The 69,871-nt window shown below is 52.0% G+C and overlaps 2 protein-coding genes and 2 long non-coding RNA genes across 4 annotated transcripts; 2 read left to right on the forward strand and 2 right to left on the reverse strand.

Moving 5' to 3' along the window:
• Positions 1 to 10,552: 10,552 nt before the first annotated feature.
• Positions 10,553 to 16,844, forward strand: TRNP1 (TMF1 regulated nuclear protein 1). Its single transcript, XM_027059962.2, has 2 exons — positions 10,553 to 11,529; positions 16,057 to 16,844. The coding sequence occupies exon 1, from the start codon at positions 10,683 to 10,685 to the stop codon at positions 11,361 to 11,363; it is 681 nt and encodes a 226-aa protein (XP_026915763.1). The 5' UTR covers positions 10,553 to 10,682; the 3' UTR covers positions 11,364 to 11,529; positions 16,057 to 16,844.
• Positions 16,845 to 19,987: 3,143 nt separating this feature from the next.
• TENT5B (terminal nucleotidyltransferase 5B) lies at positions 19,988 to 27,065 on the reverse strand. The gene is made up of 2 exons (XM_027059960.2): positions 26,611 to 27,065; positions 19,988 to 21,918 (listed from the first exon to the last, which is right to left on the reverse strand). The coding sequence occupies exons 1-2, from the start codon at positions 26,872 to 26,874 to the stop codon at positions 20,899 to 20,901; spliced, it is 1,284 nt and encodes a 427-aa protein (XP_026915761.1). The 5' UTR covers positions 26,875 to 27,065; the 3' UTR covers positions 19,988 to 20,898.
• Positions 27,066 to 27,260: 195 nt separating this feature from the next.
• On the forward strand, positions 27,261 to 40,479 carry LOC106977550 (uncharacterized). The gene is made up of 3 exons (XR_008293327.1): positions 27,261 to 27,546; positions 38,983 to 39,090; positions 40,399 to 40,479. It is a non-coding gene; the product is annotated as an uncharacterized LOC106977550 (long non-coding RNA).
• Positions 40,480 to 47,819: 7,340 nt separating this feature from the next.
• LOC113599464 (uncharacterized) lies at positions 47,820 to 55,154 on the reverse strand. The gene is made up of 3 exons (XR_008293329.1): positions 53,423 to 55,154; positions 51,201 to 51,252; positions 47,820 to 51,086 (listed from the first exon to the last, which is right to left on the reverse strand). It is a non-coding gene; the product is annotated as an uncharacterized LOC113599464 (long non-coding RNA).
• Between the last annotated feature and the right edge of the window lie 14,717 nt (positions 55,155 to 69,871).

Below are 69,871 nucleotides of genomic sequence, written 5' to 3' on the forward strand. Positions count from 1 at the left end.
TATAGGCGTGCCTCACATGTGATCAGGGTGAGCATTGCTTATGGAACTCTTGTCTGTGTACTGAGTCCTATTGTAAAATGTCTTATTATGGGTTGAAGTAAAACATTTTGACTAGGCCTTGGGGTTCAACAGTTTCCTTTAGAGCAAACACCAGCTACAAGGCTCTTTTATTCTTGTGGGATTGTCATTTCTGGCCTTATTTCCCTTACTGTGTAGTCGGCTCATCAAAAGATAGTCATCTTGGCAAAGGATAATTTTTTAAATTTATCCTTTGTTTTTTAAAGTACTTTACATGGAGAAGTATTTTCTCTGCTCCCCTCTCTGCCGTTTTGTTACAAATGGAACTTTCTGGGGCTCCTGGGTGGCTCAGTTAGTTGATCATCCAACTTTGGCTCAGGTCATGATCTCACAGTTCATGAATTTGAGCCCCACGCGGGGCTCTCTGCTGTCAGCAGGGAACCTGCTTCAGATCCTCTGTCCCCCTCTCTCTCTGCACCTCCCCTGGTTATGCTCTTTCTCTCAAAAATAAATAAAATAAAATAAAAAAAGAAATGGAACTTTCTTCCTGTGGTTCTATCCCTTTTCATCCTACCACCACCGCTCATTATATTCCAGCTTCACTTGCCTCCTCTGTGTTCCCCAAATGTGCCGAACGCTCTTCTGCAAAGAATCTTACACTTCCTGCTCCTTCCACCCTGGATTGTTTCTCCCTGGCACTTCTCAGCCTGGCTCCTTTGCATCCTTCAGGCCTTCTTCATCAGTTAGGATTTGTTCAGTTATAGGTGACAGAAAACCCAACTCAAAACAGCTTAAGAAGAAAAATGATAACTGGCTTAACTGAAAAGGTCCAAGAGGAGTACCACCTTCAGGTACGGCTGGAATCAGGCGCTCATGTGATTTCTCTACTCATGGGGTCTCTCTGTTTCTGGGCTCTCCTGCCAGACACCAGGCAGGCACTTCCTTTCTGGTAGCAAGACGACTACCTGCAGCTCCACACTCACAATCTACTTGCTCCACAATTCCTGGGCCAAGAAACTGTCTCTTCCCCAGGAGTTCTAGCGAGCACCCTAGGATTGAGTTTCATTGGCCAGGCCAGGATCCCAAGTCCATTCTGGAGATGGGCTGGGTGTCAGTCCCACAGAACACATGCACTGAGCTTCTCAGAAAAGTGGTGCCCCCCTCAAACATAAAAGTAGGGTCAGTGTATGACGAGAAGGCAAATCCCACAGCTTCCCGCTCCATCATCCTTGACTTCTTGTTCTAACATATGTCCTTTTGGTTACTCCCTGTCACATCACCCCATTTACTTCCTTCAGAGCATGCAGGCAACCCGATCTGAAATGCTATTTGTGTTGTTTCCTTGTGGCCTTCATCTTCCCCCCTTCCCCCCGGATTGAGAGTGCTCAGAGAGCAGGGACCTTGCCCCCGCTGATCACTGTTACATCTTCAGCACCTAGAGCACAGAGTAAGTGCTTGACAAAGCCTTCAGGCAGGAATGACCTTGCTGGAAAGCCATCCCCTCCTGCTTTCCCAAGCATCTCCCGTGTGGGGTTCATGCCAGGCCAGCCAGATTCCCTTCTCCACTAGATCAATCTCATCCCAATGTGGGCTCGAACTCACAAACTCACGAACTGGGAGATTATGACCTGAGCTGAAGTCAGATGCTCAATCCACTGAGCCACCCAGGTGCCCCTCTCTGTTTCTTTTAAAACAAAACGTCACAGAAGAGTGGTCTAGAGTTGCTGTGGGTGCTTCCTCACTCTCAATTTACTCAGCCACTCTCTTGTTTTCCCTTCTTATCACCAACCCTTCCTGCTCAGGCTCCTTTGCTGGTTCCTCGCCATCACCATGACTTCTAAATATGGTGCTTCAGGACTTGGCTTCTCTTCTCTATCAGTGCTTTCTCCCAAGGCCATTCATCCTGCCCTGTGGCTTTAAGTGTCATCTGTATGTTGATGAAATCTCCAGCCCTGACTCTCCAGTGCTGACTTCCAGATACATCTATATACCCGCCTCCTTGTCATGGATATCCAATTTGGGTGTTATGAAATAATAGATTTAAAAAGTATATATATAGAACTCTGCCCTCAGCTCCTGGCACAGGACTCCTAAAACCCTTGTAATCTCCCAAGTGATAAAAGCATAAGGAGCATGCTGTCGCTTTACTGTTCAGTCTTTGACCCCAGTTCCTGACACAGAGCTCCTAGATCCCTTGGAGTTTCCTGGGTCATAGCAGTATCTTTTGCTATAATGAGGTGACTCTTGGTGGGTTCCTGAATAGCTTCAGAATGGGGGCTGGTCACCAGAAAGACCAAGCCATGTTGAGAAGCTTGGAACTTTCAGCCCCATCCTTTGGGAAGGGGGAGAGAAGCTAGAGATTGAGTTAATAATTGATCATGCTTACGTGGTGAAGCTTCCATTAAAATTCCCAAAGTATGGGCCTTGGAGAGCTCTCGGGGTGGTCGACACATCTATGTGCTTGGAGGGTGGTGCACCCCAGTTCCGTGGAGACAGAAGCTCCTGTGTTCGGGGTCCCTCCGGACCTCGCTCTCGTTTGTATCTTTTGTCACATCTTTTATTATACAGTAAGCCGGCTGGTAAAGATAAATGTTGCCCTCTGTTCTGTGAGCTATTCTAGAAAATGACTGAATCCAAGGAGGGGCTCATGGGAACCTCTGATTTGCCAAGTCGGACAGAAGTTGTGGGTGACCCGAGGACCTCCTGCTTGCAATTGGGGTCTGAAGTGGAGAGCAGTCTTGTGGGAATGAGCCTTGTCCGCGCAGTCTGCACGAACTCCAGCTGGTGTCGGAATTGAATGGAGTCGCGGGACACCCGGCCATGGCCTTGGAGAATCGGTCGGTGCGGGGAAGAAAACCACGCATTTACATCTGGTGACCAGAAGTGTCAGAAGTGAAGTATTGTGTGAGTACAGTATTGAGGGTAGAGAGGAAAAACAGAAAATAGTTTCCAAAGTGTGTCCAAACCGAAAGTTCACCCGTCCCTTATGTATGTAGATCTTTACTAGAAAAATAGTTTTTCCTCTCTGGGTTTTTTTTTGTTTTTTTGTTTTGTTTTGTTTTTTGAGTATTGCCTTTCCACGTTAGACTGGTGCTTAATGAACATGATTTTACAAGTTACACGTCCATTTTCCAGTGCGCAGGAACTCAAACCATGTCCTCTGAGTGCTTTGTTTTATTTATTTATGTATTTATGTATTTATTTATTTATTTGAGAGGGGGAGGCGGGGAAAGGAGGAAGCAGGGGAGGGGCACAGAGAGAGGGAGACACAGAATCTGAAGCAGGCTCCAGGTCCCAAGCTGTCAGCACCGAGCCTGACACGGGGCTCGAACCCACATACTGTGAGATCGTGACCTGAGCTGAAGTGGGCCGCTTAACCGACTGAGCCACCCAGGCGCCCCTCTGGATGCTATGTTAATGCCCCTTATTTCACATAATCTCTTTGCCTTTGAAACTGAGTATATACCCCTTGTAAAATATATTTCTTAACTGGACTAAAAAATGAGAAGATATCGTGGGCTATTGCCATAGACCCCTTTTGTTCTTATTTTTGTAACGAAGCAATTAACATTCAGGGGGAAAAAAACCCAAACACCTCTGGACTTTGATTTCTCCGTGAAACCTGTCCCTCCCTTGGTCTTTTCCATCTCAGTCAAGGGCACCACAATCTGTTCCTCGGCTCCATCTGCAAACCCAGAGGGCATTCTCCCCCAACCCCGCCCACGGATCCACCCACAAGTCCGCTCAGTTCACCTCCAAATAAAGCTGCAATCCACCCCCTTCCAACCTCTTGCCATTACTCCTGGCCTAGCCACATCCTCTCAGCTGGATTACCGCAGTAATCTCCTAACTGGTCTCCCTCATTCTCTTGCTCCCATGCAGTTCACTCTCAACAGGGCAGACAGCACAATCTTTTAAAAACAAATCAGATCATGTTGATCCGCACTTAAGCCTTTCAAAAGCTCCCCATGCACTTAGAGTAAAATCCTAATCCTCACCCTGACCTCCAAGCCCAGAGCCTTCTCCTCTGACCTCAGCTCTCCCCATTCTCCTATTGGCTTACCAGGCACAGAACACACGGATGTTTCTGTCTCAGGACCTTTGCACATACTATTTTTTCTTCTGGGAAATCTCTCCCTAATTTCACATGACTGACTCCTGCTCATCTCTCAAGTCTTAGTTTATTTTTATTTGTCTTTTTTAATGTTTATTTATTTTTGAGAGAAAGAGACAGACTGTGAGCAGGAGAGGGGCAGAGAGAGAGAGGGAGACACAGAATCGGAAGCAGGCTCCAGGCTCTGAGCTGTCAGCACAGAGCCTGACGCAAGGCTCGAACTCCTGGACCGCGGAATCACGACCTGAGCTGAAGTTGTACACTTAACCTACTGAGCTACCCAGGCGCCCCTCAAGTCTCGGTTTAAATGTACCGCCTAGGGGGGCCTGGGTGGCTGAGTTGGTTAGGTGTCGACTCTTGACCTTGGCTCAGGTCATGATCTCATGGTTTAGTTTGTGGTATTGAGCCCCATATCATGCTCCGTCCTGTCAGCACCAGGCCTGTTTGGGATTCTCTCTCTCCCTCTTGCTCTCTGCCCCTCCTCCACTTGTTATCCACCCCCTCAAATAAATAAATAAACATCAAAAAAACATTAAATGTCACTTCCTAAGGAGAAGCTCCCCACCCCCAACTCTTCTTTCTATTATGTCTCTGGTTTATTCCTTGTTCATGATTTCTAGGGAAGCACTAAAGATAGCATTGTGGTTGAAAATAGATTCTGCAGGCAGACTGCCTGGGTTGAATACCAGCTTGGCCACTCCTTGGCCATGCGACCTTGGTCACATTTACTTAACCATTCTGTTCTTCAGTTTCTTTATCTGTAAAATGGGGTGTACTAATAATAACCTGATAAGATCAGTACCTGGCACAGAATAACCACCAAGTAAATATTAGCAGGTATGTTCTTCATGGCACATTTCTTGGGGTTAATTATTTGGATTTCTGAAATATAAGCTTTGAGGGAACAGGATTGTGCTTCTTCTATTTACTGCTGTGCACTTTGCACGGTGGCTGATATTTAGCAAGTGCTTAGTTACGTTGTTGAATGAATGCATGAAAACAGATTCAATCTCACCCCTTTTGGAGCTTACGATCTATTTTTTTAAGTTTATTTATTTTTAGAGAGAGAGCAAGTGAAGGAGGGGCAGAGGGAGAGGGAGAGAGAGAATCCCAAGCAGGCTCTGCACTCTGAGGGTTGAGCCCGACACAGGGCTCGAACTCATGACTGTGAGATCATGACCTGAGCCAAAATCAAGAGTCAGACACTCAGCTGACTGAACCACCCAGGTGCCCCTTGGAGCTAACAATCTAGAGATCATGGAGTCTTACCTTGTTCACCTTAGGCTTTGACACATGGCCACTTTAGAGATGTGGAAACTGAGACCCACAAAGGTGGAGGGATTTGAGCAAAACTTCGAGGAGGGGTGGGTATTGCTCTTCCCAACATCCCAGAGAGACGTAACATTTCTACTCGTCAGAAACACGATGAAGCACCAAACACATGTGGAACCTGCTGCATCCACTGTGGACAGGAGTCATAGCCTTTTGTTCTAGGAATATAATACCAGGGCAAAATTTTCATCACAGGAGAAATGAAACACAAAGAAAACCTGTGAGTTCTCCAGATGGAGCGACAGGGGCGGGGGAGGGGGGTTGTAGTGCTGTTGACTGAAATGGCACCAACACCGGAGTTGTGTCTTCCTGAGAAAGACGTCCAGTCCCCTGTCCAAATAATTGCCACCCTCCAAACATGTTGTCCATTCTGCATCTAGGAATCCAGAGACCTCCTTTTATAATTGTGGGAACAGAGGCTTAGAAAGACGAGGCTTGGGGTGCCTGGGAGTCTCAGTTGGATAAGCATCTGACTTCGGCTCAGGTCATGATCTCATGGTTCATGGTTTTTTGTTTTGTTTTGTTTTTTTAAACGTTTATTCATTTTTGAGAGGGAGAGATAGAGCACAAGCAGCAGGGGGGGGGGGGACAGAGAGAGAGGGAGACACAGAATCCAAAGCAGGCTCCAGGTTCTGAGCTGTCAGCACAGAGCCTGACACAGGGCTCGGACCCACAAACCATGAGATCATGACCTGAGCCGAAATCAGACACTTAACTGACTGAGCCACCCAGGCACCCTCATGGGTTCGTGGGTTTGAGCCCCACATGGGGATCTGCGCTCTCAGCACAGAGCCTGCTTCGGATCTTCTGTCTCCTTCTCTCTCTGCCCCTCCCTTGCTCTCTCTCTCTCTCTCTCTCTCTCTCTCAGAAACAAACATTAAAAAAAAATAAAATCTTTAAAAAGAAAGAAAGAAAGAGGAGACTTGCTCAAGGCCACATAATGACTTAAACCCAAGTCGTGTTGCTTCTAGTGTAAGATCCCTTTAAGCTTTAATTCATATGAAAGCTCTTAACCTGAGAATGGAGAGAAAGGGGAGGTGAGGAGGAGGGAGGAGAGGGAGGAGGAGGCGTCAGCTTATGAGCTCCCTGGCAGGCAGGGGCACTGACAGGTGTGGAGCCATCAGAAACCTTGCAGGGAGGGCAGGGGAGTCTGCTGAGGGAAGAGGAGAAGGAGGCCGGGGCCTAGCTAGGTTATTTTCAGAGCTGCTATCTTTGTCTGCATCTGCTAAATTATTAAACTGATATCACATCCTGGAGGGTGTCAGGCCAGGTTGCCAGGAAGAGACTGAAAAAGAGGGGTCGGATCTCTTGGTGAGGCCTCGAATCTTCTAGGCTGGATGGAAGCAGACTCCTCAGGCCTTGACCTCCTGCCCCATCCCACTCTCAGCTGGTGGAGGGGGATCGTGAGTTGGGCCACAGCCTCTGTCAGGCCCTGTCTCTCTCCACTGGCTTCTGTGTCAGAGGAGCATGCATATAATGGACAGAACTCTGGAGCCAGGCCCCCCTGGGCTGCCTCGTCTCTTTCAGGTCTCTGACTCAGACCCCAGACAGATTTGACCAGCTTTTGAGACCCTGGACACGCCTGCACCTATGTCCTTGTCAGTGCCATGGGTATTGGCAATTCCATTCCTTAGAGCCTGAAGTTCACGGGGAAAGAGTCCCTTTCTCAGGGTTGCACAGCTAGGGGTGAGCTGAGCTTCAGTGCAGACTGAAGTCTCTCTAATTCCGGATGACTTTCCCCTCCTTAGTCTTTTAAAATATTTTAATATGTTCTTTATTTCTCATCTCTTCTACAAAAGGGATGTCTCACTTCTGTAAAGATCAGAAAAAACCCGACACTCTTTATAGTTTAAAAATGTATTCCCTAATTCCAAATGTGTTTGCCAGGCTGGCCGTGTCCGTGGAGGTCGTTGCTGTGGCCCCTGTCCACTCCCAGGAGCCGGGCAGGGGTGAGGGCGGGGCAGGCCAATTAAGGAAGCCGGGAAGGAAGCGGGCAGATAGACGCCAAATGCCTCTCACCTCTGGCCCTGTGCACGCCGTGTTCTCATCCTGAATCTTCTTCCCTTCTTGTCCCCCCACCACCTGTGCATCACTCCATTTGAATCAGCCTTCAGGTCTCAGTTTAAATATCGTCTCCCACGGGCAACTCTCCTGAACCTTTCCCCATGCAGCTGGGCTCAGTGTCTGTTCTATGCCCCCATAGCCTCAGTGTTCCCTCCATCCCAGTACATATCTCATTGAAATGCCATCACCTGGCTCTGTCTCTGCCGCCCCCCCCCCCCGCCACCGCCCAAAACTGTGTATTTCCTGAGGGCAGAGCCCCATATGGTCATTGCTTCCAGCAGCCAGACCAACAGAGGAGCTATTGATCAAATTTGTTGAATGGGTGAAAGAAGAAAGAAGGAAGGAAGGAAGGAAGGAAGGAAGGAAGGAAGGAAGGAAGGAAAGAGAGAGAAAGAAAGAAAGAAAGAAAGAGGGGGCTTCTACATTCTCAACAAGCTCTACCCTTGCATTATGTTTCAATTCAAATAAACATTTATTGACTGTGTTATGAGGTCAGACACTCAACTTGAGATGGTTCTCATGGTAAGCAAAACCGACCTAGGGAGAGAGACGATTAAATAACTAAGCAAGATGGGGCGCCTGGGTGGCGCAGTCGGTTAAGCGTCTGACTTCAGCCAGGTCACGATCTCGCGGTCCGTGAGTTCGAGCCCCGCGTTGGGCTCTGGGCTGATGGCTCGGAGCCTGGAGCCTGTTTCCGATTCTGTGTCTCCCTCTCTCTCTGCCCCTCCCCTGTTCGTGCTCTGTCTCTCTCTGTCCCAAAAATAAAAAAAATAAAAAAAATAAACGTTGAAAAAAAATAACTAAGCAAGAAACAAATATGTATCTATCTATAACTTGTGGGAAGTGCCATAGAGAATAGGAACAGGGGACATATCAGAATAACAGGGAGATGAAGGATGACTTTGGGGTGGGTCAGATCCATGTTTGAATCCTCTCAGTCACTTATCTGTGTGGCCTTGGGCAAGCCTCTTCACTTCTCTGGGCTTTGGTTTCTTATCAGGAAGAAAAGGCTGATGATACCTGTCTCCTGAGGCTGCTGGGAGGATATAAACATTCATCCTTTCAGTTAATATGCGTTCAGTATCTCCTATTCTGAGAAACGACTTGCCCAAATGGACAATGTGTCAGACTCAGGTCTGGCTGGGTCTCTGGATCTGGCGGGGAGTGGGGGTGGGGCGCAAGTCCTGATCTTGTTCCCCTTGATTTGTTCCCCAGAAGTTGAGAGCGGAGATTTGCCTGATGTAGGCAACATACCTGTCAATCTCCCCACAGTCATGGGGGTGGGGGACTTCTGCACGGAGAAAGACACAAGGTTTGATGACACAAAGGGGACCACTCAATGAAAGGACACATTTAGCAGGGCATTCCTCCTTGCTGGGGGCAATCTGGAAACTCCTGAGCCTCCATCATCTCCATGGAGCCCTTCTGACTCCCTGAGTCCCCCCATCCCCCCTCACTGATCCTCCCTTCTTCTGTGAGCCTCTTCCTCTTCCAACACCAGGGCATCCACTAGCCCTCTCCCCTCCCTCCTCTCACTGAGCCCATCATGTTCCCTGCACCGTTCTTCTTGCCCTCACTGGGCCCCTCCCTCCTCCTCCACTGAGCCTGGTCACCGAGCATCCCCCCCCTCAATCCTGCCAAGTCCTCCTCCCTTCCTCTTCCTCATGAGTCTGGTGTGCCCTCAGGGACCACTCTCCTCTCTCTGAGCCCCTTCTGAGCTGCCCCTCAGGAGCAGAGCTTTCTCACCCTCGAGTCCCCATCACTCAGTTTAAGGCACCTGAAAACACTTAGAGAACATGGCGGGTCAGGGCATCCATCGTCCTCCTCCACGTGAAGCCCTCCTCCTCAACATCAAGTGAGTGCAGCTCCCCCATCAGCCTCCTGTTCAGCTGGGGCAGTAGTCACACTGGCTACACCTTTTTGGCAAGTCCTCCCGAGACTGAGGTTTGCTGGGGTTCTTCTTAATCAGTCTCAGAACTGGTTTTTGGCCCCCCAGCCCTTGCTCCCACCCACCACAGAGATCTCCCATCGCTTATGGCACCTTCAAGTGGGTGGAAACTGAGGCATGGTCTAGGTGTCTGGGCAAGTGTTTGGAGGCAGTAGGGCAGGGGCACTTCTAGTTCAGGGAAAATGGGCAGGGCTCAGTCCTATCATATTGCCAGGCTGACTGAAGTCCCATTTAAGGAGGGTCCATCAATGCCAGGAGACCCAGGTATCTGAGCTCCCAGATGGCACGAATGGTCAAGTTGGTCCCCTTCAGCGGTCCAGATTCAGCGACTGACCTGCAGTGTGACCTTGAGCAAGGCACTGCTGCACCTTCTGGGTCTATTTCCCCCTCTGTCTCTAGATGTGGGGATACTTACTACTGGAAGGAGCAAACAGGAGCAAGGACACAGAAAGAATTTTAAACACCGTGGGGTCAGGGCTCCTTTGAGAAAGCCACGCCAGGCTCAGGGGCTGCACTGTGGTTTGTTTCGCAAGCGAAGGGCTTCCTTGGTGGGGGGACAGCCCGGCCAGATCTCTACCAGGACGCCAGTCACCCCTCTGCATTAACCTCTCTACCGACCCAGGGAGTTGGAGAAGGGGTCCTGGTGAGACTTGTGGCCCAGACCAGGCAGAACCAGTTCGGTGAAGGGGCGCACGGCCAACAGTTACTGGAAGGAGCACTGAGCAAGGAGCCACGTCTCCTGAGTTCTAGTCCAGACTCCCACTGGCACACACAGTGTGGCCTCAGGCATCCCTCCCCACCATCACGCGCCGGGGACTGGAGTCCATGATTTCTAAGCACCAACTATCAGAGTTTATGACTCAGGGACCAGACCAGAGAAGATGAGGTCCTCTTTACACCCCAAATTTGGGGGGAAGTGGATGGGCACCGGACGCCCCAGCAGGGCAGAGCCGGACGAGGGCCAGGGCCCCGAGGGGTTTGGGCAAAGTCCCGAGCCGGCGGGGCCGGGGAGGCGGGTTCAGGCATGCCAGTCTCTGATTGGCTGTGCTGTCCATCGCTCCGCCCCGTGTGCTATAAGATGCACCGGCGCCTGGCGTGGGAGCTGCCGCCGCATCTCTCTCGCGTGCGCGGCGTCCGTCTTCCCCCTCGCGGGGGCAGCTGGCCAGACCAGCGGATCGACGGCCGCAGACCGCCGGGGGGCGGGGGATGCCGGGCTGCCGCATCAGCGCCTGCGGCCCGGGGGCCCAGGAAGGGACGGCGGAACCGGGGTCCCCGCCGCCGCCGCCCCGGGAGCCCCTGTCGTCCCCTCAGCCCCCGCCCCCAACTCCGACCTTGACTCCGACCCCGGCTCAGGTCTCTTCACCGCCCGAAGCGGCCCGGGCGTGGGCGGGCTCGGCGGAGGGGCAGGAGCTACAGCGCTGGCGCCAGGGCGCTAACGTGGGTGCGGGGGGCACCGGGCCGGCAGGGGGCGCGGCGGCGGCGGCGGGAGCGGGGGGCCGCGCGCTGGAGCTGGCCGAAGCGCGGCGGCGACTGCTGGAGGTGGAGGGCCGCCGGCGCCTGGTGTCGGAGCTGGAGAGCCGTGTGCTGCAGCTGCACCGCGTCTTCCTGGCGGCCGAGCTGCGCCTAGCGCACCGCGCCGAGAGCCTGGGCCGCCTGGGCGGCGGCGTGGCGCAGGCCGAGCTCTACCTGGCGGCGCACGGGTCGCGCCTCAAGAAGGGCCCGCGCCGCGGCCGCCGCGGCCGCCCGCCCGCGCTGCTGGCTTCGGCGCTGGGCCTGGGTGGCTGCGTGCCCTGGGGCGCCGGGCGCCTGCGGCGGGGCCACGGCCCCGATCCCGACTCGCCCTTCCGCCGAAGTCCGCCCCGCGGCCCCGCCTCCCCCCAGCGCTGACCTCAGCGCGGGGACCCCTGGCCACCCCCGACAGGCCATCGCCGAGGTGTCGACCGACGGATCGGGACGTCGGCTGGATGGACGGCGTCACCGACACGGATGGACAGACTGACGGACCCCAGGAAGAGACAGTCGGGGGGCCAGGGGCCCAGTAAAGGAGGCTGAGGTGCGGTCTTAGCGGCTGGCGCATCTGAGGGGGCGGGGCGGGGTGGTGCAGGGCCCCGATTTCCCTTCCGTGGGGCTTCTGGACCTCCGCTGGGTCCCTAATAAAGCTGTCCATTTTGTTACTGCCTCTCCCAGACCTCCTGGGTTCTGGGGAGTAAGGTGGTAGCACCAAGTCCCCATTATAGAGTTGGAAAAATTGAAGATGCTCAGATTCCAGGAGGGGTTTGCCGGCAAACTTTCACCACTGGGAGCCTGCTGCGCTGACGCAGGCCATCCACCCCTCCCTCCCTACACCCGCGTTGCCTTTCCTGGGTCCTTTGTGGCTGTAAGAAGAGTCTTGCCCTTGAGACTGCTGATTTCTGGCGCCGCCCAGCTCTAGACCTTCGGGGAGGACAGAATAATGAGGTCCCAGGATGCGGTGGGGGCTGGGCCAGCAATGTACCACTAAGTTCTCTCCTAAGCCCGTTTCCCATTTGGGGGGACAGAATCCCAGAGAAATTGAGGATTTGTTCCCATCACACTTAGGCCCTTCCACTTCTAGGAGACAGATCTTTTCTCATGCTCTCAAGCAATTTTGCCAAGTCAAGTACATCTTGCCTTCGATAACCTGGGTGGGGTATTTGGTAACTGCTTAAGGCCTTACCTGCTCTCCTAAGGTTCCTCCACCGTCCCCCACCCCCACCCCGTCTCTAAGATGGTTCTGCCAGTCATGGAGCCAGGTGACATCCTTTAACGGGCCCCAAGGGGGTAGGCATGTCATCTACTTCTAGAAGGGGGGGCCTTAAAGGGCCAGACCTGAAATGAGATTGGCTACTATTCTTCCTGTCCACATGCCTATCAGCACCCCGCTCCCCCCTGGCCCCCCCTCCGCTGTGAATGGCCTGGCTGCCGTTTTGCTGCTTGGACTGATTGGACTGTAGCCTCCCTTGTTGGTCTGTGAAGTGGTTATCTTCACCTCTGAGAAGGGCTGTAGTGAGGTTAACACAGGGCAGAGGTCATTCTTCCCCCATCAGTCAGAGGAAGGTTTTATCCTTTTAAATCACACCTAGAAACAAGCACTGCTTTTGCTGGTGGATCTAGGAGCTAATTTAAAGCCCTCATTTTACAGCAAGGTCACGTCCCAGCACTGGGCAGAACTAGGTCCCAAGCCTGTGTGTCCTTTCCATAGTGTCTCCTCCCTGCCCGGGGGCAGGGTCTAGAGAGCTGGTGTCCAGCCTATCTACTATGTGACCTGGAACAACTCTGCCTCCTCTTTGGACTGGTTTGCTTAGTCCCTCTCTGAACATAGCTGTCCTTTCTCATGTCAGGGCTTGGGAATAGGGAAGAAAGGGTAGGATGAGAATGTCAGAGTCACTGGAGTCTGGCTTAATCCTAGAGTTTTGAGGGTCAGGTAAACTGCTCTCTGAAAGGCAGAGCCCCAGGGGCCCTCACCTGACTCTCAGCCCTTCCTCTCCCTCTTCTCAGGTACTATACGTTGGGGCTGGTTTCTCACAGCCAGGCTTTTCCCAAACCCATTCTTGGCTAGGGGAGGGAAGTCCAGGAGGAGGTCTCAGGGAGTCTGAGTGAGCTTGGGGACCAGGAGAGCAGTGAGGGGCCCTGGTGTCCTCTGGCTTTCCCGGAGAGAGGGAGAACCTTCTGAAGTTATTCAGTTCATTCAGGGTCTAGAGGCCCAGAGAAAACAAGGACTTCCTGGAGGTGACACAGGAGCTCAGGCTGCAGCACTGGGCTACAGCCAGGACTGTTTGTTTTCTGGATTGCACAGGAAAGGGGCACTTGGTCCAGAGAAGCTTTTAGCTAATTGTGTAAAGTGCTCTGTGCCATCACAGCGTTGCCTTCTCTGGGATTTATTGGTAATCAGCTTTGTCCTGATTTGGAGGCGGTGGGGGGGTGAGGCATTAGAGATGGTTCTTGCTGGAGAAAGTGATGTGTGTGTGTGGGAGATAGAGATTGGTCCTAGTGTCACTGGCAGCTCTGGTCCCCTCCCCCCTCCCAGATGTCCCACTGCTCACCAAAGGCCTTCGTCCTGGGCACACAGTACTCAGTGACTTGAACCCCAGCTCTTGGTTCAGGACTCCACCCAGGGTTCCTCAGCCAACTAATAAAAATCACTTTCCCACCCCTGTCTGGCCCACCCAACCCCCTCTAGGAGCCTCCATTTTCTCCTCAGTCAACAAACATTAATATCTACTCTGTCCAGGAGCTCAAGAAGGAGCAGTGAATCAGAGGGTCTCTGCTTTTAAGGGCTTGTGTTTCCTAGCCCTCGTCTAGGCAGCCTTCCCTGGCAGTCACCATCCCAGGGAACCCTCTTGGGCTGGGTAATTTGTGTTGTTGGAGGGCTCTATTTATACCTTCACAAATAACTATAGCTCCTGGTCGGATGACTGACCCCGCTCTGCCCCAACTTTTTGAACACTTTTGTTGATGGCTCCAGCCCTGAGGATCTTGAGAGACTCGTGCATTGAGAACATCGATGGCTAGCCGTGAATCTGGGATCTCAGCAAAGGGAAACGAGAACAGGAATCTTTCTTTGGGCCAGTGTTTGGGCTGGGAGATGAGTTCAAGGTTCTAATTCAGAATTTGCCTTTTCCCTGGATAAGCCCCCTTCCCTCTCTAGGGATCCCTAGCCAAGTGAGGGCGTTTCTGGGAGGCGCCACCAGAGGGCAGTGTGGGGCTGCTTCCCGGGGCGTGGGGGCGTGGCCTGAAGCAGGCTCTATTCCCCACGGTCGCCGCCCCCGACTAGCCCCTTTTCGGCCTTGCAGGGTGCAAGGGGGCCTTCTTTGGCCTTGAGTTTTAAGGGTCTGGCAGACCGAGCGGGTCGTGGCGGTCATTTAGAGAAGGGGCGTACGGTTGGGCCTCTGGTTGGGCCCAGCCCCGGACCTCAGGGGAAGGTTCGTCAAGAGAGACTGTCCTGGAAAAAGAGGTTGCCCGTGTTGGTGGCCACCGTCTGAGTGCAAGGCTGGAGTCATTTCGCTCCTCACAGATTTGGTACACCCTGGGGCCGTCTGGGGACCAGGGTGGCTTCCTAGAGATTCGGCATAAACAACAGGTCACAGCCGAGGTGCCTCCAAGCCTGTAGTTCCCCTCACCTGCCAGGTCCCCAGAGAAAATTCAGCTGCCCAGTCTTCTCAGAGATAAAAGAGAGGCTCCCTGCTTTACAGCCTGGGGGAGGAGGCATTTGGGAAAGCTGGGAGATCCCCAGACTATTTCTTCCCCCATTAGTACCTGACGAACCCTGGCCAGGAGTGTTAGGGGAAGAGAATCCTTGGTTCCTGAATATTTTAACCACCTCCTCCGTGCTAGGCACTTTACCTTCTATCCATTTCAGTCCTCCCAACCACTCCGCAAAGGGGAGTAGCTGGGAAAAGCACAACCATTTCCGTGGTTGAGGAAACTGAGGACGAGGTAGGGCAGATGACTTACCCAAGGACTAGAACCTGCAAATGAGGGGTCCTTTAAACACTAGGCTACCCGGCTTTTCATTTACCAGGCTAATGAGGGCTCCATTTGACGGTGGGGGATCTGGGCTCTTACCCTTTAAGTCCGGGTACATTGCCCTCTGGTCCTTGGATCTGGGAGGGGTGTGATGAGATGCTGGAAATGTGGCAGAAGGTGCACCCCCCCTCCCCAATCATCTCCACCAAGTTCTGGGGCACACCCCTAGAAGCTGGCTCCCCACCCTGGTTGTCTGGGCTCCGGGGGTGAGTCAGGCTGAGTCAGCATACCTGGCTTCAGGCAAGGGCAGGCCAGCGATGCTCAGGGCCTGGGCTTGCCTTGGAGGGCTACCTCCTCTCCCTGCACACCTGGGATGTTTGGTGCCAAGGAGAGCAAAGGGCCTGGGATGGCAGAGGAGGAGGACAACAGTCTCCATGGTGGGGCAGAAAGTGCCCCAAGCTTGGAACAAGACAGATGTGGGATTCAGTGCTTGCCTGTAACTTTTCCGCCGGAAGACCTTGGGCAAATGACTCCCCTTCTCCGAGCTGGTTTCTTGTGCGCGTCTGTGTTACTGGGGAGCTGGGGAGGAGATAACTCCAGACTATTAAATGAGAGGTCACACTAAGCACAAAGTGGAGATTTGTAAATGTTTGAGTGGGCCAATCTACCTAGCCCAGGAGAGGCTGCTAGGACAGAGCCCCCAGGCAGTGTGGGCCTTTGCTTCTCCAGAGCATCCAGAGCATCGCCATATCAGGAATCCCTGGAACGATCCCCCTTCTCCCCCCACTGTTGGTCCTAGGGAACTCCATAAGGGGAGAGGTGGAGGCAGGGAAGGCTTTTCTTCCCAGGAACATTCCATTCCAGCTGCTCAGACCAGTGGGGATCCCAGCCAAGGACAAAGGCCCAAGGGAACCTCTCCTTACCCCAGGAGCCCCCATCTCTTCCTGGGCAGGAGCCAGTGGAGCCCTGTCCCGGAATAAAGTCCTGTACCTTCTCTCCACAATGGCCCCTCTCGAGGCAAATGTTGAAGGGTTTGGGTGGGGCTGGGTGGCTTTGGGAAGGAGGTAATTAAAGCTCTTGACATTATTCTTTCCAGCTCCTCCCAGTTCCCCAGAGCCTCTACTGTCTGCATCTGGACTCCTGGATTCTGCTCCTTCCCCGGGCACTTACTTCCTTCAGGAAGACGTCTCACAACCTCACACAACCGAATTGATCCCACACAACCTTGGCACCGTCCTTACTTTACAGGAGCCTTGCACTTAACAGTGGCAAGGTGCTCAATTCTGGGGAAGGTGCCTGTTCTCTTGAGTTTCCTTATATAATCTGCATTTGACTTTGGCCGACACCGTATGATTGGAAATGTTACAACAGGTCCTCTGAGGTGCAATCAGATTATCTAAGAAAGGAGCAAACGTTTCCACTGTGAAAATGAAAAGGATTTCTTTTAAGAAATAGTCACCGTTCCTAAGTCGCAGTGCAGCTGGGGTCCCCGTTTTGGTCGATGCCATCGCTTCTCAGTCTGACAAAGCTGGGAGGCCTGTGTGATGGGAAATGTTCTGAGAAATCCCTTGTTCCCTCACCCGCTGTCCTTGTCCTCTCCGGCTAGGGGTGTGCCTGTGGCCTCTCAGAAAGATGATAAGTTGCTGGCCTGGGGGGGGGGGGCACCTCTTTCTCAGGAAGAGGCGGTGTTAACATAAAAATCCTAAGCAAAGTTTTAAATGAAAAATGGGAGCATATTTATTCAAGTATCCTGATAATAAAAGGAAGGGGGGGGGAGCATACTTACGACCAAGAACTTGTAGAATTCGGCAAAATGAATGTATATTGAATCAATCCCCTGATTTATACATTCAGGAAGAATAAATTTCAATAACGTGAGACAGAGGCATGTGGTTTTGTGGTTCACTTTGCAGGTGTCCTTGCCGCCTTTCCTTTGGTGTGTCTGTCACATAACACCTTCTGCTTAGTTTCTGTTGGCAACCTGGCCCTGGTGACTGATTTGCAGACTGCTTTCCCCCTTGATCTGGCTCAGAGCTGACCCTCTCCAGGATGTCTCCCCTGATTAAGGATGTGACGAGGAAGCTCGGGGCTGGGCGTGCACGTGTGAGACTGTGCGTGACACCGAGGAGGTCGTGCACATTTGTGATAACATGGCAGCATGACGATCCATGGAGGATCGCGTGTGACTGTGCTACCGACAACAGGGACCCGTTTGTCAGGGCCCCAGCAGGAGACAGGGCACACTCAAACTGGAAAGAGATTTTAAAAGGGGTTATTTCCAGAAATGTGGGCCGGGCTTAAGAAACTAACCAACGACAGTGCAGCTCTCTCAGGCTAGCAACAGTGGGGAGCCTTTACAAGGGGACAGGAAAGGGAGGGTGCAGGTGTGTGGAGAAGGCCCCTGACAGGAACAGTGGCCTTTGGTTGAGAAATGTAGCCAACCATGGCAACCTGGTGGGGGAGGGAAGAGGCGGAATAAACATCCCATTCTCCTCCTCCTTTCAGTGCTGGGGTCTCTCATTGGCTGAACCAACAGGAAGGCTGAGAACAAGGGAGCCATTGACCCACAGTCCATAGAGGTCAGCCTCCCAGAGCACCAAGCACGAAGGGTGGAGAGTGGGACTGGAGGGGCCAACACATCATGTCACTGCCTGAGGGCATGTCTTCTGTTCCCCAAAGTTCACAGCAATGCGTCTCCCGGCTCTGGAGCTCCCCCACCCACCATGGGTCATAAGGGGTGGGTGGACTGCTTCTTGGTGAGCACTGTGGGGCTGGGGGGTGGGGCTTTCCTCCCTCCACCTTCCCCTCTCTGGCTGTGATTCCCAGTTCTTGACTCCTGCCTACCCTGGCATCTTAGATGGTTCCAGGAACTGTCCCGGAGAGAACAATGCCAACCACTGAGTCACTGTTTTTCTCACACCCAGAAACACGGCACCACCCCCAAACACACCCACAGGCGCACCTGCTGCCACCATGGGCCTCTGACGTAGTCACCGCAAGTCATGGCTGGTGTCATGTACATCAAGAAAACGTACATCTTGGCACACTGCTGCCCTGCCATGGTCCTACATAAAGTGGCAAGTGCACAGTAATGCAAACTGTCACATGCCAACGATGCCCCATCACACAGATGTACAGGAGACATACTGTCACGCTCATCCACGTGAAATCAGAGCGGAGGGGCAGGAGAGTGTGGGGGTTAACAGCAATGGCTCTGGAGTCAACCACACCTCTTTGACCTCTCTGGCACCAGCTTCCTTGCCCGTAAACGTGGAGATAATGATTGCTCTTCCCTCGAGAATGAAACGAGAGGTAGTGACCGCGAAGGCTGTAGCACAGTGCCCGGCCTGGAGTAAAGACTCTAGCAGTGGAAGCTGTTACTGGGAACTCCTGGCTCACATTCTCCCACATCTCACGCCCATGCATGTTGCAGACCAGCAGCGGCGAGCACATGCCTGTGCAAGGCCAGCCAGACGCCCTCAGGCACACGTGCCCTCCCCCAGACACGTCTGCTGGGAGCATGTGCACATTGACAAATTCCCTCGGCCTGGAAGCTCTTTCCCCAGACATCTGCATAAGCTTGCTATCCATTGCCTTTAAGTGTTCAATCAAATGTCACCCTTTCGATGAGGTCCATCCATCCTGACTTTTTAAAACCACATACCCCAGCACTCCCAATCCCTTACCCTGCTGTGTACTTTAAGCATTATTGACCTTCTAAGAAGATATACTCTAGTTTATTTTCTGTCCACCCTATTCGAGTATAATCTTCATGAGAGTGGGGAATCTTACTTGGTCTTTTGGGTGCTGATGTATTCCAACTCCTGTAGGGGCCGCTGGCACACGATGGGCTGAATGCCGTGTGGACACTTACTGTGGGTCTCTAGCTTTCTCACTCTCTGAAACAAGCACATCTGGGTGAACCCCAGTGCCCACCCCAACAAGCTAAGCCTGTGTGTTTACACGTGCCCAACTCAGGAGCTGGGATAAACTTAATCTCTCCTAGGCCCCTAGTTGGGTGGGCACAGCCAAGGTGGAGGTGGGGGCGCTATTTTCAGTCACCAAGCCAAGAAAGTGTTTCCACTCACCCTTCCGGCCTTTTTGAGCCCCGCAGAGACTCACTGAGCCGGTGAGTTGGCTGGGCTCACCCAGGTCACCTGGGGCCTCCTCTGAGGCCTTGTTTTTTTCACCCTGACTAGAACCTCAAGCCATCACTTCAGAAACCACTAATGAGGTTGTCTGTGTTAAGGGCTTTGCAATCCTTGGATCAAAGAGGCTGGGTAAACAGTGGACAGCGTCCAGGCCAGTGACTGGCTGGTGCCCCGAGGGAATAGCTCCCTGAGAGCGTGCAGCTGCCACTCATGCTGGACAGCCTGGCATGGCCCCAGCTGGGTTTGGGAAGAAGAGACCCTGCCCCTCTTAGGGGACCTATTTAGAGCAGACCAGAGTGTGCCCATCAGCCCTTGGGAATAAGAGAGGGTGCCAGAGGATAGAACCTCCCCCTAGAAGATAGAACCCCCCCCCCCCCCGAGGACAGAACCTCGGCCAGGTAGGGAGGCCAAACCTGGGCTCTGGCTCTGGGCGATGCTAGAAGTCCCCCAGGCTTAGCTGCCACTACTAAACGGGTCTCCAATTCAGATTCATCCCGCTTGTCCTCCACCTGCTTCCCGAGTGGGTGGGCAGAGCTGGGGGTCAAGCAGCCCGGAGCACTGGAGTGTAAGGCCAAGTCCAGGGTCATCAGGACTCCAGGTAGGAAAACACTGCAATGTTTACTCTTTCACAAGAGACCTGCTGTGGCAATTTGCAGGTACAAGTCACACGTGAGACACGAGCCCCTAGCACAGTTTTCCAGCTGGGGCTGGTATGGAGAGAAGGAGGTGAAACCCCCCAGCTACAGCCAGGACTCAGACACCAGGGTACCCAAATGTCCCTGCCCTCAATGCAAGCCAGATGCAGGCTGGAAGAGGCAGCCATAGCCCCCACAGCCATGGAAGGTCATTCTCCCAAGAGAAAGCATGGTGCTAGGCTTAGTGTAGACAATCTTTATTGGCAGGTGTTCAGAGTGCAAAATGGTGACAAATCCAGAGGGATCGGAAAGGGGGTGGGGCACGGTTCTCCTTCCTCCAAGTGGGGACCCATAACCAGGCCAGTGGGGGAGAGCACTTGGCTGTGGCCACTTTGGGTCCAGCACCCTTCGGAGAACAAGCTCCCAGGCAGGAGGGATCCTCACAACACACGGGAAGGGAACAACACCCCAGAGGGGACCTGGAGTGTGTTCCGCCCCCCCCCCCCCCCAGCGGCCTAGCTCCTGCCCACTGCACACCTTGACAGCTTGGGGTGGGGGTGTTTGGGGACTGGGCTAAACCTACCCCTCTGCAAACCCAGGTATCTGCGTCATGCCTCAGTTTTCCCCCTCCCGGTGATTAGCCAGGTTGGATGGCCAGGCCTTGTTAGGGGTCCGGCCCAACCCGAAGCGAGTAGTTCACATACCATACCGTATTTTGGTCATTGTGTGGGCTGCAGGGATCACTGTGGGCTGGCCGTAGCCGAAAAGACCCTTTTTAGGCCACGGAAACCAACCCAAGACCTTCCTAGGCCACAGAAATCTACCTAAGACGATGAGCATGGAGGCTATCGCCCCAAACGTGCTTCATGTCCTGAGGGCAATTGGCCCCCAAGACAAAACAGCCCCTGCACCCCACAACCATGCTGGTCCAAAAGTGTGGTTCTGTCTACCAAGAACCCCAGCTTGGCCTTAAGCCCACGGGGGCCTCACTCGGGGATGAGTGGGGGTCTCTTCTGTTTAGTAGGAGGCCCAACCCTGCAGCGGTGCGGGGCCACTTGGCAGCGGCCGCCTGTCTCTGGTCACCTCCTCTCCACACTCCGGGAGGCCCCACTCCCTCGGGGAAGGCCCAGTCCCTTGTGGTGAGGGTCTGAGTCAGTTACAAGGCAGCCAGGTGGGATAGGAGTGGGCCCGAGCCAGCAGAGGCTGCACAGGAGTCACGTAGTAACTGACAGTGGCAGGCACAACCCCGTCGGGGCCCGGGGGGCGCCAGGCCAGGGCGGCCGCAGCGGCGGGGCCCTGCTCAGCCAGCGCCTGGAGCGCCAGCGTGGCGATGAGGTCCAGCGTCTGGCGACGCTCGTGGCTCATGAGGCACACGGTGCTCTCGTTGACCACCCGGTGCAGCGTCACCAGGCAGGCGTAGCGGCGGGCTGAGTCGGCCCCACTGAAATGAGCCTCCAGGTAGCGCTCCAGCGTGCGCTGCTGCTCCGCCAGGTCTGGGAAGTCGATGAAGAAGCGGGAGCACATGTAGCGTTGCAGGGCGCGCACATCGGTGCTGGGCCGCGGCCTGAAGCCCCGCACCAGGAGGTGGCAGTACTTGAGGAGGCCGCCACCGCGGATCTCCTCGGGGCTGCGCGTGGCGATGACGCGGTGCCGCAGGTGGTCCAGCGCCTCGGCAAAGTCCCCGTACAAGCTCTCACCTGTCACCGTTGGGTGGAAGGCCTCAGACATGGGCGTAGACGAGCACTGGCCAAAGAGAAGCAGGGAGTCCAGGATGATCTGGAAGGAGTCCACACTGAACTCAAACTGGCGCCGGACCGAGTCCACGAACTTGAGCTCCACGTTCTTGCCGCTCTTGTTGGACAACGAGATGAGGCTCCAGCGGTCCGTGTCCGTGCACACTTTCACCAGCTTCTGCACGTACGCCTCCTTGAGCGTCAGTGGCGTGATCTTGGCCCGGCTCACCCCGGCCGGCAGGAAGTCCAGCAGGCAGGCCAGCACCACCTCCTTGGTCAGCTGGAAGGACGCCTCGCTGCGCAGGTCCACGCGGAACACCAGGTCTAGGTCCTTGTAGCCCAGGCCACTCTCAGGGTGCAGCACATGGCTGGCAGCCGAGCCGTGCAATCGCACACCGTGCACGCGCAGTCCCCGTTCCTCTAGGCTGCTGCGGACCACCTGTGGGGGAGACGGCAGGAGGGAGAGGTGGCGGGAGTCTGGGCCCCCCCGGGGGTCCACCACCGGCTTCCCCGTGATAATCACGCCAACATCAACCATGTTGACCCCGCACCAGCTGTCGTGCCTTTGGAAAGCCATTTAACCCTCTCAACTTTGATTTCCTAATCTGGAGTATGACTTGTTTAGAGGAAAGACTCAGAAGGAATAGCACCGATGATAGCAGACGCGTAGAATTTACTAAATACCAGGTCCCGGTCTAAGCACTTTATATGTTAGGCTATAAACTTGCATAATTCTCAATTACCTGCCCTATGAGGTAGATACGATGAATGCCATTTTGCAGATGGAGAAATAGAAGCACAGAGGGGCCAAGTAATTTGCCCAGGGTCACGCAGCTGGTGAATCAAACTCAGTGCAGGTCTCAACCACTGTGCGATTCTACCTCTCTAAAACTGCAAGTGAAACACTTTGTTTTGTGCCAGGCATGATGCTAACTGTTCAAATGTGTTGGGAACGTAATTCCCATTCACCCACATTACTACATTAACCCTGACAATGATCCTGTATTTGGGCATTAGTATCCCAATTCACAGATGGGGGAGCTGAGGCACAGAGAGGTGAAGAATCGTGTCAAGGTCAGAGAGTAGAGCCCAGGTCAGTTGGATTCTCCAGTCCATGCATGCTCTTTTGGCTATGACACACACACTCATCTTAATTCATCTTTACAAGGACCCTGTGAAGCACATGTTACACCTGTTTTAGAGATGAGGAAACTGAGGCTTACGGGGGCGAGAGGGGGCTAAGGTTCAGAGAGGGCGTCATTCAGAAGTGGCAGGGCTGGAAGTTAAAACTCAGGCACTTTCTGCTCTTGAGACAGGAGGTGGGTGATCATCTCGGGAAGCGCTCGGCACCCAGCCCAAGTAGGAAGAGAGGTAGCAGACCCCATCTGCTGACACAGGACCACCACAGGCAAAGGTCTGTTCCTTTGGCCAGAGGCATCTCTCTGGGCCTAGGACGGTGTGGGGAGAAGAAAGAAGCTGGGCCCAGACATTCGGTTTTCTTAGCAACCCAGAGGACTCACACACCATCCTGAAAGTGACCAGGCAGCATTCCTGTCCTGAGTGATTCTGCAACCCCGCCTTGCTGCCAAGTCAGCGCCCAGCACTGGGCTGGGCTGCCCTCCTCGCTTCTCAGGGAATTACCGCAAAGAATGCACTTAAGTGCTGAGGAGGCAAGCTGCAGTGGGGCAATCTGAGGCGGGCGGCTCCCTCCAGGAAGGCTTCCGGGAGGAGGACCCTGACTGGGGGAAGGTACTGTAATGGCTATGGGGATAAGCAACTGGCCATCAGGAACATGGAGGGGAGGAGCTTGGGGTGGGGTGGGGAATATCAGGCACCTGTTGAATGCCTGGACCTTCTCAGCAGAATCTACAGGGGATAGATCTTTATGCTCTCCAAGTTATGGATGGGGAAACCAAGGCTCACAGGAGTGTAGTCATCTGCCCAAGATCATTTAGAGGCACCTTCAAATCCAGGTGTGGCTGACTCTCATTCTATCACATTGCCATCCCAGGGTTTAGAAGGAGCAGAGACCATAACCCAGGGTTCTAATCCTCCCTGTCTTTCAAAATTTCAGAGTGAGGGTGACCGTCCAGTCGCTGAAGCTCAGAGCCAGGGTAGTTAGGAATGGGAAGGTGGGGTTTGGGAGATGCCTTGGCCAGACAGACTGGGGAAGCTGGAAGTAAGGGGCCAGTTGCTACAGTCTAGCCTGTGGGACTTGCAACCCACAGCCTGACAGCCGTGCCCCTGCAGGGCCAAGGAGGGAAGCAGGCAAGACCTTGTCCCAAGGACCCTGCCAGACTTGTGGAGCAGACCAGCCCCCTCCCCAGGTCCTAACAGAGCTGACTGCGCCTTACTCAGTGCCAGCTCCTGCTCCCAGGCTGATGCTCACCCCAGGGCATGGCATCTGGCCTGGTGAGGAGGTAGCAATACCCTTGTTAAATCTCCTGTGTCAGCCAGCCAGCAGCTGTTGTCTCTCTCTCCCAGGTGTGACTACAGCCAGCTTGGCAGGCGGACCCCAGATACCGCCACACCCAAAGACTGCAGGGCAGCTTGGAACCTCCTGAATCAGACTTTCCAGCCACGAAGGGGGCAGCGGCTGCACCCTCCTTTCTCCTGTGCCAAGGGCCTCTCCAGAACCACTCTGCTCCTGGGCCGCTGCCAAGACCTACAGGGGGACTATAGGTGCTGTCAGCCAGTGGGCTTGCCACACTTGACTCTGGAGCTGCCTGATGCAGGTCCTCTGGCTGCAGCTGGAGAGATCAGATTGCCTCCTTCAATTCCCTGGGCCCAGAGAGGGCAAAGGACTTATCCAAGGTCACACAGCCAATAAGTGGCTGAGCTTAATTAGAACCGGGCCTCCCAGAGCTATGGGCAGGGGGGCCTCCTACAGGAGAATGGGTCCCTCTAGCTCAGGTACAAGCAGGAATAGCATCTCTAACTGCTCAGATCGCTGCCGTAGGCAACGTCTTGGGGGGGGGGGTACAGAGGGAGAAAGGTTCTGGTTCTTGAACCACGGACAGCCAGCATCCCCCATCACACACACCCAACACCCCTCCTCTACTCCCCCCACCTGGAGCACCTCCCACTTCCATTCACAGCCAGCATGGATGGCCCCCATCCCCACACACACCAAGCCCATTACCACCCCCTCATACACATGCAGCACCTCCCACCACACATATATATCCCAATAGTTTGTGAAGCTGCCAGCTGCTGATTCCCACCAGGAGACGGACGTCCTTCCCTGTGGATGCGATTGTGCAGGCAGGTGAAGGTCCCTGTTCCTTTTGGATTCTGAAACCTGAAAGGGTGTTGGGACAGTAGTCCAACCCATCCCATTGAACAGATGGGGACACTGGGCCCAGCAAAACTGATAACAGTCCGGGCCCTGAAGCCACATGTCCAGCCTCCTGGTGCAGCTCTGAAGTCTCCCCTGCCTCTCCCCACGCCAGCTAGCAGCTCCCTGTTCTGTGATATCTTTGACCCTAGTCTAGGAGAACACTGTACTATTATTGCCCTGTAAAGTCAGCTCCTTTTGGCCTGCAGTCCCCCCACCTGGCAGGGAGCATCTCAAAGGCAGAGAAGTGCTCCCAGAGGTCCCAGTCATATCCATGGCCCTAGTGTCCTGAATAGGGCTTGACACACAGCAGGCACCAGTTAAGGCAGTTTGGCAGGGACTTCCCCTCCAGAGCACATCTCATCCCTGCAGAGCGGTGTTTCTGCACTGGGCTCTGCCTTCCCCCATGTCTGGGACAACAGTCCTGGAGATACAGTAGTTGGGGCCCCAAGGTTGACCTGAGAGTCCTAAGGAAAAAAAAAAAACCCTCAACTGGTTTTTCCTAATTACCCCATGACAGCCGGCAGCAGAGGAATGCCTCAGTGAGCACCACTGGGGCTTTGGGTGAGTCAGCCCTGGGGAATCTGCCCCCACCCCCTCCCATTCCCTGGGAGGGAGGGCGAGGTAATCCCCTAGCCTACAACCCTCCTCCTCAGTGGAAGCAATTGGAGGCAGGGGAGTGGCCTGCTTCACTAGCTTCTATGGATAACTCCAGCGAAGGAAAGTCTGTCTACTGGCAGGAATACCCAGGAATTGTGGCTGGATTTTCTGGTTTCTATCAGAAGACTTCCCTAAGACTCAGAAGTTGAGCCTTAGGAGCTGGGGAAGGGGTGGGAAACCTTGAACCTGCAGCAGGCGGCTCCCAGGAAGACTTATGATTCTCTTGGTTTGATTTTCACTTCTTTAGGCAGTCTTAGGCAGCTCACTGCCCCTTTTGGAACCCCAGCTTCCCCAGCCACAAAATGGGCACAGTAATTACCATATTCTGGCATTTCAGAGTATGACAGCACCTAGGTTACGCAAATGGAAGAGTAATTTTAGGGGTGCTGAAAAGTTAGGTAAAGGGAAAAAGGAGTCTGAGGATGGGGAGAGGGGTTGCCAGAATTCTCTTTTCCTGTTCTTCAGGAGGCAGGGTCAGCCTTCATTTCCAACTTTGGGGAAGAGGAGAGACACCTAAACTGGACACCCGACGTTGCCTTTCGGCATGCAGCCACCAGGTCCAGCGTGGTGCTTAATCTCCTCCGCCACAACCCCAGTTGAGAGGGAGGGAGTCCTTATTGGGATTTCTTGGCTTTTCCACTTAGCCACGGGGCTCTTGAGCCAAGAGCTGTGGGAGCACAGGACAAAATCTGACCCTAGAACCTTGAGAGAGGGAAGGGGTGTGGGGGTGGTGAGGCTCAGCCATGACGATTTGGGGGTGAAAAAACCCCGGTTTTGAACACCTACCCATTCAGGGCTGCCTGGTATCTCTTGTCTGAGGAGGCAGATCTGTTCACCCGCCACTCTCCCCACCCCCCCCTTCCCGCAGCCAAGTCCCTCCCCATTCTCCTCCCATTTCCTAGCTAAGGCAAGGGTGAACGGTTCGATCGGGCTCTCCAGAGGCGGGGGAAGGGAGAGCCAAGTGGGGAGGGCGCATGGTCTACTATCCATACGCTGTGCGATTTTGTTACAGTCCCTGTGCCTCTTTAAGCCTCAGGCTCCCTAGCTGTCTAGCGAATCGAACAGACTCTGGGTGCCTTCCAGCACAAGAACCTCAGGCTGGAGACCCCATAATCCCTCCCAGTGCCCTCTCACCTGCACAATCTGCCGGGGCTGCACGCTCAGAGTAGGGAAGTTGCCGCGCCCGTGAATGGGAATCGGTTCGCTCAGGAGCGCATCCAGTCGCTTCACCTGTGGCCAGCCTAGCCCACTTAGGTGCCGTCCGAGGGAGGCCGATGAGGCCTTCGGGTCGGGGTCGCCGCCTGCCGGGGCGGCCGTGGCCACCTCCGAGGCCGCAGCCGTCCCCACCTGCGCAGCTGCCTGGTCCGGGCTCTCAGCTCCACTCTCCGACGGCATCATTAGCCCGGCCCCGGGCCCCGACGGCAGAAACCGGGGGGTGGCTAAGGGGAGAAGGGCAGGGAGAGCGGCCGGGCCGGGGCCAAGGCGAGGGGCGCGGCTGCAGGGACTGGGAGGCAGCGACGGCGAGGCAAACCCAGGGCACACCTCCGACGGCGACGACCAACCGACCCTAGAGCCCGTAGCCCCGCGCCCAGCGGACTCTTATAGGCCGCGGGCGACATGTCTATTGGTCCAGACAGCTGTCACACAGTGGGAGCGCCCCGCCTCCCTGCGCCTCTGCCATTGGTCAGCAGCTCTTTGCTCCTTGGTCACTCGTCGCTAGGGAGATTCCGATTGGCTGGGTGGCATGCCCCTGCCCCGCCCACCTGCACGGGCTGAATTCCCTCCTTTGGTCCTTAAAGACCTTCTGTTTTCCGTGATTGGCCCGGGCCGGGGCAGGCCTAGACTTAAAGGGACTGCGCCCTCCAGGGGCAGGCGGGAGGGAAGTGACCTGTGGAGTTTGTAGCGGAGTTGGACCACTAAAAAATTCCAGGGTTCTTTTTGGCGCTGGAAGGAATTTAGAAGGCTCCTGGCCTGGTCCTGGTCATCTGCTATTTTCAGAAGCCCAGAGAGATTGCGCCACTTGTTCGACTCCACACAGCGCTCCTCCTGTTCTTCCAGAGTTGAAGAAAGGTAACGAACTCTGTGTATACTAAGGTAGATATTACTTAATGCACTCTTGATTGGCCCTTGCCAACCACAGCCTGGCTAGCGTTAACACTCCCATTGAAAGGAGGGGAAACCGGCTCAGAGAGGGGGCGTGACTCCCTCAAAGTTACACAGCAAATAAGTTGGAGCCCTGGAGCTGAACCGGGGCTGTAGAATCTGTGGCGCATGCTCTTTCCATTACACTTGTGCAGACCCAGGCAGGGCCTTTACGGGGCTAGAGGATGAACAGCAGCTGCAAATGGGGAGTTGGCTTTCCTGACCCAGGGTCTTGGGCTCCTCTGCACCGTCTTCTGGTAGGGGCTTCCTGAGCAGCTGGTGGAAGTCTTTCGTGCCAGCCTCTTCTCAGCCTTATCAGGTCCTGTGTGCCCCCAGGCAAGTCACTACCCTCTCTGAGCCCGTTTCTTTATCTGTCCCAGAGAAGATGTTAAATAAATATTTTTTAAATTTTGATTAATTTATGGTTGCCAAGACATTTTCGTATATTCTACTGAAATAATATATTTACATGCTTTTCTTTCCCACTTTACAGAGCCTAGAGGGATGAGGCTTATTCCTTTCTTTTCTTTTCTTTCTTTTTTTTTTTTTAGATTTTTTAAAAACATGTTTATTTATTTTTGAGAGAGAGAGCGAGCGAGCGGGGGTTCCAGGCTCTGAGCTGTCAGTACAGAGCCTGATGCGGGGCTCGAACTCATGGCCTGTGAGATCATGACCTGAGCCGAAGTCAGATGCTTAACCGACTGAGCCACCCAGGCACCCCCTCATTGTTATTTTTAAATTCATCTTTTCTTCTGATTTTAAAATATGTACCTGTGGCAAATTTCAGAAATTGAGTCTGCTTGATGTATCACTACAATATTTTCTCTTAGATTAAATATCACTCTCCTAACACTCTCCCATTCTGTAAGGCAGGCTGGGCAAGGAGTGATATTCCCAATGCACCGAAGGAGAAACCGAGACCTACAAATGATAAACTACATTCCAGGATCACCAGCTTGTCAGGAGCCTGACTCTCTGACGAGAGCAGTCACTTCCTCTTTCTGGAGGCCCCCACAAGCAAGATCCTACCCTTGCCCTTCTCTCCATTTTGTCTGGGATCAGGAGCTTCCTCTTTCCCCCAAGGAAGGGGACCTTGCTCCACTGCTAGGTCGTGTGACTATGGGTGAGTCCCTTGCACCGTTCTCAGTAAAGTTCCTGGCTATTTTGTTTTCCCTTCTTTTGGAAGAGAAGAAATAGATGAGAAACTTCCTTTGCTGAGCCCAGAGTCTCCAAACCCCTGATCTACCCCCTCCAATCCCCTGCAGAGGAAGGAAAAGAAAGGAAACTAACATCTACTTAGTACTTACTATGTATCAGGTCGCTTTACATACATGACCTCTAATTTCTAAAACTACGCCTCAAGATGTGGGATCATTATACTCAGTTTACAGATGAAGAAACCGGGGGTTTAGAGAGGTCAAGTGACATGGTCATACAACCACTAATTGGCAGGGTGGGACTTGAATCCAGGTCTCCTGACTCCAGAGCCCTATTTTTCAACTGCTCCTCATGGAAGGCTTGGCACAGATCACAGAGTCATACTTGGCACAGCCCTGGTACCACCCTCCAGATGTATCTATTCCTTCGTTCATTCATCCACCAACCAACACATATATACTAAGCACTTACTGTGTGCCAGGGGCTGGGCTAGGCCCGGAGATATGATAGGCAAGGTCCCTGCCCTAGAACTGGCATTCTAGTGTAGAAAGACAATGGCCAAGGAGACAAATAAATAAGACATTTAAGATAGTGCTAAGAAGATAAAACAGGGAACGGGAGAGAAAGCAGCCATGTGTATATGTGAGAGAGAGAGAGAGAGAGAACTGGAGAGATTGATGTCCATTGGGGGTGTGATCGCAGAAAGCCTCCCTAAGGAGGCTGCATTCCCATTACAGCTTCTGGATCCACTTCTGTCCCATCTCCCTGTGCTTGTCCCTGGACGGGCCGGGCAGCAGAGAGGGTACCAGACCATACATTCCTACAACTCTGAAGGCCCGAGCTGGGGGCAGGGGGCTGTGACAGTCATTTTGTTCATTCACTTCTCGCTTTATGTATGGTGAAACTGGTGTCTAGAGAGCCAGAGGGGTTTGCCCAGGGAGATTGGTTTGCGTTGGAACTGCACAGGGGTAGGGCCCCATGAGGGCAGCCGGGTATAGGGCCACCCCATGCTCTAGAATCAAGTTCTCTAAGAAAGCAAACTTAGAGATCTCCTTCCCTCTCTCTCCCTCCTGCTGTCTGGGCTAGGAAGAGCAATTAGCAAATGCTTGAGCTATGAATCACCCTTCTGTTGACACTTCTGTTTCAAAGCTAATCGGACCAATGTTTGCCCAATGACAGGACCTGAGCATCACTGCCCTGGGAGTGTGTGTGATTTGGGGATGTAGGAAGAGGAGAGAGAAGACGAGAGAGCAGGGGCATCTCAGGAGGGTTTTTCACCTTCACCACGGCCAACTTTTTATTGTCCCAGGGAATGGAGGGGAACAATGGCTGGGGTACCCTCTGAAGAGTCAAGTCCATCTGGCTTTCAAATATTATATATGAGCCTTTTCCGTCCAGTATATATTTCCCATCTTAATTTCTGATTCTGATTTTATTTTTAAATTTAAAAAATTTTTAATTTTTACTTTTTATTTAAGTTTTTTTTTTCTTTAATGTTTATTTTTGAGAGAGAGAGAGTGTGAGCAGGGGAAGGGCAGAGAGAGAGAGAGAGAGGGAGACACAGAATCCGAAGCAGGCTCCAGGCTCTGAGCTGACAGCACAGAGCCCGACACGGGGCTCGAATCCACGAACCGTGAGATCACGGCCTGAGGTGAAGTCGGACGCTCAACCGACTGAGCCATCCAGGTGCCCCCTGACCCTGATTTTAAAAGGAAATTTACTCTCTATGATAGTCGAGTTGTAGTGACATAGGTAAGTCACTTTCCCTTTCTGGGCCTCAGTTTCCTATTCTGTAAAATGGCGGTGAAATGGAGTCAGGCCTTTCCATTCACCTACGATTTGAGGTGATGGGAAGGAGAAGGGGTCCTGTGGAGAGTGTTGGCTTCCACATCGGCCCCTCCTCTGCCCTGGAACTCCAGACAAGAGCCTTCTGGGATCAGCCCACATTACTGAGCACCCTGTGCCTGGAACCACACTAGGCAATTTCCATACAGTTTCTTATTCCATTTTCAGAACATAATCTTTTGACAAAGGAGTGATCTCTCACTTTGCATGAGAGGGAACTGAGGCTCAGAGAAACAAATTAATTTGTGCAGGGCCCCATGGTTGGAAGGACAGGCTTCACACCCAGATCTGGCTGAACCCCACGCCCAGGCCCTACCCTGGGCCTGCCTCTGAGGATGATTTGGTTTGTTCGATTACGCAGGGACAATCCTTGCCTCTGGAGAATCCCCTCCCCTCCTCTGTGGTTCTTGCCATCCATCCTGCCTCAGCCCCTCATGGCCAAAGTACTTTCCTGGACCTTGTCAGTACCTTGCCTTGGGTCCTGACTCACCAGGCCCTTCAGTCCACTGATCCTCCCACTTTTCCCCCACTGTTTCTAGCCTCCTTAACCAGCTTTGATTCCACAGACCATCATTATAATTACTTCCTTGCACACACCCTCACCCACCTTGCTCCCCTCTTGTTAAACTGCGCTCACCTGGCAAAACCACACCCTGGTTAATTCAGCTGTGCGTTTGTACCCCGCAGTTGACTGAAGCTGGAGAAAGACAGTCCTGCCGACAGGTCTCACTTGAGCGTCAGGGGGCCTCTCCAGGGGGCCCTGCGCACTGTGTGGCTGTCCTACCCGTAGTGTAGAGCCCGGTGCTGTCACTCCCCTGCGGTCCTAGACACAATTCCTTAACTCTCTTCCTCCCCCCAGTCCTGGACAGCTCCTCCCCCGCCCCCTCTTGGCGGAAGACCTCGCTTCCTACATCACTGAGAAAATAGAAGCAATCAAAGGAGAATTTCTGCAGACTCTCAACACCTACCCAATCACTGGGTCTATGCCTCATTTCTAGCCTCCCTCCTGCTGCTTCGGATGAACCCCGCTTGCTCCTCTCTGCGGCAACCTCTCCACTTATACACCAGGACCCCTGCCTCTCACCTGCTCAAGGACTTCACTCTGGCCATTTCCCCTTCTCCACTGCATCGTTCCAATTAATGTTAGAACATAATTTCTTGTATCTAAAAAAAAACCCAACAAAATTAAAACACACCTCTCTTGATCTCACATCTCCCTTCCATTTCTCTATATAGCAAACTCTTTGAAAATGTCTGTACTCACTGTCTTCAGTTATTCTGCTCTTTCTTGAACACACTTCAGTCAGGCTTTGTCCCCACCACGGCACCGAAACTGTTTTGTCAAGGTCACCTGTGACCTTCACATTGCTGAGTCCAATCATCAATTGCTTTAAGTAATAGCTTTATTGAGGTATAATTTGCATAGCATACACTTCACCCACATAAAGCATACAATGTAGTGGTTTTTTGTACATTCAGAGTTGTTCAACCAGTACCATGATCAATTTTAGAACTTTTTTTATTACTCCAGAAAGAAACCCTGTACCCTCTAGTGGTCACCCCCCATTTCCCTCGGACCCCCTCAGCTCACAGCCATAGGCAACCACCGACTGGCTTTGTGTCCCTGTATACATTGGCCCTTTCTGGACATTCAGATAAATGGTGGTCTTTTGTGACTGGTTTCTTTTACTTAGCATAATGTTTTCAAGGTTCATCTATATTGTAGCATTAGTATTTCACTTTTTCTTTATTACCAAATGATATTCTGTGGATAGATGGATATTCCACATTTTATTTATCAGTCCATCAGTCGATAGATGTTTGGGTTGTTTCCCAAACTTTTTGGCTGTTATGAATAGTCATGTGCAAGTTCTTTAAAAATATTTTTAGGGGCACCTGGGTGGCTCAGTCAGTTAAGCATCCAACTCTTGATCTCAGCTCAGGTCTTGATCGCAGGGTTCTGAATTCAAGCCCCTTGTTGGGCTCCAAGCCCAGCGTGGAGCCTATTTTAAAAAAAAAATTTTTTTTTAGAGCAGTTTTCAATTCATAACAACATTGAGAGGAAGGTACAGAGAGTTCCCATATGCTCTCTGCCCCCACACACGCATAATCTCCCCCGTGATAAACACCCCCACCATAGCAGTACATTTGTGACAGTTGATGAGCTTATGTTGACATGTCACAATCATCCCAAGTCTATAGTTAGAGCTCATTCTTGGTGTCGTCAAGGTTTTGTGTGGACATATGTTTTCATTCCTCTTGGGTATATTCCTGAGAGTGGAAATGCTGGTCATAAGGGAAGTTGATGTTTAACCATGTGAGGAGATGCTAGACTGTTTCCCACAGTGGCTGTACCATTTTACATTCTCACCAGCAGCGTACGAAGGTTCCAATTTCTCCCCATCGTCGCCAACACTTGTTTCGTTTGTTTACTATCTCCATCTTAGTGGGTATGAGGTGGTGTTGGAATGGTCTTGACTTTCATTTCTCTGATCGCTAATGGTGCTGAACATCTTTCCGTGTGTTTATTGGCTGTCTGTGTCTTCGGAGAAACGTCTCTCAAGTCCTCTGCCCATTTTGTAATTGTATTACTTTTAACATTGTTGACTCTTAAGGGTTCTTGATATCTAAAGATGTAAGTCCTCTAGATATAAAGTTCTCTAGATATAAGTCCCTTAGCATATATGTGATTTGAAAAATTCCTCCCATTCTAATTGTTAATTCTTAATCCTCGTATTTTACTAGACCTGCAAATTACTTGTGGCTGATCACTCCTTCCTTCTTGAAATACTTGCTTCACTTGGTATCTAAGACAGTCTACCGCCCTGACGTTTTTATTTCATTGACTGGTGGTTTGTTGTCTCCTCGTTCCCTCAACCTCTAAGCAGTGACATGCCCAGGACTCACTCCCTAGTCCTCGCGTCTTCTCTGTCTGTACTCACTCCCTTGGTGATTTCAGTCAGTTTCAAGCTTTAAAGGCTATCCACGTGCTGGCAAACCCCAGCTTTACGTATTCCAGGCCCGAGCTCGCTTCCGAATTCCAGGCTTATGCAATTATTTTTCTAGTGTTTATTTATTTTGAGAAAGAGTGCATGAGCAGGTGAGGCACAGAAAGGGAGGGAGGGAGAGAATCCCAAGCAGGCTTCGTACTGTCAGTGAGGAGCCTGACTCCGGGCTCCATGTCACGAACCATGACCTCACGACCTGAGCTGAAATCAAGAGTCGGATGCTTAACTGAGCCAACCTTAAACGTACTTGAACGCTTATATCGGTCTACAGTTGGGCAAAAGCATCTCACGCAAAGCCTATTTTGTAATAAAGTGCTGAATATCTCCTGCAACGTTTTGAATGCTGTACTGGAAGTGACAGACGGAATGGTTGTACGGGTGCGAGATGGTTGTCAATGTATCAGTTATTTACCCTTGTGATCGCTGGCTGACTGGGAGCCACCAATGCCACTGCCCAGCGTCACGAGAGGATCCAGGATCTAACCCCATATCTCGAACCTGGGGAGAGATCCAAAATCAAAATCTGAAGTATCGTTTCTACAGAATGCATATCGCTTCCATACCGTTGTAAAGTCAAAAGATTGTAAGGTGACCCGTCGTTAAGTTGGGAACCGTCTGTTCTTGTATGTTTGTTGTCTTCTCAAACTTCACACGTCCAGAGTGGAATTCTCGAACTGAAATGCTCCTCCCGTAGCACATGGCAACTTCTAGTTCTTGGGCTGAAAATCTGAAGCGATTTTTTTACTCCCTTTTCTCTCATGTGCCACATCAAGTGTCAGCAAGTCCTGTTGGCTTTGCCTTCTGAATACAAAGTCTGACCCCATCCCACCCCCAACCGCCACTTACTGCCACCTCGTGACCATCGCCCTTCTCCTGGATTATTGGAGTCTCCCTGCTGGCCCCCTGCTTTTGTACTTGTCTCTTACAGTCTATTTTCAATCCAGCAGCCTGGCTGATCCTTTTAAAACATAAGCCAGGTCACGCCATTGCAATACCTCCATCTCACTTGGAAGAAAGCCAAAGTCCTTCGAATCACAAGGCTCTACAGGATACCCACCGCCTCGTCTCTTCCTCTCCTCTCCCTCCTCTGTTGTAGGTGCACTGGCCTCCTGGATGCTCCTGTCCCACCCCAGGGCCTTTGCGATTGCTCTATCATCTGCCCAACTCACTCTTTTTATTTTTTTATTTTTTTACATGTATTTACTTTTGAGAGACACAGTGAGACAGAGTGCAAGCGGAGGAGGGGCAGACAGAGAAGGAGACACAGAATCTGAAGCAGGCTCCAGGCTCTGAGCAAGCATTCAGGACAGAGCCCGATGTGGGGCCCGAACCCACGAACTGCGAGATCATGACCTGAGCCGAAGTTGGACGCTCAACCGACTGAGCCACCCAGGCACCCCTGCCCAACTCATTCTTGAGAGCCACCTGGCTTCTCCCTCATTCCTCCAGGTTCTTTTCTCACCGAGGCCTTGCTCACTAACCAATGAGCATGGCAATCTCCCACCCCAGAGACCTCTTCTCTTCTCTTTATGGTTCCCATAGCACCCAACGCCATCTACACATCATGTTGTGTGTGTGTGGGGAGGGGGGGTAGGTGGGTGGCTATGTGTGTGCGCATGTGTTTGTTTGTTTGTTTGTTTGTTTTCCTTTTCCCTGTTGGAACAGAAGCTCCAGGAGGGCAGAGATTTTGCCTGGTTTTGTTTTCTGTGTACCCCAGCTCCTGGAACCGTGTTGCCGGTTATTCAGCGCTCAATAAATATTCATGGAATAAGTGAAGGGATGCTTTGAAGAAAGGAGGAAGGAGCACTCTTCTAGAAGCGGATCTTGCAGGGAGTGGTGCAGTGTGGCCACAGCCAGATCCCTGAGGCGAGACTTTAAATTTAGTCCTCCCTAAGGTCACTGAAAATTGGTTCCTGCTTCCCAGCTGAGGAAGCCTGCGGTAGTGGGAGCCCAAAGCTTGAGTTCCTATTCCATCTGGGCCTCTTTTTGGCTCTGCGCTCTGGATGCACATCACTCCCCTTCTCTGAGCCTCAGTTTCCTCATCTGTTTATTGGGGGCATTATCACCTACCTCTCAGGGCTGGCATAAAAGACCCCATGTGCGAGTGATGCCTGTGTACTCGGCATTCAACGAATGTTTGCTCCTTCCAGGAACAGTGCTAATTTGCTAAAGGGAGCAAGGTTCAGACAGGTGTTTTTGGGGGGAGATCAAGGAGGAAGGAAGAAGAGTAAGGCCATAGATGAAGACGAGGCTCGAGGGAAGAACAGGAGGGCTGGGGGCTGGAAGGGCAGGAAGATGCACCAGAAGGCTGAGCTGTGAACAGGGCACTCTGGGACCTCACCTGCCTCAGATTTGAGGCTGCTCACAAAGCTCCTCCCTGTCCCCAAGCTTGGTGGAGCCTGTTAGAAGTGGTGATGACTGATGATTAATTATGCCCATTCCATGAGTGAGGAAACTGAGGCTCAGGAAAGTGGTGGGTGATATGAGTCTGCTAGAGTAGTCTACCCCTGCTAGAGTAGAAGCTTCTCAGGTTCAAGGGCTGCTCACCCCCATTTCTGTCTCCTCAGGGCTGAGGTTGCTGACTGAAAACAGGAGCGGGTTCTCAGTGGGTTTCCAGCCCCAGCAGACCCCACGCTCCATTTTTTTAAAAACATGTTTAACGTTTCTTTATTTTTGAGAGAGAGAGAGAGAGAGCGAGCAGGGGAGGGCAGGGAGAGACAGAGACACAGAATCCAAAGTAGGCTCCAGGCTCTAAGTTGCCAGCACAGAGCCTGACGTGGGGCTCAAACTCACGAACCATGAGATCATGACCTAAGCCGAAGCCGGATGCTTAACTGACTGAGCCACCCAGGCACTCCCCTCCCCCACGCTCCATTTTATAACAAATATTCTGCAATACCTCTTTCCTGTGATGGAATACAATTCATAGGTACTATAATCCTACTTATACATTCCTAATTTGGGGGGAAAAAAGATAATATCCTATCTGAAACTTAAAGAAGAAATAAAAGGAAGGTAATCTATGTCTTTTGTTCATGATTTAATTTTTGAAATTGAGATATAATTGATATAACATTATACGTTTCAGGTGTACAACATAATGATTAGATATTTGTTTATACTGTGAAGTGATCACGGCAAGAAGTTAACATCTGTCACCATACAAAGTTACAATTTGTTTTTTTGTGGTGAGAACTTTTAAGATCTACTCTGTCAGCACCTCTTAAATATACAATCGGTGTTATTAATTGTAGTCACCATGCTGTACATTACATCCCTGTGACTTACTCATTTTATAACTGGAAGTTCGTAGGCGCCTTTTCTTTAACCTGTACGCACGCAGGAGGACTCTTGTTAGAACAGGACTTCTCAAATTGTGATGTGCCTAGGAGTCACCTGGGGCTCTTGTTAAAATGCAGATTCTGAATCAGCAGGTCCGGGGTAGGACCTGGGAGTCTACACCTCTAACCAGCTCCCAGGTGCTGGCCGGCCGCTGTTGCAGGCAGCAGAAGGTCGCGTCCAGCTCCCAGGGCCCACGCAGCTGCCCTCCCTGCCCGCCTCGGCCCAGAGCTGCCCGGTCCCCAGGCCCGAGCAAGGGGCAGCCCTGTCCAGGCCCGCCCCGACCGCTGCCCAGCCTCATTCCTGGCAGCCGCGTGGCTGGGCGCCGCTGCCGAGACAGCAGTTCCCACGGGAGGAGCCCGCCCTGGGGGAATGGACCGTGGGGGAGGGAGGGAGGCCCGGGGAATTGAAGTCCAAGGAGGCGGGGCTTCCGGGTCTCCAGTCCTGCCAGCCTCACCCTCTTCCCTGCCAATGGCTTGGGTCTCAAACTCCCAGGGCAGTGATCACTTGCCCAGCCTGCCCTCCCCTCCCCTCCCTTCCCCTCCCCTTTTCTTCTCCTCTTATTCCCTTTGCCCTCAGTTTGGGCTAGGCCCCTGTGGTGGGAAGCCCAGAAGAATTCAGCTGTTTTCTACCCTGAAGAAACTCCATGTAGGGGCTAGCAGACCGGCAGGCAGACGCCTTTCATGTTTAAGGGGTTTTCTGTCAAAGGGGAGGTGTGGGGGGAAAGTCACTTTTGAGCCTTTCTGGGTGCCAGTCAGGGAAGGCTTTCTGGAGGAGGTGAGAGCCCATCAGAGCGTGAAGCCTGTGGAGGGATGCCTTGGACAGCCCCTCTCTCCCAGAGTCCCGGCCTGGCCAGGGTCTGCTGACTTGGGGCAGCTGCAGGGGCATTGGTGCTGTCAGGATTCCAGGGGGACACTGTTTTTAGAGGCCAGAGTTAGAGCAAAGAGTCTCATACGAAGGAGAGGGCTGGGTCTGAGGTCCAGCTTTGCCACTAACATGCTGTGTGCCTCCTGGGGCAAGCCCCTTTCCTATCTGGGCCACTATAAGGAGATGGGATCTGAGGATCCCCAAGGCTGGTCCAGCTCTAAAGCCTGCAATCTTTGGGGTCCAGTGAGGAAGATTTGTCCCGTCCTGAGGTAGGGAGGCCAGGTAGCAGGCTTATGCTGGGCTCAAGCTGGTTCTTGGCAGGGCTGGGGTCGAGGGTCCTGGAGAGACTTTGAGATCTCCCACTTGAGAGCTAGGCCAGATTGGTCCACTTTCTGGGCTCTGCTGGAAGGCAAAACATCAACCCATACCGACACCAATAATAACTGTCCCTCCCTCCCAGGAGTACTGTACCCTGCAGCTTACAAAGCACTTTTCTTGCCACTACCTCATTTGATCCTCACAAACTTGGTGTTATTGCCATTTGACAGATGAGAAAACAGATGGCCAGAGAAGCTAAGTCACTAGTACAGGGTACCAGAACTAAGAGGATATGCCAGTGCTTGGACCCAGTAGCCCATACATGTTTTAGGAAAAGTTTCTTGGGTCTCGTGGGTCCCCTGGATCTGAATTACCCAGAAAAGACAGCCCTTCCGATGCTTGAATACGGGGCCCTGAATTTCCATCAGGTTTCCTAACTTTGGATATTAGAGCAGGAGGGCTAAATCTCCCACTGTACAGATGGGAAAACTGAGGTGTGGAGAAGAGAAGAGTCTTGCCCAAGCCCATAAGCCAGATAAGATCCTGGCCTCCATCCCCTAGGCTCTCAGATGAAGTTCCTGGGACTTTCACAGCTCTCTCTCCTCCTGGCAACAGGGAGGCCTGTGTTTGGGGACAGTGGGAGGAACAGTTTAGGGCAAGAATCCTCCAAATCGAAGAGGGAGCCTGGCAGAGGTGGGGAGGGGTTAGCCTTAGAAAATGCACTTTGCCTTTAGGCCTTATTTCCTAAGACAGAGATGTGTCACTAAAGCAAGGAGGAGCTGGTGGTGACTTTTAATTTTGTTTTGTTTTCCACCATTTGCTTTTCCAGGCAGGAGGACTGCAGAGGTGCTGAGCCAATCCCTCCCCAGGCCTGCTCCGCTTGGGGCGCAGGGGCCTGTGAGTCTAGGGCTGAGCCAGGGCCTGTGTGCAGATGGAGGTGAGAGTGTTTTCTGTGGCCTGTCGGAGCCCAACCCAGAACCAGGGTGGGGCTCTGTCTGGGCCTGGGTGGAGATCTTTTGTCACCGGGCTCAGGCCCAGTTTGTGACCAGGGTCAGGGCTCATCCTGAGATCAGGGAACGGGGAGAAGCAGCCCTTCCAGGACAGACCCAGCCCAGGATTCCAACTCCAGGATGGTGAGTCAGGCGGCCTGGCTGGGAGCCCACTCCTGGGCTCCTGGGCTGGAGCAGAGGCTCCAGTGAAGGTGATGTCCCTGAGCTAATACGCAGGGTCCCAGTTCACTATCAGATGTATCTTGGGGGCAGATGACCTCCTGTCTCCACCCACATCCCCCCCCCCCCCCACCAGACGGCCTACCCTCCAGACTCTGTGGACGTGGTTGGCTGCCTCCTGCTGATCCTGCTCCAGGCTCTGGAGTTTACAGGGGCAAGTGGTGGCGTCGGGGTCTCTCCCTGTCTTCAGGGCTCTGTCCAGAGGTATGTTGGTGAACTGGGTAGCTGGGAAAAATTGCAAAAACTCCCCCACTGTGCTTGATTTCAGCCTCCCCCTGCTGTTACTGCATGCAGAATTGGGAGGAGATTCACAGACTCAGCTCTCACAAGCCAGGGGGAGCCAGCTCCAGCACGCCACTGGCTCTGTCCCAGGACTGTGTCTTCCCCAGGTCCCCCGCAGCTAGCTTACAGGGTCCGGTTCACTCCCAGGAGCAGGGTTTCCTATCCTGTCCTTGTGCCTATTGTGAGGGTGACGGTGGTTATGATGGTGGCTGTAGGTGACATCTGATTGTGACGGTTGAGGCTTCAGTTGCTACTATTGGTCTCTTCTCGGTGGCAGGGGAGGGGCCAGTCAAGGAAGTGCCTCCGTCTCCCTAGGGAAGCTCTAGGTGTTGGTGAGCACGAGGGCTGGTTAGAGCCTGGCTTCCTTAGGGCTAGATCATGGCTCCATCCTGGACCCTGGAAGCCTGACATGGCCTAATGGACACATGTCCTGCCATCATCCCCCACCCCTCGTGCCGCGATGACCAAGCCTCATGTCATTGAGGAAACAGGAGCCCAGCATGGGGGAAGCCCTCACCTTACTTCTACCGTACACCTACCTGGACTGTGCCCATCTCCTCTTTCTTCCTGACTCATCCTTGAGGACAAGTCCCTCCTCATATGAAAACAAACAACCCACCAACTCAAAAAAAAAAAAAAAAAAACAAAAAACCAGCCCCCAGTGGCTTCCCATTGGCTGGAATGAAAGGCCAGTTCTTTATCTGACTTTTACCTCACTTCTGCCTCCCACTCAGCTTCTCATTTACTCCAGCTACACGGCCACCCGTTCTGTTCTGGAAGCCTGCTCCTGCCCCTATGTCTTGAGCCCACAACTGCACCCCGTCTCTGCACATCTGGCTGCTCATCCTTCCAGCCTCAGCTCGAAGAGGCCTCCCCTGACCTCTCCCTCTGAAGGGCTCCCCAGCTCCTCTCTCTGTTTCGGCCCTCTCACATTTCAGGCCCTGCAGTTGCCTCATCTATGGATGTGTTACCGGTTTGACTCTCTTCCCCGCTAGATTGTAAGCCCCATGGGCCAGGGACCTCATCCTCTGCTACATTGGTACCTGGTTGGTGCCGAATAAATGGATATGGAATCAATGAATAGATGTCCATGTTCCTTTCCCTTTCATTCTCCCTAGGCCATTGATATAACATCCTGTTTGAATGTCTAGGCCTGCCTTCTGCTCTGCGCTGGGCTGTAAAGGGAAGGGGCAAAGTGTTCCATCTGCATTTGACCAGAGTGTACAAGATGGGCCAGTGTCCCATAGGGGGAACCTGTGGTGGTGGCAGTAGAAGTTGGTGGGTGATCGCAGGGGCTTTGGGTCTGGTCAGGTTTGAAAGGTCCAGTCGCCTCCCTCTTTATTCCCGCCTAGGCACTAGGCTTCCTTTGAGTGGCCTTTCTTTGTTTTTTTTGGCCTCCCTGCCTCCAAACCCTCCTGCCATTCGGGGGAAGACCCCACTGTGGGAGGCCCCATCACCCACTACTGAAGCTGAAGGGGACTGCTGACCCCTCCTCGCACCCCTGGCAGGTAGGACGGGGACACACAACCTGGGCTCAGCCATGTGGATGCTCCAGCCCAGGACTTTGAATGTCAAGTGAGGGATGCAAAGACAGGAGGGCTTGGAACTCGCTCAGAAAGGTGGTAGCAGTGTGGTGGTCAGTGTGGTGTCTGATGGTGACAATCAGGTCTGAGTGTCGTGGAGTGGGGCCTGGTCTGTCCAATGCTAGCACTTCCTTGATCCCGCCCTTCACCTGACCTGGATCTTGGGCTTTGTGTCCATTCTGGAATGCTGCTGCAAAAGAACCCCATGACGTTGCTGGCCGGCAGGAACAGCCTAGAGGTGGCAGGAAACAAGAACAACATACAAACACCCTCCCCTCCCCTCAGCAATAACAGCTAACACTCACATGGTTCTTATCATGTGCCAGGCACTGTTTTATTTTTGGTCCTATTTTACAAAGGAGAAAACGCAGGACTGCGCCTCACTTTAGCTTTCCAAACCCTGCCCAACTGAATCTAATTGGTGGAGCTTGTAAACTGAGGGTTGATGGCGGGGGAGGCGGGGGAGAGGGAGCAATGGGTGATGGACACCGAGGAGGGCACTTGTTGGGATGAGCCCTGGGTGTTGTGTGTAAGCGATGAGTCCTGGGACTCTACCCCCCAAACCAAGGGCACACTGTGCACACGGTATGTTAGCCAACTTGACAATAAATTATATCAAAAAAGATAATAATTGGTGGAGCTTGTTCCACAGGCAGATGCTGGAGGGAGGGAAATGTAGTTGTTAGCTCTCCAACCTCCCCATCCGGAGGGTCAAATGAAGGCCGAGAGAAACCCAGCCCTGAGGTCTACCTGATAAGTCACCACTGTTGCTGTCACCTCTCCCTCAATGCTGGGATCTAGCACCACCATTAGCCATCACCTTAACCACCCATCAAGTCATCATCAAGTCAGTTACCAGCCCCGTCGCCTCCTCCACCAACATCAAGATCTGAGCCATCAGCTTTTCCATCACTTGACCACGTCACCATCAGTGTCACTGTCACCACTACCGTGATTACCCTCATTACCTCCATCCCCAGCGGCAGGGTGGTGTCGAGGGACCAGTGAGGTCACTTCCTTGCCGTGGCACTCAGGGAGATAATTGCCTAATGAGATGGTTGCAGCTCTGAGCTATTAGTTACCCTGTGTAACTAGGAAAATCTTCCTAGGCTCTGACGAGGCTGAGGTTGGTTTATAAACAGGAGGGGTCTGCAGCTGTGAGTATGGGTGTGAACATCCAAGATAGGCCTCTAGGAGGTCATTTCGTCCACCCCCCCTTCCTTTGTCATAGAGAAAAACAACACAGTATAATAGTTAAGAGGGCTGATAGAGAGGCACCCGGCTGGCTTAATCACTGGAGTGTGCAACTCTTGATCTTGGGGTTGTGGGTTCGAGCCCCATATTGGGTGTAGAGCATACTTAAAATCTTTAAAAAAAAAAAAAAAAAGAGTGCTCTAGAGTCAGCCCAGATCAACTTAAAGTGATTTCACCTTTCTGGGGCTTCGTTTCTTCATCTAGAAAATGGGAATTATAAGAACTATCTTATAGAGGAATGTGGGGAGTAGAGGTAATGTGAATAAAGAACCTGGCACAGTGCCCAGAACCCAGGAGGCTCACGAGTGGAAGTAACCAGTATCTTTCATTTTTAAAATGTTGATGTAAGGCTCATTTTGTTCCGGGCACTGTTCTGAGCACCTTACACATTTTAGTTTATTTGTTTTATTCTTTTAAGCAGGTTCCACGCCCAATGTGGGGCTTGAACTCACACCCCTGAGATCCCATGATCTACCAACTAAGCCAGCCAGGTGCCCCTTCAGTTGATTTATTCAAGCTTCATAAGAGCCCTAAGAGATGGGTACTACTTTTGCTCCCGTTTTACAGATGAAACCGAGGCACAGAGAGGTTAAGTAGTTACCCAAGGTTACACAGCTGGTTAGTGACAGAGCTGGGATTTTAATGCAGGGAGTCTAGCTTAAGTCTGAGCTATTGATGCTGATGCTCTTTGTCAGCAAATGCTTCTTCCCTGTTCTAAAAAGTTCCCTTTCTTGCCCCATCCAGGTTGTAAAACACTCTGCCTTTTTTTTTTTTTTTTTTTTTTTTTTTTGCCCAGCAATTAGAAAGGGACCTCCAGAAGTCACTGCATCTGATGCCTCATTTGGGGACAGAAATGCCCCCATTGACCTTGTCCAGGGTCTCCCATCCCTTTCAGCCAGGAAGTCCTTCCTGTTGTCCAACCTGAATTTGGGCCGAGGCAACAGTTCCCAGGAAGGAACCCAAGGGATACTTGTCAGGGGGACCTCAAGGAGGCACAGTGGAGGAGGGAGGGATCTTGACCCTGGGCTCTGAGAGTGGAATTGGGAGCTTCTGGGCACTTGAGGGGAGCAGAGCTCCGGGGCAGGCCTCCTCGTTTGCTGCTCTCCATACGGCCTTGTTTTCTCCACCTCTTCCTCCAAGACTGCATGCTTTTACCAAGCCTCAGGTCCCTCGCCAAGCCCCCCTCCCAAGCTTATGCATGCTTCACCCAGGCCTGCCATGTTCCTGAGGGGCCGTCCTTCTCCGTCCTTATCCCCTTTGCTAGGATCTTGGTGTCTGACAGCATTGCCCGATCCCTTGATTCTGCGACTCCGTTCCGTCCCGGCTCCCCTACCCCCGGCAATCCCCGTGGCCTCTTCTCCCTCTTACGCCATCATGGTGGGGCTCCTCGAAGGGTTGGCACCAGACCCCAGGGCTTGGGCATCTCCATCACACCATGGCCTCGGCATGTCCCAATCCTACAGCTTCCCTTCCCAGTTTGGCCCCCAACTAAGCCAAGGACGCAAACCAGAAAGAAAGTTGGGAGTCCCTCCAGACTTGCCCCCTTTTTCCTCCCTTCACATTCTAGTCTGGCCATCTAGCAGTTAGTGAGTGCTTTCTGCATACTAGGCTGAGTAACACTCAGAGCTGGGGCTGAGCAAAGTGGGTTCCTGGACGTACATAACCCCCGCCTTAAGTTCCAACAAATATGGGAAATCGCAAAGAGCTTTGTAAGAGGTCTGGACTTTGCACAGTTAAGCTGGGGTCAGGAGAGCCCCTCTGGGGGGGTTGCTGCTCATGGATGCCAGGGGCACCACCCAGACCCCCTTCAGGCTTGGGTGCTCATTCCCCCAGAATGCTTCAAGGACCCAGAGCCCAGACGTGACCCTGAGACAGCCATCCAGCCATGAGCAAGTGGGTCTCTGCCTGGGACCCACTGGAGATTCTCCGGGGGGGTCAGACTTCCTGTCCTTCTTCTCTCCATTCCCAGAGCCGCCACCTAAGTCTAGCATCATCTCATGCCTGAATCACCAAAGCGTCCAAAGTGGTTCCCCCTCCTCTCTTGCCTCTGCTTCTCTCTATAGGGCAGTCAGAGGGTCTCAAAGCTGACCCAGCCACTCCATGGCTTCGGGCTCCCTCCCTGCTGCTGCCCTTTGTCATTTCTAGGACAAACTGAGCTCCTGACTCACCTCCCTTGATCCCCCCCACCCCACTCTCTGGTCAGCTGCTCCATTGTTGGGACACTGTGGCCTCTCAGCTTTCACATAGACTGTTCCCTCTGCCCGAGTGCTCTGTTCCACACTTCAGATTTCCGCCCAAATGTCCTTCTGTCAGGGACAAGGTCCCTTTCTCCAGGGACAGCCTGCCACTGGTCAACAGGGAGGTTCAAAGGCTTGGCCACCCTGCCTCAGTTTGGATTAATTCTAAAGGGCTGTCCCAGGTCCTAAGGGAACCATTTCTGATACCCTGCCCGCAATGAGTTGAGGCCTCCTGTCCCCTCATCTGTTAGACTGCCTGTATTTTTCATTCCCTTACTCCACTTCATAATTGTCTTCACTGTTTTAAACTTTTTTTTTTTAATGTTTATTTTCAAGAGAGAGACAGAGCACAAGTGGGGGAGGGGCGGAGAGAGGGAGACACAGAATCCGACGCAGGCTCCAGGCTCCGAGCTGTCAGCATAAAGCCCGATGCAGGGCTCGAACCCACGTACTGTGAGATCGTGACCTGAGCCGAAGTCAGATGCTTAACCGACTGAGTCACCAGGGTGCCCCTGTGTTCACTCTTTTGTTCGGTGCCTCGCATGTACCAGGCCTGCTCTGGATGGAGAGACTGGTGATAACACATACATAACACTTAAGCGGTGCTGATCTGTATTCTGGAAGAAAGCGAAGGACAAAGGATGGAAGCAAGGAATGTGCTATCTGTTCAGAGAGCTGTATGAAGTGAGAGAGGAAGCCACAGAAAAGTCTGTGTGTGGAACATTCCAGGCAGAGGGAACAGCAAGGGCAAGGGGCCTTGAGGCCCATGGATTTGAGAAGCAAGGGGACTAGTATGTCCAGAATGGAAAGAGTGAGGGCCAGAGCAACAGGAGACGAGTCAGGAGACGTTAACAGGATGCCGGTCACACAGGGCCTTGTAAGGGACAGGACGGAGTTTGGATTTTATTTCAAGTGAAAAGCTGATGGGAGGCTCAGGAGAGCATTCAGGAGGCTTCCGGCACTGTCTGGAAGCTGGAGGCCTCATTTGCAGGGTAGGGCAACAATCCTGATAAGAGATGGTTCTGGCATGGGCTGGGCCTAGAGAGCTCACAGGAAGTGCCCGTGGGTTGCCTCACATGAGGGAGAGAGGACAACGCCTGTGCATCGAACCCCTGGTTTTTATGTGATTATTTGACTACTTTCTATCTTTTTTAATCCAGGAGAACAGGGACCTTGTCTGGTTTGTTTTGCTTACTGCACTTTGCCTTGTATCCAATACACTGTAAATGCTTCGCGAACGTTTGTTAAATGACTTAATGATAAAGATACGGCATTTGCTAGGACCTGAACCCTGGTCTCTCGGCTCCGTGCCCGGTGCCTTTTCTCTCTCGCCAGGTTTTTGGCGAGCACCAAAGGAGATAGGAGCTGTGCAAGGGCTTTGCAAGTGGCGAAACAGAGCCCCCAGGCTGGTGGCTCTGGGGTCATTACCAACTGGTATCTCCACGGACTCAACTCAGAGCAGGCACAGTCCCGAAGCCTGCTATGCCGGCAGGGCGGGCGTGCTGCTAAGCCGGCCTGGCACAGCCCCCCACCCTGGGGGGCGACCCTCCCCCTCCTCACAGCCCAGCCCCTGGAGCCCAAGCTCAGAACAGTTCTGCCCAAAGAGTGGGCACAGGTGCCCAAGGCAGGGAACATTATACTCTGCCCTTCAGACCCCAGGGGCCTGAGCCAGTCCCCCACCCCTCAGGAGATGTGAAGCAGGTATGAAGAAAACACAGGACTCTACACAGGTTTCCTCCCTGTCCTGGCGGACCACCCCCCCCTCCCTCTACCCCTCCCCCCCCCCCCCCCAGCCCTCACTCCAGAGCTCTCCTTCCCCTGGGCCAGCTTGGGTGGGAGGAGTCAGCTGGATGTGCTGATTCTTTCACCCCACCTCACCTGTGCCCTTGGGCAGGTGCCTGCCCTGTCCTGAAATTCAGGGTCTCCCCTAAGGCAACGGGGACGAGCGCTATCCTTGGCCGCTGCTGTGCAGCTTCGCTGAGACTGAATCAGGGCCCCTTGTAATTCTCTCTCCTGGCCGCCTATATTGTTCTCACCTAGCCCTTAACCCAGTTTCTACCTATATGTTCATTTGTGTGATCCGCTTCTTGATGTCCGCTCTCTGGGACCGTGCCTGCCTCATTCACCAGGAGACACCCAGGAGTCAGCCCTGGGCTGGTTTATGCAGGAGGCACTCAGTAAAGGTTGAATGAGCGGATGAAAGCACTTTGTAAACTACAAAGCAGGAGTGATGGGAAAGGGTGGACTGTGATTGTTGTACAATGGCTGTTGTCCACACGGGCAGGGGAAGCAACACAGCAGGAGGCTACCAGCACGTGGCTACGGCTGGGTGGGGTATGGACTGAGCAGCCCTACTCCCCACCCACCCCACCTCTAAACCCCAGCACTTGGTATGATTGAAAACAGCAGTAATAACAGCCCTTTCGTCCATGTTCCCTCACTGAATCTGCACAACAAGGTCTCGGGGTGAGTACTATCATTAGTCCCATTGTAAAGATTTGGAAACCGAGGCTCAGGGAAATTTAAGGAATTTACCCAAGGTAAATAAATGGTGGGGCTGGGATTCAAGATTCAAACCCAGGTCTGTCTGAGGTCCGGTCCACCAGAGGGTTAGCGGCGACACCCTTCTGCTCCTCTCCTCACCTTTAAACTTCCAAGCCTTCCCCATCCCCACCTTGCCTCCTCCAGACTCTGCTCTGTCCTCAGTCACTTTGAGCAGGCACCTCTCAGAGCCTCAGTGTTTCCGCCTGTAAAATGGACACACTAATCCCTGCCCGTTTTGTAGCGAAGGTCCGTGAGGATAGGGATGCTGTCTGTAAAATGTCAAGAGCTAGGCGAGTTGGGGCAGCTGTAGTAGAAGACAGTGCAGGGACCTGTCTGAGGCCACCCTGAGGTGGTCTCTGTCTCCCAGCCCTGGGTTCTGGCTGGGCACTGCGGGTGAATGATGAGCGCGTGTAGGTGAGGGTGTGGGTGAGTGAGGCAGCAGACCTGCCTCCAGGGAACTCTTGAGGGTCAAGAAAAGCCCCCCCGCTGTTTCCAATTTGAGGCTTCCAGTTGATTAAATAAAAAAGTAAGAAGAGCTGCATAATACGTGGTATATTTTAAATGTTTACATTTAACAAATGAGTGCTTTTAACACACAAAATACAATGCAATATAATTGTGCTATTCACAGGATAATTACAGGATTTATAGAAAATATTAATTCATAGCGCACTGCGGGAGGTGTGGCTGGGTAATGAGACACAAGTTTAGAGTTGCCTAATGAGCGGGTCTGTGCTTTTCTCCTATCGTGTACCTCTGTCGCTACATGTTAGACGCTCATTTGGGCTTCCCAGTGGTCTAGACGGCCCTACTCCATCCGGCCCCTACCTCTGCCCACTCAGTCCCCTCTCTGGTTTCTTTACTGCTCCTTGAACCACAGCAGGCACGATGTTGCCCCAGGGCATTTGCACTTGCTTTCCCCTCAGCCCCGGACCCTCCTCCCTTAGATATCCTCACGGCTTCCTCCCATACCACATCTTCTGGTCTCTATTTGAAGGTCTCTTCTCTGAAGGCTCTCCGGCACCATTCTATTTAAAATTGCCAACCACCCCCACAGTCCCTATTCCCCTTCCTGTGTTTATTTTTCTCCCTAGAAGAAATTTTCAACACCACCACGCACACACACTACGTTGGCTTACCGTCTGCTGCTTTGCCAGGGTTTCTAATAGCTGGAACACAGAAGATGCTTAATAAACAAGAAAGGATTATTGGCTCCTCCGAGGGTCTCTATCCCGTGCCCTCTCTGTGAGGCCCGGCCTGGTTCCTCCTCGACTTGGTGCCCGTGCATTCATCACAGGGCGGACCTGCTGTCTCGTGGGGTTGGGTACTCGGACCCAGGGACCTCCTTGTGCTGCCACCTCTGAGGCGCTGCTGATTTAAAGCAGATGGCGCTGTGCTTCCCCCCTCCAGCGCTGAGTCTCAGGCTACTTCCTGGTGGCCTCCGGAGCCCAGCTACTGCCCACCCCACCCCAGGCTATGCCCCTGAAGTGCATCCGGGGTTGTGGGGCAAGCCATTGGGGGACCTAAGCTTCCCTTCTGTGTGCCAGCCCTGTGTCTCATTTCATCCTCGCCTCGTTCCCATTTTGGGGAGGAGGAATATGAGGCCGAGTCGAGGGAGGGATTTGTCTGAAGTGGCTAGCTGGGTGAATTCCCCTCTGGCCTCTCCCCTTCCCCTGACGGTCCTCCTGGAGGCTTGGAGTTCACAGTGCGCACAGGGCAAGCAGGCTCCGGCAGGCGGGCTCTCCTCTCCAGGCACTTGCTCGCCCTGTGGTCTCTACCTGTAGAGCCTTTTCCCTTCCTTCCTGTGTGAGTCTCAGCTCTGCTGCCTTGTCCTCAGGGCTCGGGGCAGGGCTACGTTAGGAGCCTTTTCTGGGCTCCTGAAGCTCCCTCTGGGAAAGCACTGAGGGAAGGCGGGGTTGGGGGGGGAGGAGGGGGAGGGGTGGGGACAGGAACCACACCTGCCCTTTACCAATCTGCCTTCCACACTAGACTGTCAGTGCCTTGACGGCAGAGACTAGTTGGTGGGTTTTGTTTTGTTTTTAGTTCTTGTAGTTCTTTTACGTTTTTAAAGATTTTATTTTTGAGTCATCTCTACCCCCAGTGTGGGGCTCGAACTCATGACCCCAAGATCAAGAGTCGCATGCTCTTCTCACCAAGCCAGCCAGGTGCCCCTAGTTGTTTTTTTGTTTTGTTTTGTTTTAATTGTACTCATTCACTGATTTGTTAGGTCATTCACAAATGTTAATGGGGCACTGATTCTGTGTTCTGAGATCAGTTCGGAGTTCTAGAGATGCAGCAGCAAAGAAAACAGACTATCGGTCCCTATGTCTCAGGAAGCCCACAGTTTTGGTGGGAGATGGACACTGAAGAAGGAAATCAGACCATACAGTGATAAGTGCCATGGAGGGGGTTAATAGGGACTGAGGGGGTTACTGGACCCCAGTAACTGCACCCAGTGCAGGGTCTGGCACAGAGTCAGCACCGAAAAGGTATTTGAATTAGAGCTAAAGGACCGCAAAGCCAACTGTCTCCGAAGCAGCAGGATCAAATGCCTCACTGTCCCCTCTCCTGTACAGAGAGGAGCTCTTCTAGCCCACTTCCTTAGCTGTACGGCCTTGGGAAACCTCCTTTTCCTCTCTGTGCCTCACTTTCATCATCTGTAAAATGGTACTAGTGTTACCTGCCTTTTAAGGTTGTTCCAAGAATTAAACGTGCTAAAGTCCTGAAAGGGGCTGAACACGGAGACTGGAATATATTCAGTGCTCAATAAATGGAAGGGAGAAGGTGAGGATGAAGAGGGTGGGGGCCAGGAAAGTTGGAGGAGTGTTGGCCTGGTTCCCCGTTGCTCTTGGACCTCTGGGCTCTGCTCAGCCGGGATGGGCAGTTTCAGAAATGGCCACGAGATGGCGCCCGAACCCCAGGAATTCAGAAGTCTGCTTTCTCAGCAGATGATGCTGTTTAGGGAAGGAGGGGCCAGAGAAGCAGGTGCGTTCCTGGGGCTGGGGCCGGGACTTGTGGCTTCTTGAAATCCAGCCTCTTCCAGCCATTCTCTCCCTTCAGTTATTTCCTTGGGGTTCCTGTTCGTGTTCGGGTCTCCAGCCCTCCCTTTGCCCTCAACCCCCCAGCATTGGAGTGCAAGGCTTCTGCTGAGTAGATCCTGCTGCTTGTCCGCCGGCTGTGGGCACCCTGGCCCCTTCTCATTTATGAACCGAGTGGCAGTACGTCACTGGACACTTTCTGTGGGCCTTTCAGGGTGGAGAGTCAGAGGAAATGACCCTGTTCTTGTTCATACTATCCTGGGGGGTGGGGTGGGAGGTGGCGATAGAAATTAAAAGAAGAAGATGGAAACTATGCAGCAGTTACTTAAGACACCCTTCCCATCAGCACATAGGAAATATCCTCATTTCGCAGATGCAAAAACTGAGGCTCAGAGGCCACATGAATGAATTGCCCTTCCCATACACCAGGCTCCTTCACCAGCAGTGAGGTGTGGTCCAGACCAAGTATATTCATAAATTCATTCAACAGCATCTACTGAGCTCTGCAGATCCAGCAAGAATCAGACCTGGCCCCTACCCTCGGGAGCTGGCAGTCTGGAGGGAGACGCTGGCAGAGAAGCACACAAGGGCAGCTTGTCCTCGAAGTCTGTTCTGGGCACAGTGGCGACCCAGAGGATGCAGCTGCTGGTGCCACCTGAACAGATTGGGGGGCAGGAGGGATGGATGGTGCGAGAGACTTTGTAGATTCCTTGGGGACCAGCGATCTGCTCAGATATAATTCTCAGAAAGGTAAAATCATGAGTCTCTACAATAAAAACAAGTGAACACTTGTCAGAGGTTTTCTTTAGCTTATTAACTGACAAGAAACAAGCAAAATGTTAAGACAAGCTCGAATGAGGATTCGATTTCAGGTACTTACCTTTTCTACCAGACAAAACTTCTTTGTGCTGTGAACAGGACTCATTTGCTTGCTGTGGGAAGCAATCATTTCCATGATTATCTGTCTCCTACAAATTGTCTCTATCCCTACAGAGTTATAAAGTCAATCAAATAATCAATAATATCACACAACCCTAAAGAATCAGATGATGGTCAGAGGACCTGTAGCCGACCCCCAGACCTTCTCTCAAAGGACACGCAAGAATCTCTCATGCCTTTTCCAAGCCTTTGATGTTTTCTTGACTGACCCTCGGGAAGATCAGGATAAATTAGGGAGCAGCTGTTCCTGGGGAGACGCTGGTCCCACCCTCCACCATTCCCTTCCGCACCCAGGTGACAGACTTCCCCGCCTAGCAGGAGCTGGTCACTGTCAGTTCCCACCAGCAGGTGGCGCTGAGGTGAATTCTCAGCAGCACCATAGGGAATTCTGGAGCTGGGAACTGAGGGGCGGCTCCCAATTTTCCACCATTACTGGTCTTCACGCTTCAGGATTTCAGGATTTCAGGATTTCAGAGGGCCATTTCCACCTGGGGTTGTTGGTTTAGTCATTCACTGATTCAGTCTTTTTTTTTTTTTTTTTTTTTCATTTGACAAACATGTGCCCAGGCCCACAGGTCACGTTCCTGAGTTCTCCAGACAGAAACTTACATGCCGCAAACAATCAGTCCTTGTCTTCGCTTGCCTGGCTTTGCTGCCAGGATTTGGAACCACCTGCAATTCTGAAATCTCACCCCACCCCATTCCTGCCCTGGCTACCCGTGTGCTCACTCCCCCTGGAAAATTCACCTCATCAGAGGTTGAATAAAAGGCTTTACTTCTATAATCTCCTTTTAAGATCTTATTATTCCCATTTTCCAAGGAGAGAGCAGACTCCTCCTCTTCTGGCTCTGGCTGTGTGGCAAGGCTGTGCCTCCATCCCTCAAGGCCCAAGGATGGCTGAGATGCCACCTCATTTTCCTGGCCTTCCTTAAAATTTTAAACTTTTTTTTTTTTTTTTTTTTTTGCAAGCAGGGGAGAGGGGAAGAGGGAGAGAGAATCTTAAGCAGGCTCCACACTCAGCATGGAGCTGGACACGGGGCTAGATCTCATGACCCTGGGATCATGACCTGAGCCCAAATCAAAAGTCAGATGCTCAACCGACTGAGCCACCCAGGCAGGCGCCCCTCCCTGGCCTTCCTATAAGATCATACTCACAGAGGCCTGCAGCATAAAAGGTACCTCTCTAGCCCTTCTCCTGGGTCTCAAAACTTCTTCAGAATGTAGTGAGAATGACTACAAACTCAGTGCCACACAACTCAGCAGACAAGGAACTCTGGAGTGACCTCACTTCCCTCCTTAGCTGAGACCTCTGCATTGTAAAGGGGCAGTCAGCACAGGGTCGAGGGTGGGCGGGCAGGGTCCTGAAGGCCATGAGATCGTGAATGAGGTCTGTGCTGGGGCATAAGAGTGGTGGTGGGGCTGTGGCATGGGGCCACCAGAGGGCGCATCTGTCCTATTGGGGCCTCAGCCATGGTTCCCAAGAGGGTCCTACCCTAGCCCCTTGGCCCTTCCCTGTATGCTGGGTCCAGGCTTGTGGGAGAAAACCTTCCTCCTGGGGAGTGAGTTAGGGTAGGGGCCCCCACATCAAGACTGGGACATCAGCAGGACAGAGGTCACCAAATGCTGTTGTCAGGTCCCTCAGGAGTTTCCTGAAAGAAGAATCTTTGCGAGAAAAGAGTGGAACGACTTGGGAGTGGATCCTGGGGGGAAAGGCGCTGGTGTCTGAGCACCTTGGGGCTGCAGGCAGTGAGATGTGGTGGGCATGAAGTAGAGATGGGATGGAGAAGGAGAAGGCAGGAAAGGGAGGAAGAATCAGGAAACCCTCAGGGGCCTACCTTTCCCAGAGGGAAGTGGACAAGCCCGGACAGGCCATGAGAAGTCCCTGAGCTGTTAGCCCAACCTTGAGTCTCCCCGTCTTTCCCGGGGAAGCACACAGGCTGACTCAGCATCCCAGGGGGGCAGCTTGGATCAGTGGTCTGGACAGCTTTGCTCTAACAAATCGGGACGTCCCTGAGTTGTTCCTGGGTGTTTTGTGCAGGCAGTATTTCATTTCCTCAGGTCCGCTCTGAGAAACTGTTGGAACTTGTGGTTTGGGAGAGGCTGTGCGGGTGAGAACGGGCCCCCTCAGTGGTCTAGACCAGATTTTCTGGTTTCTTCTTTTACCAAGCAAAACAGGATGGCGTCCACTGGACTGGTAGACACAGGAGAAGAGGTGGGTCTCTCACTATCCCGAGGAGGGGCACTCAGCAATCCCGATATTTTCTGTTAAACTTATTTTGTCTGTCATGGTGATGAAGCCGGACAGACCCTAAAAGAACACGGGCGTTAGCAGCTATTTCCAATGGTCTGGGCTCCATTCCCTCAATTGCCAAAGGGGTTTCCCTTCCCCTTCTCCCTGATATAGAAGTCAGGGAATCCCCATGGCTGCCTTTGGTGCCCGAGGTCCCCTTGATGCAAGTTTTATCCCGTAGTCCCCTTTGTGACGTTTTCTGGAAAGTTCCGAGCCAGCACATACTCATCCTCCATTATTAGTCGTCTATTGCTAGATCGCCCCCAGACTTAGCAGCTGAAAACAACAGACATTTATTGTCTCACAGATTCTGTGGGGGCTCTGACCCAGGGTCTCGCATGAAGTTGTGGTCAAGATGCCCGATGGGATTGCAGGCGCTTGAAGGCTTGACTGGGATGTGGCTCACTCACCTGGTTGACAAGTGGGTGCTGATGCTTGGCAGGTGACCTGAGTTCCTCACCTCGTGGGCCTCTCTGTAGGGCTGGTGGCTGGCTTCCCCACAGTGAGTGATCCCGAAGAGAAGGCTGAAGCTATGAGGTCTTTTATGACATAGCCTCAAGAACCACATGCCATATCCTACTGGTCGCCCAGGTCAGCCCTAGTTAACATGGGAGGAGACTGCACGGGGACCTGACCACCAGGGGCAGGGATTGCAGGGGGCTGTCTCACCTACCACACCAGCCTTCAGGTAAATTTCCAGAAACGGGAATCTCATTCACTGAAGTTTCCCTGCCTCCCAGAACTATGGGAGTGATCTTGAACATCTCTTTCATCCCCTAGCGGGCTCTGTCCAACGAGGAATGAGGGTGATGCCCCGTGCAGGCCCCCGCCAGCCTCCCCTTAGCTCGCTTCTTCCTATGCCCCTCACTGATGAGCTTCCGGCATCTCAGGGGCGAGTGCCAGCTGCAGCACAAAGTGTCTTTCCCAGGCTGCCACAGGCTGCCACAGCTCTTTCAACAAACGACAGCTTCAGCCTTGGCATCTCGTGGTTTCTTTAGGAAACTGACCAGATGGGCCCATTTCTTAGGGACGGCCCAATTTGGAATCACAGGGACAACCTTCGACACACTAACTCCGATCCCAACTCCCTCGGCCAGTCTGTAGTAGTGAAGGTGCTTTTGGAGGCCAGGGGCAGAAGCCAACTCAGCCAAAGGTGGAATTCAGTAGGAGGATGCCAGAGTGTGTCACAAGATGGAGGGAAGCTGAAGAGCCAGGATCCAGGAAGGGCAGGGACCGGGCAATCCTGAAGGTCAGCAGCAGGGCTCTGAGGCCAGTTGCCGTGGAAAACAGCCATCAAGGGACACAGTATCAAAGACCCCTTACCTCTGTCTGATTTCCTGGCAGAGAAAATGGATTAATCCAGCCTGAGTCAGGTGGCCAGCCCAGTCCAATCAGCAGTGGCCAGGGAAGGGGTGGAGTCCCTTTGATGGGGGCAGGTTCCTAGAACCGGTAATATTGCTGAGAGCTGAGACCTACTAAGAGATATCTGAACTCAGGGCAGAGGCTGGTTCTGTGTGGAAATAAGGTATCCCAACTATTGGAAAGCTCCCAAATCACACTGTATCCCTTTCCCTTTTCTAGAAGCTTCCTGGGACTCCGAGAGCCATTCACTTATTCAAGACGTTTCTCTCTTGCTTGTTCTTCCCCTCTGAACATCCTGCCTGGAAGCTGGCACCAGCTTATGGGCTATAAAGTCACTTCAGAATGTGGTTCAGAGATCATCTCTTTCAGAATCAGAACCTGGGAAGCTTGTTAAAAATCCAGGTTCTAAGGATTGGGCCTCAGAATCTGTATTTAAACCCACTCTGCAGGTGAGAAGCACCACCTTAGAGTGTTTGGGACATAGCCTTGTCCCAGCTCCCCTGAGCCCCATTCCCTGGCCATCTCCTTGATCTTGTCAGGCACTCTCCCATGACCCTTCTGTGACCTCTCCTAGCAGAGGCAGGTTCCCTTCCCCCACCCCCCACATATACCTCTTATTCTGACCCCACTCCTGACAACATCTTTTCTTCTTTTCCTGCCTTCATTTGCCTTCTGTTCTGATTCTCTCCAATACTCATTTTTTTAAAATCTTTATTATTTTGAGAGAGAGAGACACACACAGCACAAGTGGGGGAAGGGCAGAGAGGGGGAGACACAGAATCTGAAGCAGGCTCCAGGCTCTGAGCTGTTAGCACAGAGCCCGACACAGGGCTCAAACCCACAGACCATGGACTGCAAGATCATGACCTGAGCCGAAGTCGGACGCTCAACCGACTGAGCCACCCAGGCATCCCTCTTATTTTATTTTATTTTATTTTTTTAACTTTTTTTTCAACGTTTATTTATTTTTGGGACAGAGAGAGACAGAGCATGAACGGGGGAGGGGCAGAGAGAGAGGGAGACACAGAATCAGAAACAGGCTCCAGGCTCTGAGCCTTCAGCCCAGAGCCTGACGCGGGGCTCGAACTCCCGGACCGCGAGATCGTGACCTGGCTGAAGTCGGGCGCTTAACCGACTGCGCCACCCAGGCGCCCCCCCTCTTATTTTAAATGAGAGTACTCATTTTAAATTTTATTTTATCATTTAAAAATCTTTTGTATTTACATCAACAATCTGAAACCCTTGTTTGGAGCTAGGTGATGAAGAACCAAATAAAGGAATGAATTTTAATGGTCCCAATTCCTCAGGGGTTATTAGTCCCTGTGCAGATGGGCCTAATGAGTACTGTACTAGGATTTCTAATTACCCATAATAAGCTTCCAAAATTCATGGGGTGAGGTTGATTGTTATCCAAATGGCCCAATGATTCAAGCCTCGTAGTATCTACACCCTTGTGTAGGCCCCTCCCATGTGGATTCTGGGGTTGGCCATGTGACTCGCTTTGGCTAGTGAAGTGTCAGCAACCAAGAGAAACAGGGGCCTGATGAGGGGTTGTGCTCTGGGGCTTTCTCTCAGAATGCTCATGGAAGCACCCTGTGAGGAAACCCAGCCTGGGCTATCTTCCTTCAGGATGAAAGAACACATGGAGAGTGAGTCCAGCCATCCCCAGTGTCCCAGCTGAACCCAGCCCTCACCCATTCCTCCAACTGAATGAGGCTTCACAAGCAAGCAAGCCCTAGAAAAACCAGCAGAAGAATGCAGCCACATACAGAATCCTGGGAAATAATAAATCATTGTTTAAAAAAAAAAAAATTTACTTTTGAGAGAGAGAGAGCGAGTGAGGGAGGGGCAGAGAGAGAGTGAGACACAGAATCTAAAGCAGGCTCCAGGCTCCGAGCTGTCAGCACAGAGACTGACGTGGGGCTCAAACCCACGAACGGTGTGATCATGACCTGCGCTGGAATTGGAAGCTTAGCCGACTGAGCCACCCAAGTGCCCCAATAAATCATTGTTTTAAGTCTTAAACAATTTGGTGGTTTGTTATGCAGCAACAGCTAACCGATACATAGAGTCACAGTAATATTCACAGAACAGCATTTCTGTGCTATTGTTTCCACTTGATATTCTAGAGTCTCATATAGATGGGCTGTAGTAACACAATCCAAAAATACAGCGGCTTAAACAAAATTGTTTATTTTTCTTTCATAGAAGAGGTCAGAAGTAGGTGGTTCCAGGCTGGTGGGACAACTCTGCCCACCTTCAGAATGGCTCTTCTATTTCTGGATCCACGGTGTCTGCTCTAGCTCTTGCTATCTTCCCACCAGCAAGAAGAGATAAGAATGAGGAAGGGCACGCCCAATTCTTTTAAGGGCAAAACCCTAAAAGTGGCTCGCATCACTTCTATTCATATTCCTTTGGCTAAAACTTGGGCATCTGGCCTCATTTAGTTGCAAAGGAGCCTGGGAAATGTAGTTTCTAGCCAAGTAGCATGTACCCCATTGAAATATGGCAGTCTTCTTATCAAAGAAAGAAGGAGAAAGGAAATATTTGGGAATGACTAGCAGTCAATGTCACAGTCTCCCTGCAAGGTAAATATTGCCCTCAATAAATATGAGTGTCTCTCAGACCAGGTGGTTTTCTCATTGTAAATCAATAATGGCATCGAGCTTTTATATATGAATTGACTAGGATGCCTTAGGCTGCAAGTAACAATACTCAACTAAAAGTTCCCTGAAGAATCGGGGATTTTATTGTCTTAAGAGGTCTTGAAGTCGGCCGTTTTGAATGAAGTCTCCTCTGTTCCTTCTGCCCCCCCATCGTCCGTGTTGGGGTCCTTCCTGCATGCCTGAAAGATGGTACAGTGGCTCCAAGCATCATATCCACAGATACGCAAAACAGCAATAATAGCTATCATCTACCGAGTGTCACCATGCGTCAGAACTCCACAGACACTTCAGGTGTGCTCACCCATTTGATCTTCACAGCAACCCCGTGGTTGGAACCATCGTGGTTTTCATTTTGCAGATGAAGACCGTGAGGCCAAAGACGGAGGAACTCGTTCAAGACCGCACAGCCGATCAGAGGCAGCGCCGTGCTTTTCCGCTGCCTCTGGAGCCCCCGTATTTATGGTTCATCTACTAGCCGCTCTGCCAGACACCAGCCTAGGAAACGAAAGCTGGGGCAGGGCTTGCCTTAAAAGGGCGCGTTCTGCTTTCATTCGCGACGGGCAATTCTTCCCGGAAGCCTCCAGCCCACTTTCCCCTTCTGTCTCATTGGCCACAACGGGGTCACTAACTCACCCCCACCCAATGACAGCAGAGGGGAGTGGGAACACGCACGGGCCAGTCCTCACCACCCCCCCCCCCCACCCCGCCCCCGAGGGTTGGGCACACTGCCCTCACCACCCCACCGAGCAGAATAGGCTTCTTTTGGCGAGGTAGCAAGGGGCGAGTGTCTGCCCCGGAGCAGAGCCCAGGCTTAGCTGGAGGCTCTCAGCTCACTGGGATTGAAAGAAGGTTGGCTCCGACCCCATCCCTCACCCTCCGCGCGACTTCTGCAAAGTCTCAGGCTTCAATTGTGTGGCTCTGGCTTCCTGCTTCTGCTGAATTCTAGCAGCTGTTCCCTTTATTTCTGCCCTGGAATTGACTCAAACATAGGATGCGGCCCATTTCTTCTCCCGAGAAACCATGAATACCAGGCTGCTTTGTGAGCAGAATTTCACTGAAGATGTGTCGGTGTGAGGAAGTTACATAGCGCTGCTCAGCACCCGACTGAAAGTGGCACGGGGACGTTCCTGTTCTTCGGGGCTGTGGCCACCAGGCATTCCTCCCTCCTCCCTCTCCCTCCTCCCAGCCCCCACCCCTCGAGGCTGCCTGCCCACCTCCCCGCCCCCCCCCCCTTCCACCCTGCCTCCATCGCAGCTCCTGCCACCACGATGCCCCAGGGGCTTCCGGGCCTCAGATCCTCACGTGACTCCAAACATTTTGGGCTGTTGGGCCTCCAGCCCCGCCTTCTCTTCCCAACTGCTACCGGGCTGTCTCTGCCGGACCAGACCCAATAGAGGCCTCAGAACAAAGGGGCCTTTTTATTTAATGCAGCAGGATTTACTCTCTGGAGAAGGAAGCTGTGGTTGTAAATAACAATGGTCCCCTTCTGGGCTCCTCCAGGTGCATCGGAAATTCAAATTTCAGAATAAGCTGACAGCCAAGAGAGTCCTCCCCTGTGTCAGGACCTGCCCAAACACCCCCAAAGTTCACAGCGAAGGACACAGCCGCTTCTCCAGAGCCTGAGGAGGTCAAACCAACCTGCATTTGAAAGACACTGTCCTATAGTTTTCTAAAACACTGTCCTTCAAACTGGTGCCCCTGGATGCCTTCAGGGGTTCCTCTGCCTGGCCAGCAGGTTCTCTGCCTCTGAGGCTCAAAAGCTTCAGAGATTCCTTTTGGGAGCCTGTTGAGAGTGGTTTTGAGAGCTGAAGAAGAGGGGGAGGTCCCCCGCCCTTCTCGCGCAGAAGTCCCAGCATCCCCACCAATGTTCCCAGAACCATCTCCGGACCGGGATAGCTCAGAGGGAAAGCCCGCTCCGCACTCCAGCTCACAAGAAGGCAGGGTCCCACCCTAGCCCCCATGCATCTCCACACAACCTCCCAGGGACGGACCCAGCCCCAGGTCTTGTCTGTTGCCTGGGAAGCGCTGCCTTCCCCCAGGGGAAGCCTCGACCTCAATATCCTCACTCACGCTATCCCACAGGCATTTTCATGGCTCTCCTGGGGGCCTCTCCCAGGGACCTCTCCCCTCTACGCAGGGGGATAGGGGTGGGGTTTGGCCACAGGCCTGATGAAAGCAGGGGGGTAGAGGGAGCTTCAGAGTCCTGGTTGCCCCAGGGGCAGCTAGGAGGGAGGGGAGCTGGCCGGAGTGACAGGCCCTGGGAACATGAGAACCGCAGGGTCAGGTGGCCTCAGGGCTTTTAAGAACACAATGTCTCTTGAGCCGCTTTCTGCTGTGTGCTGTGCCGTTAGTAAAAGTCACGCGACAGCCTGTATCCAGGACGGCTGTGGGAGCCAGGGAAAATATTCTCATCCCTTGTCCCTTGTTTGGGTCAATTCCAGGGTAGAAATAAAGGCAACAGCTGCAAGAAGTCAGCAGAAACAGGACAGTGGCCATGAGAACATGAGCCCTGAGGACAGGCAGAAATCTCCAGGCGGTCTTTGGCTAGTCACGGGGTTTGCACACACCTGGCTCCATCTCCTGGGGCCGAGGCCGCAGTTGGAGACTGGGTTACATTTTGGGGGCAGACATTGATCCTTCTCTGTGCCGAGAGCGTCAGAATGTGGTCCCTGGACCAGGAGCATCTGGAAATTCGTGAGAAGGTAGATTCCTGACCCCACCTCAGGCCCACCTAATCAAGCCCTGGGGTGGGGGGTGGGGGTGCGGCGCGGGGAGAGGGGGCCAGAAATCTGAGTTGTAACAAACCTCTGGGTGATTCTGACGCATCCGGAGTTTGAGAAGCACGGGTCAAGGCTAACAGAAACCCAATGTCGTTCAGGTGTTCTGTAATGGCACTCCCATTCCTCTCTGCCAGGTGTGGGACCCTGTTCTGCTCAATGAGACAGAAGCGGGTTCTGGAAAAACCCCCGTCTCTCACGAAACAAGGAAGACATCTGAGGAGAGAGCTTGCTCTGCCCTTGTGCTTTTGGATGCTGTCAGAGGCCACGTAGCAGAGGGCTTAAAAGTGGGGGCTCCGCAGTCAGACTGTTGGCGCGAGTGTCCTTGGGTAGAGGGCAAAGGGAAGGAAGGAGAAAATAATAATGGTAGGGGTGCCTGGGTGGCTCAGTCGGTTGAGTGTCCGACATCGGCTCAGATTATGATCTCACGGTTCATGAGTTCGAGCCCCGCGTTGGGTTCTGTGCTGCCGGCTCAGAGCCTGGAGCCTGCTTTAGAGTCTGTGTCCCCCTCTCGGTCCGCCCCACCCCTGCTGTGCTTTGTCTCTCTCTTTCAAAAATGAATAAACATTAAAAAAAAAAGTGATGGTAATTTCCACCCACACTTACAAGGGTTTTCCACACACCAGGTACTGTTCTATGGACTTAGCACATTTCACCTGATAACAGTTCTAGGATGTAGGCTCTGTTATGCCTGTTTTATAGGCAAGAAAACAGAGGCGCAGAGAGGTTTAAATCACTTGGATTCAGGATTCAGACTCAGGCCAGCGGATGCAGCCATTGGAGATCTTGGCTTTTTACTAAGTACAACAGGAAGCTGTTGGAGATTGCAAGCAGGGGTAGCAGTTCTGATTTGTCTTTTTTTTTTTAAGTTTATTTATTTTGGGAGAGAGAGAGAGAGAGAGAGCATGAGCAGGGGAGGGGCAGAGAGAGAGGGGGAGAGAGAGAATCCCAAGCAAGCTCCACACCGTCAGCACAGATTCCAATGCAGGGCTCAACCTCATGAACCGGGAGATCGTGACCTGAGCAGAAATCAAGGGTCAGATGCTTAGCCTACTGAGCCGCCCAGGTGCCCCTGTGATTTGCCTTTTAAAAGTCGTGGGGAAAAAAAAGTCACAGAAACACTTTGCTTATAAAATTTTCCAGGTGGCTGGGACAAGCCAGCCACACTTGCCCCACCTGCTCTTCAGCCTCTCTCTTGTCTCTGAGACATCACCTTCCACCATCATTAGGGAAGCCAGAAGCTGGGGTGACTGTTTGGGACCAGGGTGACTCAGATGCTGACGGGTCCTGGGAGGACCACGGATCCCAGTCACCCTGTGGGGAGGAAAACAAACAGCACCAGATCACCATGGTATTTGTTAAATACAAGAATGGAAAGATGATATTTGGAGAGTGGGATTGTAGGTGATTTTTTTTTTTAATCTGAATTTTTACTCTTTCTACCAGTTGGCAATGTATCGCTTCTTATTTAAAAGCCAGTTTTATTGTGTATAAAAAGAAGGAAGAGGGGCCAGAACTCAGCCCTCTCAACCCCCCGGGAGACTGTTGACAGTGTGCTGGCTCCTTTTCTCGGTGCTTTATGTGACATGTATTAGCTCATTTAATCCTCGCTAGCTTGGCCAAGGTCACGAAGCAGAGGAGTGCCAAGCTAGGGTCCAGCCTCTCAACTATGTACTAGGCTGCTTTTCTAGAAATTGTTTCCAAGTGCCTGTGGATGAAAGCCTGTCCTTCCCTTCCTCCCTCTGTAGTGAAAATGATCTCAATTCTGTGCTATGTAGGATCCCTCAGGTGGGGAGCTGGGGGAGAAAACAGAGAAGACAGCCAGGAGGATCCCACAGTTGTTCAAATCCCTGAAAGCCTACACAAAACTCATTCTTCCTGCAGGTGTCTGTCCACAGAACCATCAGCCTAGACCCCGGGCTCCAGAGATTTTCCTGATACATGTGGGTAGAGAGGGGTGGCTATTTGAGGCTATCTGAGCATTACGATTAAAAATTTGTGGCTTCAAATCCCAGCTCTGCCACATAGTGGGGGTGATAACTTTTTGGGTCTCAGTCAGCAAGAACCTACTGAGTACCTACTTTGTGCCCAGCGCTGTGCCCACAGCAAATTTCCCTGCAGGTGCCAGAGCCCAGCAATTGCCCCAGGTTCCAAATACCCACAGACATAACGTGTCAGCAGAAAGAAGAAGCCAGAGCTAGAAACCTCTAGCACATCCACAGAGCATAAGATGGGGTTTGAGTGAAACCTCAGCCTTATAGAGCAGCCCTGCTGACCCCTGGTTTATAGACATCAGAATGGCATGTACACTTTCTTCCTGGCTGGCAGAGGTCTGACTTTTCAAGGTTTTGGGGGCAATGTACCGGGTCGAGGGGGGGGGGGGCAGGTTGTAACTTGTGTCTTGTCTCAACCAAGTATACAGGATATGATTTTCCTATTCCCTTTTGCCAGCACAGAGCTTGCTCAGAGTTGCTCAGGGAGTAAGCAGGCAAGGCTAATCTTTCCATCTGTGTGGTTTAGGGGTGGGTATGTGACAAAGAATGAATAGTAGGACCTACCTCACAGGATCGTTGGAAGAATTAAATTCAAGGTAACGTGTAAAGTGCTGAGGACAGTGACAGGCATTTGGTAAGTAGACAATTGATGTTAGCTGATTTTATCTTTCACTTCTACCACCGTCTCCCTCTTTTTCAGCTACTTTGGACATTCTTTCTGTGCCTTAAATCACCATTTACAAACACTCAAGTAAATATTTGCATTTTTCCCTCCTCCCTTGTAGCATATCTAACTTTATCACCAATGGAATGTACTAGGAGCGGGACGCACAACTTCCAGGAATTGCCTTTAAGTGGAGGGACGTCTCCATTTTTGCCTGTCTCTTCCCCTTTCCTCTTTCCCGCTAGATGAAACATAGGTGTGATGGCTGGAGCTGGAGCAGCCATTTTGGACCATCAGGCAACAGCTGAATGTGGAGGATTTGGGAGCAAAAGTCTGGGTCCTGAATGATTGTGGTGCCACCGTACCAGCCTGGACTACCTTTCTAGACATATGCATGGCAAAAGTAAACTTCTGTCTTGTTTAGGCCACTGTTATTTCTTTTTTTTTAATTTTTAGATATTTTATTTATTTTTTTAAAGTAAAGTCTACACCCAATGTGGGGCTTAAACTTACAACTCCCCAAGAATTGCACACTGTACTTACTGAGCCAGCCAGGTGCCCCAAGAACCCTGTTATTTTGGTTAACTGAAATGATTCCAAACTAATATAGGAATAGAACTTGGATTTAGACCCAGGCTTGCCTGATTATGGCACTCCACCGGTGTAGACTATCTGAATCAGAATCATAGGGTGGGGAGCTTGGTTCGAATGCATATTCCAGGGCCCCACTTCAGCTCTGCTGATCCCGACTCTCGAGGGTGGGGGCTTGGGCAATTCTATTTTAAGCAAGCTGCTCACCCAGAGAGTTCTAATGTACACTCATGTGGGAATACAGCCTATCCATCTATCCCTTCTTGCAAGTTTTTAGAAAATCAGGAGTCCATTCTGATCCTTTGGGAGGAACTAAAGGCAGGTAGAATTGAGGGGCCTCACATAACAGGATTCTGAGGAGGAGGAAGGGTCAAGAATCAGGCTTCAGATAATCTGCATCCTCCCCCTCTTCCGGGAGGCAGCTGTGTCCCCTGGGGTCTTAGATGCTGTGGAGGACCAGCTGCTTCCTCACCCCTGCTCTTACACATGGTCGTTGCTCCAAAGCTGGAGTCCTCTGGAATCCCGAGTGTCTATGGCATATTGAGATGCTCTTATGGAAGCCGGGACAAGCCCCAGGAGGCAACTCTCAGCTCAGGAGCCAGGATTTTAGTGCTAAGCTGTGCCCTCTTTGCAAGCCACTAGTTTTTTGAGAAACAGCTCATGCCTTTCATAAGCTGTTGGGCCTCAGGGGAGACTAAAAGCCTGACACGAGGCACCTGGGGACCATGTGATGCGGGCTGAATGCTGTCTGACCTTGCCACAAAGTCAGGTGTGCCCAGTGGCGTCTGTCGTCAAAGGGAGAAGGCACACGTGGGAGAGGGGCTGGGCCCAGGCATGTCCTAAAGCCTGGGCAAGCTGCTGAGCGGACATCGCATTCCCCAGAGTCCCTTCCTGGGCTTCCAGCCACCGCTCCCTTCACTCACACCTCAGACTCAGGTCCCCATGACCAGTTGCCCAAAGATTGAAAACTCGGGCCGGGGCCAAGCAGAGAGGTCGGGGTACGCTTGCGGCAACATGAGTGGGGGCCAGAGCTCACGGGCAGAGCACCAGCAAGGACGGGGTCCCTGCCTGGGGCCGAAGGCACGGGGGGGGGGGGTGGCCAGAGGACTCCAGTGCCCAGCTACGTTTTCCATTTTCAAAGGCGAGTATGAGAATGACCTTGGGGGCGATGGAAGGGAATGAACGCTAAAGCGGTCGGTCGGTACTTAAGGGTCAGCTATTTGGGAAAGCATGGTCTGGAGGCCCGGGGCGGGGCCGGGGTGGGGGGCTATGTCCCGCCTCACCCCACGGGAGACTGAGTTCAGGCATAGCCCCTCCTTTGGGGACAGGGAGCCATCCCCGGCTTGCTAGTTGCCAGGCAACCCAGGATGAGCCTTCGAGGTCATTTCTCAGACAATTCTGAGCTCTCTCCACAGCCTGTTAACAGATGGTTCCGCAAGCAACCAGCCCCAGCCAGAAATCGATTGCCGTGGCACGGCTGCCCGTTTCCGGCAGCACCAGTGACAAGAAACCCTTCCAGAACTTCCAGCACTACGTTGTCCATTTGGCACGGAAGGGGAGGCGGCCTGAGGTCAGGCTCTACATCAACTCTGGTGGCGGCTAGTGGTCTTGCCAGGTGGGCAGGGCCCTGGAAGGAGGGCCACTGGAGGTTCGTGACAAGCAGGTAGCATGTGGCTCCATTCTCAGAACGGGCCCAGATTGCAAGAGAATGCTTGTCCCAAGTGACGGTCCTCCAAAGAACACCCTTTGAAAGGAAGCTCTTAATCGCACCTTCCCTTCTGTTTTTAGGACTTGGACAAAATTCAAGAAGGTCCCTCCACCTCAGCTGGGCCTTAGCATTGATGCTTCTAATTGCAATGGGACTTAACTTTTAGGACAAGAGATACGGAGCATTCACAGTCCTTTCCCTGTCCCATTATTCAGATCTAAGATAATGCTGAGCAACATTTGACTATTATTCCCTGGGGACGGAACTGGGCAGAGCTAGGTCGTGACTCCTACTCATTTGAGGCAGCTTCAGAGGTGACATCCCAGTTTGACTCTCTTGCCTTATTTGAGGCACAAAGAGCTTCAACTTTCTAATAGAAATGTTAAACAGCAAGCCAGCATTTTTTTTTTTTTTCCAGGACAAGGACAAATTCCCGTAAGAATTTTGCAAACATCACATGTTCTCTTTCCCCTTGATGCAATATGTATAATTTATCTTCTGGTATAACTTGCTTGATAGCCACACTTTGTTAATTCCATCTGCTTCCAAAGAGGAGGACAAGTTGTTACACAGCAATGTCCTGGGTTCTGAGTCTCCCATAAGCCACAGCTGGTCAAGAACCTAGTCAACAAAGGGCCAGCAACTTGTCTACCTGCAGGAGATCCTTATTGTAGGATTGGGTTTGCTGTCCTACCCTTCTTCTGCTCTCTCTGTACCTCTATCCATAAGCTTACTGAATGCCGCTGGTAGGCATTATCTAACACAGCATTGTCTCCCACCAAGAAGGTCATGTCTCTGTGAAGACTGAAGACGTACACCAATAGGGCAGTGCCCATGGAGACCCAGTGGTTTTGCCTTGTGCCCATCACCTGGGACTGGGTGGCCTTAAAGCACAGTGGACCACCCTATGGCGGGCTCAGGTATGGTGTGAGCTGAGAGACAGTACCTCGTGGAGCCCACCGGTCTTCAGGTTGTGGGGTGTGCACTGAGCTAATAACAACACTAGCTGGTTCTCCTGGAGTCAAATAACGTGGGGCTGGGAGCAAGTTGGGGGAGGTCAGAGCGGTCCATACTTAGTACCCAGGGGGAGAACCGGGTCTATCAAGAGATGCAAAAATGCTTCCTCTGAATTGGAAGCTGAGACTGGCCACTGAGAAAAAAGATCATAAAGTGGGTTATGGTGGTGGCTAAGGAGTTGACCTTGACTATGAAAAGGAAATGGAGGCTGCTATTACACAGAGATAGGGAGGAATCTGGAGAGAGTCCAAGGTGAGATGGGACCATCTGGGGCACCTCCTACTTCCTCCAGGCCCAGTGATAAAGTAAATGGAGGATTTTCGCCCGACATGGGTGGAAACACACCCAAGAATTGTGATTTTTTTCATCATGAGTGGATCCTCCAGCTGCGGTGTTGGCTATGGGCGAAAACAACACAAAATAGGTAGAGCCAGAGAGAAATACTGTCCGTGGAGGACCAACAGTATCGGAAGCCTGTGCGCGGGTCCTGCGGAGGGTGGTGGGGGCCAGCCTGGGAGAGTGAGGGGAAGCCTGGCCCGATCAGACCAGTCCCTCCTAGAGAGTAACCCCTGACCCTGAGTCTTTCCAGCCTCTCCTCCCTCCCTCTCTAGCCCCTGGTGCCAGCTCTCTTCCTGTAGGGATGGACGGGGACAACTAGCCCTGGAGAATAGTTTGGTCTGGGTTTCTTCCTCCCCACAACACCTTTCTGAAATGGTCCATGGTGGTATGTCCAAGTTTGGCTCTGGCGTGACTTGTATATAAACTTCAGTTGCTAAGTTTGTCATAATCGTTACATCGCAATAGATTTCTAGTTATAGAACTATTCAGGTATCTTTTTTGGGAATTCAGTTTTGGAAAGTAATAGTTTTCTAGAAATTTGTCTATATTACCTAAATTTTCTTTTTTTTTTTTAAGTTTATTTATTTTGGGAGAGAGAGAGAGATGCGCGTGCACACGAGTGGGGGAGGGGCAGAGAGAGAGAGAAAGAGAGAGAATCCCAAGCAGGCTCCGCACTATCAGCACGGAGCCTGACGTGGGGCTTGAACCCATGAACCATGAGATCATGACCTGAGCTGAAACCAAGAGTCAACACAACCGACTGAGCCACCCGGGTGTCCCCATGTTGCCTACATTTTCAAATATATGGGCATAGAATTGGTCATAATATCTTCTTTCAGTTTAAAAAGCTGATTATAAAATACAACTCACAGAAAGGTGCATAAAATATAAATGCACAGTATAACATATAGTTATAAAGCAAACATCCGTGTAATCACCACCCAAGGCAAGAAATTGAATACTGACAGCACCACCAGAATCCACATGCACCCCTTTTCAATCCTATCCCCTTCTTTCCTCTTAGGGGTAATCACTCTTGCATTTTTATGGTAATCTCTGTCTAGTGTTATAGTTTTATCGTTCTTTATAGTTTATCCATCCTTGTGAGATACAGTGTGGATTTTTTCTTTTTTTGATCTTTATATAGATGGAGCAATTCTCTGTGTATCTTTTGTGTTTGGCTTCTTTTGCTCAGCATTGGACTTGTAACATTAATCCATGTTGTTGGGAGGTTCTAGTTTGTTTCTTTTCATTGCTGTTTAACCTTCTGTGATGGGATTATAATAAAATTTATTTATCCCCCTTACTATCGATAGGCATTTTGATTGTTTCCAGTTTGGGGCTACAGAAATCATTCTTCTCTGAACAGTTTTGTATGTGTCTCCTGGGACACAGTGCACACACTTCTGACAGCATTTTTCCAGTAGTGGTGTTGCTGGGTCACAGGGTATGAAATAGTTGTACCACTGTACTGGAAAATGCCAAGCTTTCCCCAAAGTAGTTAGGCTAATATTCACCAACAGTCTGTGAGAGCTCCTGTCATACCACACCCTGGTCACTATCTGGTCTTAGCAGACCTTTGAATATTACCCAACTGGCTGTGTATGATGGTATTTCGTTGCAGTTTTGTGCTTTCCTGCTTTTTTTTTTTTATGGAGTTTAGGACTTTTCCATACATTTATTGTCCATTTGGATTTCTTATGTGTGTGTGTGTGTGTGTGTGTGTGTGTGTGTGTGCATGTGAAGCGTGTATTGATTTCTTTGCCCATTTTTCTATTGGGTGGGTTTGTCTTTTTCTTGCTGATTTCAGGAGTTCTTTATATACTTGAGACAGGACTCCATTAGCTGTTATGTATGTTCAGGTATTACCCCATTGCATGGCCTGTCTTTTTATTCTCTTTATGGAGTTCCTAAATTTTTATATAATTCAATGTATCGGTCTTTTCCTTTACGGGCACTCACAGTAGCTTTTTCCCTCATCTGTGTGGTTGGCAGTTCACAGTTTTAAGAACATAATTTGGTGAAACTCTTGAGGCTCAAGATGAGGGTGCATTTCTTCAGAGGGCATCCGCATTTGCTTCTAGCAGGTGCTAGGGGCATTAGAAGCCCAGGATCATTTTAAACTAAATTCACATCTGAGTATTTGTAGGCCACAGTGGGTGATGGGAGTCTGGTATGCAGTTCTGCTCGAGAATAGCTTCAGGACGCAACTTCTCAGGACTGAGATTTTTCTTTGTGACACTGTGGTATGTTTCCTTGCAGTCCCTGGGGGGTATAGGAGTGGTTTCTTCTGGTTCACTCTTGCACTGAGAATGTGGCCCTTAGAAGATTCTCGTTCTTGGTTATGTCCTGGGCTTTGTGAGACCAAACAAACCCAAAACCCCAAGGTATCTTATTGGCAAATGACCTCCAAAGCTTGGCTTCCATCCCTCACTTCACTTAGATTTTGCCTGGTTATTCATTACAAGCTTGTTAGCTGTTTTCAGGAAGATGTTTTTGGGTAGATGCTGACCAGAAACTTCACTCCCAAAGACTTATGTACTAAGATGTTAGTTGGCAAATTAAGTATAGTACACAAAAATTAGGTGTAATAGGTAATATTCAAAGAAAGGGAATTATTAAATTATGATTTCCTATCTGACAATTACCATGCTTGTTTTCTAAAATACCCCCCGTGGCAAAGATTGCTGGATGTCCACCAAAACCTATTCTCTCCTTCTTTTGCATTTAGTAGAGTTATCTAGCTGCCCAGGTAGCAGCTATATTTCCCAGGCTCTTTTGTGGCTGGGTAAGGCCGTATCATGGGTTAGTGTCAATGGATGTGGGTAGAAGTGATGCGTGGCATCTCCAAACACACACACCTTAACACCTCAGCTACATTCTCTTTCATGTCCATCTCCCCCCCTCCAGGCTGAACATGGACCCTGTTTTGACCATAAAGATAAAGACAACACCTTGGGGGATGTCAGAACCAGAAGATGGAAGGGACCTCGTCACTGAGAGGCTTCAGAGAGCAGAGCGGCCCCAGCAATCTGGACCACTCATCTCAGGACTGTTATGTGAAGAAAAAAAATCCCATTCGGTTTGCACATTTGGGGATATCTTCGTTACAGGCACTTTTGCCTTTTCCTTAACAACATACACCTGCTTAATAATGCTCCTGTTGCCCGGAGGTGTCCGGGCCATGCCCCTCTGTTCCCATCA

The sequence above is a fragment of the Acinonyx jubatus genome, chromosome C1 (genome assembly GCF_027475565.1).
Source record: "Acinonyx jubatus isolate Ajub_Pintada_27869175 chromosome C1, VMU_Ajub_asm_v1.0, whole genome shotgun sequence".
Classification (NCBI taxonomy): domain Eukaryota; kingdom Metazoa; phylum Chordata; class Mammalia; order Carnivora; family Felidae; genus Acinonyx; species Acinonyx jubatus.

Bases quoted from the DNA above. Each gene is read 5' to 3' on its own strand.
- TRNP1 (XM_027059962.2), top strand. From the start codon at position 10,683: ATGCCGGGCTGCCGCATCAGCGCCTGCGGCCCGGGGGCCCAGGAAGGG.
- TENT5B (XM_027059960.2), bottom strand. From the start codon at position 26,874: ATGATGCCGTCGGAGAGTGGAGCTGAGAGCCCGGACCAGGCAGCTGCG. The intron at 21,919-26,610 runs GTGAGAGGGCAC...TCTCCCCCACAG, and splicing joins AGCCCCGGCAGATTGTGCAG to GTGGTCCGCAGCAGCCTAGA.